This window comes from Elgaria multicarinata, chromosome 1 (genome assembly GCF_023053635.1).
Source record: "Elgaria multicarinata webbii isolate HBS135686 ecotype San Diego chromosome 1, rElgMul1.1.pri, whole genome shotgun sequence".
Lineage (NCBI taxonomy): Eukaryota > Metazoa > Chordata > Lepidosauria > Squamata > Anguidae > Elgaria > Elgaria multicarinata.
This window is the reverse complement of record NC_086171.1, coordinates 143142980-143215068: the sequence shown is the minus strand read 5'-3', so window position 1 is coordinate 143215068 and position 72089 is coordinate 143142980. Positions and strand designations below refer to the sequence as shown.

The 72089-nt window shown below is 44.8% G+C and overlaps 2 protein-coding genes across 2 annotated transcripts; both read right to left on the bottom strand.

Annotated features, from left to right (window-relative positions):
• Nucleotides 1-7381: 7381 nt before the first annotated feature.
• On the bottom strand, nt 7382-36350 carry LOC134406708 (cytochrome P450 2J2-like). The gene is made up of 9 exons (XM_063138241.1): nt 36130-36350; nt 29911-30073; nt 27024-27173; nt 25972-26132; nt 24278-24454; nt 16609-16744; nt 12254-12441; nt 9110-9248; nt 7382-7840 (listed from the first exon to the last, which is right to left on the bottom strand). The coding sequence occupies exons 1-9, from the start codon at nt 36328-36330 to the stop codon at nt 7665-7667; spliced, it is 1491 nt and encodes a 496-aa protein (XP_062994311.1). The 5' UTR covers nt 36331-36350; the 3' UTR covers nt 7382-7664.
• Nucleotides 36351-43012: 6662 nt separating this feature from the next.
• Nucleotides 43013-70765, bottom strand: LOC134406698 (cytochrome P450 2J2-like). The gene is made up of 9 exons (XM_063138228.1): nt 70562-70765; nt 66824-66986; nt 55315-55464; nt 51946-52106; nt 50390-50566; nt 49006-49141; nt 46737-46924; nt 44316-44454; nt 43013-43396 (listed from the first exon to the last, which is right to left on the bottom strand). The coding sequence occupies exons 1-9, from the start codon at nt 70760-70762 to the stop codon at nt 43221-43223; spliced, it is 1491 nt and encodes a 496-aa protein (XP_062994298.1). The 5' UTR covers nt 70763-70765; the 3' UTR covers nt 43013-43220.
• Nucleotides 70766-72089: the final 1324 nt, after the last annotated feature.

The window sequence follows — 72089 nt, the reverse complement described above, 5'->3', positions numbered from 1 at the left end:
GAGGGAACAGTTAATGGTGGCAGTGGAATGGGAAACTGAGGGCAGGGTTGCTGGGCTGTGGAGCCTAAAAGAGTAAAGGCGAGACAGTAGCAGCAGCAGTAAACCTAAACCCTCATATGCGTCATCAGCACAGGGGGGATTGAAGTAGGTTCCTGAGTTCTACTGGCGTGGATAGTCTCGTCAAGTAGCCTGAAGGTGGCACAGGTGACACCAAGCCCTCACAATATGAAAAAAAGTGTCCAGCCTTTCTCTAGTAATTGTTTGTTTGGGATCCCAACTGAAAGCAATGCTAATGTTACCCTATAAGCTGTAGACACGTCTAATATTTTCTATTAGACTTTATTTCCATGCAAAGAAAATGGACAGTACAGAAATGATTAAAAAAGGATTTGCACTAATTTGTAAACATGGTTTTATTCTTTCTTCAAAGAATGGTTACTGTCACAGCAGTGACAGTAAGGTTACAGCCGATAAATATATAGAGTAGGGGTGTGCACGGACCCCCCCGCTCCGCTTCACTTGCAGATCTGCCATTTTTCGGATCGGGCCGCTTCGCCCCGCCCCCGCTCCGCCCACTTCCGCTCCGCTCCGCTCGGAGCTCCGGATCCGGATCCGGAGCTCCGTTTTTGCCCCCCATAGGGTTGCATTGAAAGCTAAAAAAGTATACAACTTTTTTTCTGTTCAAGTTAGAAACCTCACGTTTGGCACCATGACACCTCATGGGGGTATACACACGCACGCCAAGTTTCAAAGCAATCCCATCATCCCCTGATTTTTGGGGAATTTTTGAAAATCGGGCACCCCATTCAGACCCCTTGGGATAGCTCCGTCAATTTGCATGTTAGACCTCAAACTCGGCACCATGAAAGCTTATCCATGTGTCCCCATGGACGCCAAGTTTCAAGCAAATCCCATCATCCCCTGATTTTTTGGGATTTTTTGAAAATCGGGCACCTCATTCACACCCCTTGGGATAGCTCCGTCAATTTGCATGTTAGAAACCTCAAACTCAGCACCATGAAAGCTTATCCATGTGTCCACATGGACGCCCAGACTCAAGGCAATCCCATCATCCCCTGATTTTTGGCACGGCTTAACTCACCCCAAATTGTCCCATTCTACAACTACGTCAATTTGCATGTTAGAAACCTCAAACTCGGCACCATGATAGCTTATCCACGTGTCCACATGGACGCCAAGTTTCAAGGCAATCGCATCATCCCCTGATTTTTGGGGAATTTATGAAAATCGGGCACCCCATTCACACCCCTTGGGATAGCTCCGTCAATTTGCATGTTAGAAACCTCAAACTCGGCACCATGATAGCTTATTCATGTGTCCACATGGACGCCCAGACTCAAGGCAATCCCATCATCCCCTGATTTTTGGCGCGGCTTAAACTTTTTAACTCACCCCAAATCAAGTCCCATTCTACAACTACGTCAATTTGCACATCAGAAACCTATCCTTTGGTCCCATGACAGCTTACCCATGTGTCCCCATGGACACCAAGTTTCAAGGCAATCCCATCATCCCCTGATGTTAGGGGAACTTTTGAAAATCGGGCACTCCAGTATGTCAGGGATTTAAAGTTGCAATGCAGACAGCTCAATGGGGCCAGTTCCAAGGAAATCCCAACATGCCACGAGATAACCCTAAATCTTCTGGCACATTTGAAAAAGGGATTATTGAACTTGATAAAGTCTAAGTGAGCGCAGGAAGGACTTCTCCCCTGAGTCAAAGCAAGACACATACACCATCCCTGCAAGGCGGGAAGGGGAGAAGGGAGGGAAAGCAGGCAGGCAGGCAGGCAGGCAACATGCATTGTAGTGCCGCAAGGATGACTTGAGCACTAACGCATAGCAAACCAACCCGTAAGCGGGCGCAAGGAGCAAGTGAGGCAAAGATGGCTGGTTGTTTCTTTCTAAGCCAGCAGTTACGCCTTGAGGGGCACAGAGGAGGACGACTGGGAGCAAGCGTGCCGGAGGGTGCTGGGCACGAACCGCAAAGCCCATCTCCCAGGCACCAGGCGGGCAGAGAGGCAGGCAGAGTGACATGTCATAGATCTAGTATTGGGGAGGAGTCAGTCCCGGCAGATGCCCCACCACAGTAGCACCCTGGGTGGGCGTTGGAAAACGCCATCTTGTGGGTCCATACTTCCCCCACCTCATGTCCTGCAGGGTTGCCTGCCTAACCCTTGTGGGGATGGGAGATGGAGAGCTTAGAGTGGCAGTGCCAGCAGCAGCCTTCGGCTTTCCCCTGGAACCAGTCGCCTTGCCCGCCTCTTTCCCCAGCAAGACCGACTGGTGCTTCCTCTGAAGATGCATCTTCATGCTGCTGGTTCCATAATGCCCTGTAGATGAACCCCTGCTTAGGCTGAGTTTGCAGTGGCGACAGACAGCAAAGCGGGGATCCGCTCCCAACTCAAAGTGGTCCCACACGATGCTTGTCTTTCGTTTCCGTGGTGACACCACCAATTGCCTGCCTGAGCTCTCTGGTGTTGCCACAGAAACAGGGGTGGCAGCAGAAGAGGGGTGAGATGAGACTGGGGAGAGAGCCTCAGCCTGCTGCTGCTCCTCCTCAGCCCCCACATCCTGGAGGACCACCGCCTCCTCCTCCTCCCCCTCCACTGTGCTGAGGACCTCATCTAGGTCCATCAGCGGGCTCATGGGCTCAAAGGATAATGAAGGAGATACTCCTCCTCCTCCTCTAATGGCACTGCTGCCACCTGCCTCTTGCTGCCACCTGCCTCTTGCCACCTGCCTGCTTACGGGTGCCAGCCTGAGCCTTGCTGCTTTCAGCACGCCTGCTTCCTCTTCTCATGATGACTAATAAAATATTAATACTACTACTAATATGTATAAGGTACTATATGTATAAGAAGAATATAATATGTTTAAATGTAGGGAAATGGGACAAGAAGTGGGACTTCACAAAAGCAGTGCACACTCGCAGTCCAAGTTACACAGAGAAGAAAAAGAGAATTATATTTTTTTGGTATTTATTTGTATATAGATAGAAGGAAACACAATCAGGATTTAAGAGAGGGAAGGGGGACCAACCAACTACTAATATGTATAAGAAGAATAAAATATTACTACTACTACTAATAATATGTATGAGAATATACTAATATATATACTATAGTACTAAGAATATGTAAAAGAATATAATAATATGTTTAAGAATATTACTAATAAATGTAGGGAAATGGGACAAGAAGTGTGTGTATGCTTTCAAAAGAAAGCTTTCACAAAAGCAGAACAGTCAGGCTTTAATAGAGGGAAGGGGGGGCAACCAACCCAACCCACCAAACACACACTCCAAAATTTAAAAATAAAGTTTATATTAAATCAAAGTAAGGGAAAAACACAGGGCAAACTAAGCTATAAGTCAGAAAGAAGCAAACAAACACACACACACACACCAAACTAAATCTATCCTAATCTATCTCCAAAGTCCAAAGCAGGAGCACTAACTAACTAAGTGTTCCCTCCACAAACGCCAACCCACAAAGAGACACAAAACAGAAAGTTCTGAGGGTGGGTCTGCCTTAGTCCCCCCTCCAACGCTGGGATTGGAGGAGGATGCTTTCTCAGGAGATCAATTCTCATCAGGATTGGGAGTTGAATGTGCCTGTCATCGCTTCCAAAAAAAAACAAAAAACCCCAAACCCCGATTTTTAAAAAAATATTGCACAAGAACCACAGGACGCAGAAAGTTGAGAGTAGTCTCAAAATGACCCCCATCCACGACTCTCTGTGCACAAGAATTTTCAGAACGATAGCTTAAACCCCCCCCCAGTTATCCCCGATTCTTTCCCTCAATGCAATCCTATGGGCGAAAAGCCGAAAACGCCGTTTGAGCCGCGCGGTTGACCCGATTTTTAAAAAAATATTGCACAAGAACCACAGGACGCAGAAAGTTGAGAGTAGTCTCAAAATGACCCCCATCCACGACTCTCTGTGCACAAGAATTTTCAGAACGATAGCTTAAACCCCCCCCCCCAGTTATCCCCGATTCTTTCCCTCAATGCAATCCTATGGGCGAAAAGCCGAAAACGCCGTTTGAGCCGCGCGGTTGACCCGATTTTCACAAAAATATAGCACGCGACCCGCACAACGCAGAGAGGTGAGAGTGGTCTCAAAATGACCCCCATCCATGACTCTCTGAGCACAAGAATTTCCAGAACGATAGCTTCAAAAAGAACGTAGTTATGCGTGATTATTTGCCGCAATGCAATCCTATGGCGAAATGTTTTCAAGATGGCGACCGGAGCGCTCCGCCTGAACTAGGAGCTCCGAAAAATGGCCACTTCTCTTCGCCTTGCTTCTAGGGGTCCGCGGTCCGCTCCTACTCCGCCTCTGGGTAAGGCGGAGCAGGCCAATCCGCTACTGCTTCTACACTCCTAATCGGAGCGGAGCACACCCCTAATATAGAGCATTCTGCCATTTTAAATGATTTTTCTTCTGTGCAGTTATGGGTTGTTCACAGAAAACCCATGGTATCCCCGACAGATGCTGGAGCTCACCTCCTTCCTCCTCGGTCCTCTGGGCAGCATCCCAGGGGGTGTTTTCACAGTGCTGGGTTGCCACCTCTCCCCTTTCAAACCCTGCGCTTCCTCCAGAGTGGCGTCGGGTAAACCTGTGGGGTTTCTGAGCCACCCCCGCTCTCTTTTTGGTGGAAGGTAACCAATCGCAGGTCACCTTCCACCAGGCACTGCCCGGTCATGCCTCTGCTGCAACTCCAGACTGAGGGCCTTGCTAGACCTACCTGTTAATCCAGTGGGGAGTAGGGGCGAGCCTGCGCTGCAGCTAGCACGGGCCATCGCCCCAGTCTACACATGACATGGGATGGGGTAAGGGAAAGACCCATCACGTCGGCCATTTTTTAAAGGGGCCATGTGCGCAGGAGTGCACCAATGATAGTGTAGGTCTTTTTAAAAAAGGTTTCCCGCTCCCCTCTGCCCCCGATTCCCCCCCAATGTCTGATACCCCCTTGCCCCACTCACTCGTTCACCCCCCACGTGCTCACTCCCGCTTGCTCGCCATGTCCGATGCCCCCTCTGCCCCCCCCGGGCCGCGATCTCCAATCCCCCCAGCCGCAATGTCCCCATCTCTCCTGCTGGGTCTGCTCTACCCCCCCCAGCCTCCATCTCTCCCCCCATGATTCCCCCCCAGCCCGAAGGGCACAGCGCAGCTTCTCCCGGCTACTCACAAGTAAGCCACGTAGCCGGGAAAAGCCACAGAAACAGCTAGACCTGGCTCAGCCCGGGGCTGCGGAAATAACAGGCCACAAGAGGATCTGGTTATCCAGGCCACAAGAAGATCCCGGGGGTCAAGGGAGGGTTTAGCTCTGGCCGACCCGGGGATCCCCTGTGTGTCATCTGCACGCACAGGGGTGAGCCCGGGTATCAGCCTGGGCTAAACGCTCATCTAGCAACAGCCTCAGACAAAGGGTTATCTTGATGCTATCATGCATGTCCTCACCTCTCTCTGGAGAAACAACTTCGGTTAAGTCCATGACTTTTTCTCCACAGCTTCATATAGTTCCCACCACGCTGCCACACACCCCAGGGTTTTCCGAGGGTTTAGACAGCCTCCCCAGTGTCTTTCACAGCTGAACATGTCTTGTCTGTCTATCCTGCACCCCCCCACTCAGATCACTACCCATTTTTTATTTTCTGGATATATATATATCTCATAAATGAGGTCATAAATCTTTTGACACTATTTTTTCAGCCCTGGAAAGTTGCACAAACGTTTTTAGTTTTTTGTCAGTTTTTCACAAGTGCACTTTCTTTGACAGCTGAAATATATACGGACATTGAGAAGGCAAGGCGACACTTATTGGACAGCCAAAATGGGGCACTTGAGCAATTGCAGAAGACAGACAACTAAAATAAAATAAACCATGGTCACATTTGTTCACATTTCTAGGGCTGAAAAAACCACAGGCTTGGTGTACAAATGCCAGCCCCTCCAAAGTGACATTTGAGTATCATTGCAAGGGCAGTCCCTGGTGAGTGAGTCTTGAGGTGGTACGTGCTGGCATGATTGCAAATATTAGCAGGATTTTTTGCTGCTCTTACTGAGATCCTCTGTACCTGGTAGCCGTAGCCCATAATGAAATGGCTCTGCTGGATTCAGATAACACACCACACATCATGGCTCGAACAATTCCATGAGTTGTCAGGCTTGATGTCCAAAATTAACCCAAAATGGTCTAGGGTTGGATGACATGACCACCCACCGTGACTAGTTAGCCATGTAGGGTTGTCATGTCACGCACACCCAGTCAGACTCCCACTCTAACCTAACTCACAGGATGGTTTTGAGGATCTAATATTGTGAGAATAAGGGTGGAATGTGCCATGGGACTAAGCATTTGGTTTCTAATTTTTTGAAGATGAGCAGGAGGAGGAGAAGCTCATTGGATGGCTTTGGACCAGTCATAGACTCTCACCCTAACCTACCTCACAGGGTTGTTGTAAGGATAAAATGTTGTGACGATAAATGTAGCACTGCACATAGCACAGAACCAAGCAGATTAACAAGGATTTCTTAATTCTAGTGCAACAATGATTCAAGCAGTCCCCAAATATAGGCATGAGGCACTCTTTGAAAACTTCATATTCCTATCATTGCCAGCCACCATGGCCATTAGCAGCCTGTCTTCCAGAATTAGGATAGAACAGATGTGATCTACCAAGGAACTCTAAAGCAGATGCAGCACTTCAAATAGAGTATCTTAAACCAAATGAGGAGCCAACTAATGACTCTTGAATACCTAACCAAGGCAGTTCTGCAGAATCCAACATGGCTTCTTGCTTTCTGTTTATTGAATAATGCAGGATTCTTCCACATGGGCTGCTTACAAATGGATCATGGTGTCGTTTGAACCCTTCCCCCATCCACCAGTCCCATGCAATGAAACCATGGTGGATGCATAATAAAGCCTCATTTCGGAGCACTCCAAATCCAGGCACTAAAACGGGACAAGGCATAATAACAGAACAATGGTGGATATTGTTTCAATAAACAGAAATGGAGGTGATATAATCAGCCAACCCCACTTCAATCAATCAATCAATTATTTATTATGGTAACAGACCAGTAAAATCAATATAAAATGTACAAAAGATAGATAAAAAGGGACATTAAAACAAAATACAGCTTTGTGAAGTTCCTTCTCTCAGCAGGATTGCAACATTTTTTTTTCTAATTTGCATTTAGGTCATAAGAAACTTAGAGACATGGGAGGGCACATCCCTTAAACAAATTATTATTATTATTATTATTATTATTATTATTATTATTATTATTATTTATTTATTTATATAGCACCATCAATGTACATGGTGCTGTACAGAGTAGCGAAGTTGTGGGGTTACATCCAGAAAAGGCTGTTAATAATGGAAAGATTAGCTTCCTTCTGCATTCCTCATACATGTTACATGCAAAACGACATGTTCGACAAATTCTATTATTCCAGTGCCACAGGGATATATCCATTCATTAACTGGGATTTTATTAAATCATCCTTCTAGTAATGCTGATGGCAACACGTTAAAGTGAGAGTGGGTAAGTGCTCTTCTATACTTTGGAATGGTTAACGCATACAGATATGAAGCTGCACTTCTTTTCAGAGTAGTGTGGTTTCCCTTAGCGAGAGAATGCACATATCTGGTATGGCAGTGGGCTCCTTGTAAATCCCATCCTGTGGTCCAGGCTTAATGTCACATCCTTCGGAGCCTGGAAAGTGAACTTCTGAATTAGGGCAGTGAAGAAAAGAAAAAGTTCCATCCTAGCCAACTGCTCTCCAAGGCAACCTCGCTTTCCTAGAAGAGAGACACAAAGTGTCCATGTGAGCAGAGGACTTTTTCAATGGTGAATGACACAGGGCTGAATTCCATTTCAGATAAGCTCTTGGTGGCCACAGTCTAGGGGTAGGTGGTAGGGGTGTTCACGGACCCCGCAATCCGCTTCGTGGCCCGATCCTCTTCGCGCTGCTCCTCCTGTCTCCCGCTCCGCGGAGCGGAGCGAGATCCGGCTTCGCCACCGTCATTATATGGACGGCGGCGGCTGCGGTGGAACAAGAGAAACCACCCACCCACCCTGCCCCCTTACCTTCCTCCGTCGCGGGATTCAATTGAGGCCCCGGTTGAAGCCAGAAGAGGCCTCGGCCTTTACTTCCAGCTTCAACCGGGGCCTCAATTGAAGCCGGCAACGGAGGAAGGTAAGCGTCCTTCCTCCCTGCTCCCTTACCTGGTGCCGCCGCCACTGCTGCTGCATGGATGGCGGCACCGGCAGCGCCAGATTAGTCCCCCTCCCCCCCACTTACCTTCAGGCGAAGCTCTGGATTGAGGCGATCCTCTTCGCCTCGATTCGCCGGCCCCCCAATCCTCTTCACCTCCTGCTTCTCCGGTTAGAGGAGAAGCAGAGCACACCCCTAGTGGGTGGGTGGGGCCGAAGGCAAGAGGGAGGGGGCAAAATTCCAAACCTAGGAGAGACTTACTTACTGGTAGAAATGCTGCAAAAATGCTAGAAAAACACCAAACAGTTGCAGGTCAGGTGAAAGTGGGTTGTTCCAGGGAAAGGCGTTTGTGGGGGACAAGCATTTAACCTCTATACCTAATATCCTGCACCCGTCTGTACAGCCAACTCCAAATGGAAAGATTTCCCAAATACATCCAAAAGATGCAGTACGCTCTTAGGAGAGGAAATTCCATAACTTTGGGGGCAATGGAAGAGGGCACCATTTTGGGTTTATCTGCTCCTGATAACTTCAAAGGGAACTCTCCCCAACTTAGAGTTTGTAATATGGTTGAGTGTATAAATCCCCCTCTGCCCTTTTCTCTTTACATTTGGAAGTGGCTTAGTTCAGAATGCAGCTAGCAGAGGGATACAGAGCTGCTCCTGTTCCAGACAGGACAGGGCTCCTGTTCCCCAAGCAAAAGTGTGTTTGAAAATGGGGAAAAGCAACACCAACTCTAGGAATTAGTGAGGGCCATCTTGGGCATGGTGAGAGCAGGAGATGGGGACTCGGGCCTTCACATACTCACAGTTGCAGGCAATAATTTGAGAAGTACCACTTTGTTTTTATTTACCTGTGGAAAACGGCATGAATGTTTCCCTATTCCTGAACTGACCATTCTGCAGGAAATGGCCAGGATTAAAGACATTGGGTGTTTCCCATTCTTCACTGTCAAACAGCAGTGATGTCAAGTTGGGGATCAAGATGGTTCCCTGCCAAAGAAAAAGTAGAAAAGAAAGTAGATTAACGTATCATGGAACTCCTTAGTATATTGGTCAAAGGATCTACAACTGAAGTAAGCCTCCATCTCTTATCTGCAGACAAACAAAGGAGGGTTAATTTTTCACTATGAGATCCTTTGATCATTATTTAGTAATTCTCGTAACTTCTGGTCAATTCTTGTAACTTCTGGTCACCTTTTATATTTTTATATAAAAAGTGTTATTATAATGAAGTGAAATCACATTGCTTACCAAGAGCTTTGTACTTCCTTTTCTTACACATGATTGTTATGGGCTGCATCACATGGGAGGAGAGGTGTTTGAATTGAATACTTCCCCTCTAAGCATGCTCCTTTCATATCTATTAAGACAGTACCATCCTTTTTTTCCACATTATCCTGGCTCTAAATGCCAGGATAAGCATTAGTATAAACAAGTTCATAAAGGATCAGGATTTCCAGGGATTGTATAGGAGATATCCTTGTCATTGTAATAGACCCATGTAATAGACCCATGAGTGCTCAACTCTTTCAAAAATCCAAATGTGCCCACTGACCCTAAACAGTGGTGATCACTGAAGTAAGCTTTTCTCATCCAGTGACAACTAGGGCTCTGCTCTACTCCGGGTCATAGAAACGGGAGTGGAGCGACCCAATTCGCCTCTGCCAGAGGTGGATATGAATTGGGTTGGGAGGGTGATGCAGAGCGGTTCACTCATTTGCGGAGTGCTCCACGTCATTTCAGAGCTCCGTCCACCATTATGGAATGGTTTTTAACATAGGATTGCATTGGGTGAAAAAACGCCTATAACTTCTTTGTTTTTAAAGCTAGATCCCTGAAAATTATTGTGCTTAGACATTGATGATTGGGGATCATTTGTGTAGATTCTCAAAAATCTATGTTGTGCTGTTTGCTTGCAATTAATTTTTAAAGAATGGGTAGAAATGGGAGTGGGGAACCTTTTCCCCCCAGCATTGATAGAGAGGTTCATCTCCCAATCATGATAAGTGATCAGCCCATGTGAAGCATCCTCCAATCCCAATGTTGGAGGAGGGAATAAGCAAAAAGTGATACTGAGTAACTTTTCTTTCTTTGTCTTTGGGTCGGACTTTTTTCAGTGTGTAGTGGATTAATGAAGCAGTAGCCCGAGCAAACTCACACACAACCTTAAATAACATACAAAGTAAAATAACAGGCAACACAACACTGCAAGGTACCCACAATAACCTTGGTGGACAACTGGATAGCAGTGGTGCAAGTGGATGATGTCCTGTACGGCATATGGATGTGCCCAGTGACCACTGCCCTTGAGGGAAATCAGAACCCTTGAAAGGGGAAACAGTGGAAACCAATGAGTTGCACGAGTTGATGTGTGATGTGGCTTCTCAAAGGCAGGCACCTAGACAGGACCAGCCGAACGACTGAGAGGTGGTGGCACAGTCCACTGTTTCCAGAGCATTGGGCACGTCCACTTTCATATACTGGTAATAAAGTCGTTCAGCCTTTTTGTTCTAATTCTTGTTGATGTGATGATGATGATGATGATGATGATGATGATGATGATGATTTAATGGCTGTGTATTCAATCAACTCTGAAGCAAGGAGCACAAAGTTGTCCTGTTGTCCTGCTTGCCTCCTTTTATTTATGGGATGCAAAGGCATCTCTCTGTGCTGTTCCCACCTCACAGGGCCGGCTTGTGTTTCTGCCTTTGAATGGCCTGGAAACAATCGTTGGCTTACTGACTTGTGCCTGCAGAGCTGTCTGCTGCTGCCTCTCCTCCTCAGTGCCTGCCTCAGAGGGCCAGTTTGTGCGTGTCTTGCTTTGACTCAGGGCATTAGTCCTTCTGCGTGATGAAAAAGCAGCTGCATTTTTTATGTGCTGCTGCCATGATCACTGAATCTTCTGTGACAATGTAGACTCATCATCATTGTCATTATTACTGTTATTATTATTGTTATTACAATTATTGGCTGGGCATACCCTGGAGTGTGTGAACTGTGACAGACCCTGAAAAGATCATCCATTCAATGGCATCTCTGTTTGAGGTGTGTGTGTGTGCATCTTGAAAAATGAACACGTTATAGCACTTTGAAATGAGTGGATGGCATGAAAGAAATTAAATTTTTAGAAGGATTGCAACCCAAGCATGGCAACGCAAGGTCTGAGTTGTTTATCCCATGACCAGCTATGTGCTGTATGCTCACACAGTTTAATAATTTTCTATCTTGAAGTTCCATGTGTTCATTTTTGAAGTGGTTAACCTGAGAAGAAGATTCTAATTTAGGTTTAATTTTAAAAATTCCCCATAAATCAGGAGAGATTTCCTTCAAAATTGGCATGAATAAGGATGTATTTAGAAGCTCTCCTAGTTCCCAGTTAGATGTGTGTAGCTTACAAAATAATGGAGATACATGCATTTCTGTAAATGGGGGAAGAATCTTTTAAAATTTCCCCCAAAATCAGGGCATGATCACATTTCCTTCAAAATTGGCATGAATAAGGATGAATAAGCTATCATGGTGCCCAATTAGATGTGTGTAGCTTACAAAATAACGGAGATTCATGCATTTCTGTAAATGGGGGGAAATCTTTTAAAAATTCCCCCAAATCAGGGGATGGTCCAGTTTCCTTCCAAGTGGCCATGCCTAAGGATGTATTTAGAAGCTATCATGGTGCCCATTTTCATGTTTCTAACTTGAAAACTAAAAAAGTTATAGGTGTTTTACATTTTCAATGCAAGTCTATGGGGGAAAGCGGAGCTCCGGATCAACCACGGAGCGGAACGGAACGGAGGTGGATTGTCCCAAAGTGGAGCGGACCCAATCCGAAAGTTGTGGTTCGGGATCCAGAGCGGATCGGTGTGTGTGTGTCCGTGCACAGCCTAGTGACAACTGAATGGTCTGATATGACTCAATGGTTATACTCTTGTCTTAATGTTTTGGCATCTTAAGGGGAGATGCATTATGAAGATTAGATCTATTTCTTGAACACTTACTTTGGTCAAATGAAATCCAGCCACTGTTGTGTCATTTGTTGTCATTCGTGGTGCACCGATAGGCGCAATGTTGCTTATCCTTTGAACTTCATGAATAACCGCATTGCTATAGGGCATGCGATCCCTGTCGTCCATCGCTGGTTGTCGTGACTGGCCAATCACTGAGTCTATTTCAGCTTGGACTCTTGCTACAAAGTAACATTTGTGATCATTACAAGAAAAACAAATCTCAACTATCAGCAAGCAGGGCTTCTCTAAGAAATGGAGAACCACACACATACACACAGTTTGACCTGCATCAGAAGAGAGCCAGTGTGGTGTAGTGGCTAAGCTGTTGGACTGGGAGTCAGGAGATCTGGGTTCTAGGGCCCACTCGCCCATTGGGTGAATTTGGGCGAGTCACCTACTTCAAAGTGTTGCTGTTGTGAGGATAACATGGAGAGGAGGTGGAGCCACGGGAGACCTTCTGGTTGATGCCAAGGTCAAAGGACATGCAAATTTCTGGGAGGGGCCAGCTTCAAGAAGAAGCCCATCCATATACAGAACAAAAGCAACAACTATAAATCCTGCGATCACATTTATTTACAGCCTTAACACTTATGATTTGGTGTGTGGATGGATGACACCCTACAGAGATGAGACTTGTGGATGAGAATGGTTTCTCAAGGTGAACTGTATATAGTTTGTTGTGTGTGTGCGTGTCTTTATGTGAGAAAGAATGCCTGGCAGAGGGAGAGAGAGAGGATCCGTGTGTGTGTGTGTGTGTGTGAGTAAAAGAGAGATGATGGCTTTCTGTTTTTTTGTGCATCAGGAAGGAACAAATACTCCTTTGCAAATCATTCTTGATTTAAACCTGCAGATCATTCAGTTTAACCTCAACAGAAGCTGGCTTCCTATCTAAACCTGGTGTTCACAAAAGATACACCCTGATCTCCTTTTATGGATATAGAAAATGTTTGGGTTCACACAACATGTGAAGCCATAGTGTTTAGGTGCACTGAGCTGCCTATGATGAGGTAGCTTGTCATGTGGGGCTTTTTTTAACACCTGCAATGGCTCAAATAGGCTCAAATAGGTCACCCACAGAACCAATGCAGTAGGGGCTCTGTGGGTGGCTTATTTAGGGCAGTTAACCTATCAGGTCTTTGGAAAATGGTAATCAACTCACAGCATTCCTGATCATTGCCCATGCTGACACGGACTTTTATGAGTTGAACTCCAAAACATCTGGAGATCTACATTCTGCCTGCCCTTGCTCTAAAACAGCATTCTCAAACCTGGTGCTCATCAGATGTGCTGGGTTGCAACTCTCAACATGAGCAGATGCTCTAAGAAAAAACCCTACAGTTACCTATGCATATCATATTGCATATTAGGGATGTGCTCCACTTCTCCTCGGACCGGAGAAGCAGGAGCGGATCGGGGGGCTTTGCCTCCGCTTAAGGCGGAGGCGAAGAGCATCGGGGGAGCCGTGGAGCGTTGCGGAGTGGATCGAGGTGAAGGCGGATCCTTCGCCTCGATCCGGAGCTCCGCAAAAAAGGTAAGGGGGGTTTACTTGGCCCTGCCGCTGTTGATGCCACCCGTGCGGCAACGGCAACAGAGCCAGGTAATGGGGCAAGGGGGAGGGGGGTCTTACCTGCATCCATCCGCGGTCCCACGGCTGCTTCAATGGAGCCCGAGGACTCAAACAGGAAGACTGGTCCTGTTTCAGTCCTGGGCTCGGTTGAAGCAGCCGCGGAACTGCGGATGGATGCAGGTAAGCGAGAGGAGGTAGGGGGGTTTACCTGGACCTGCTGCTGCCGCCGCCTGTGCGGCGACGGCGGCAGAGCCAGGTAAGGGGGCAAGGGGGAGGGGGTCTTACCTGCATCTGTCCACGGTCCCGTGGCTGCGTCAATGGAGTCCAAGGACTCAAAAAGGAAGACTAGGCCGCAACTGCAGCCTGGTCTTCCTGGTTGAGTCCTCGGGCTCCGTTGAAGCAGCTGCGGGTCCGCGGACGGATGGAGGTAAGGGAGAGGGGTTTACCTGGCCCTGCCGCCGCTGCCCGTGCGGCAACAGTGGCAGAGCCAGGTAAGGGGGAGGGGGGTCTTACCTGTGTCCGTCGCAGCCCATCCCAGCTTCACTAGAGCCCGCGGCTCAACCAGGAAGTGTAGGCCGCAATCAGGGCCTACAGTTCCTGGTTGAGCCGTGGGCTCTAGTGAAGCTGGGATGGGCCGCGACGGACACAGGTAAGGGGGAGGAGGGAGGGGGGCCTTATCTGGCACCACTCCCCGCCACTGCGGAGCTCCAATTTGGAGCCGGAGCTCCGCAGCGGAGCGGAGCTTCCCCTAGGCGGATCGAGGCCGGGAGGAGCGGGCCCGATCCGCAATTTGCGGATTGGGCGTGAAGTGGATCAGGGGGTCCATGCACACCCCTATTGCATATCATCACCTGCTGACCTCCAGATGTTTGAGATTACAAGTCCCAGTATTCCTGACCATGGGACATACTGACTTGCAGTGATGGGGGTTGTACTCCAACACATTTGGAGGGCACCAGGTTGGGGAAGGGCTGCTCTATACAAAAAAAGAGAAGTAGGTGACCCTAAGTTGTTTGTCATCAGTTTTCCACAACCCCACAGTCACCTCTGCATATCATATTCTCCATCCTGTCTTCAGGGTTTATCTGCTTTAGGAGAATGAGAATTTCACTTGCACTTTCTGCCTCCTTAGGGAGGAGCCTTAACTCCCAATTTCCCTGCTTTTTGGTGCTTGGTTGAAAACTGTAGAGCCTTAATGTTGTTTTGCAAACTGTAGGTTTATCATTTAATGAATCTTATTAAGGACTAGCTGATACCCCCTTCATTGCTCAAATCGGTGAATATTGTTTAGAACATGAAACAATTTTTAATATCTCCTGCTGAAGGACTTTTATTTATGGAATGTCCTGAAGGAATAATAGCAATTTGTACAGGTCATGACAATGAGTCATAGTTTGGTCGCAAGGGAAGACTCGTGGAAGTTCCACCTAAGGCATGCTGGGAGTTGTAGCCATAAGTCTCAGGTTTTTTTTATTAAATTCTTAAAAAACACTTAAAATCCAAAATTTAATGTTTTTAATTGTTCTGGTACATTGTGCAGCCAGACCTATCAGTGTGCCAAATTTCAAGTTTCTACCTGGTGTTGCTCAGGCCCCCTAAGATATGTCTGCAAGGTAATCATCTTAAAGTAGCAGGCCAGTGCTAGGCCTGTGAGTTAACCTTTAAACAAATTAAATTCATTTCTTTTCTCTCTCTCTTACCCTCACGACAACCCTGCCAGTCCTAGCTCAGTGAGGTAACTTGAAAACATATTAAATTATTTTCTTCCCCCACCTCCACCCCTCTCTCTCATTGAGGAAGCTGGCTGACTGGCTCAGGGGTAGCTTGGTCGTTGCCGTTGGTGACGGGCCCAGAGCTGCAACTTCCTTCCCTTCTGCTCCAGCTGGGCCTAGGTGCTCTCCTTTCAGGCTCAGGATGGCGACCTACTTCCAGATGATGGCCGCCAAAGCCTGACAACCATTCCTCCCATGGCACGCTGGGAGTTGTAAGCCCACGCCTAGCTCCCTGAATAACATGTTAATCTTTGAGCACATCTGAGGTGTGGTGGGAGAGCAGGCCTTCTTAGTTGTAGCACCCTACTTTATGATTTCTTTTCCCCAGGCAGGCTTGCCTAGTGACTGCATTAATGGCTTTTAAGTGCCAAGTGGATTATGATTTTAAAACCACACATGGCAGGTGAGAGGAGTCACTGCAAATGGATACAGCCCATTTATGTGGCTTGATTTCTTTTATGTGGAATTGGGTTGACTGAATTTAGGGATCACAACGGCCACCAAAAGCCAGTAAATCTGGCCTCCCACCCAAGGCATGCTGGGAGTTCTGCCCAAGGCATGCTGAGAACTGTAGGTGTAAACCTAAGTTTTTATTAAATTCTTTAAAAATGCTTAAAACCCCAAAGTTCATGTTTTCAGATTTTTTCTGATCCGTGTACACAAAGACCTGTCTGGGAGAACAGCATTAAAGCAGTACCATATGTGGAAGTGAGTAAATATTTTGGGACATATGCAACATACACATACTTTCTGCTTTATAGGTAGAGACACCAGAAATATTTCAATGAGGACCTCAGGGAGCTTTAGGAAATTTCGTCACTGATGCAGATGATGAAACAATGTATCTTTGCTCCCGAATCCCCAAGACCCACTTCTATTTGCTGCACTGAAATTACCTATTTTCTGTAATTATTGAGACTAAAGTCATTTAATACTGAAACATTACAGTATGGCATTATATTCATTTAAAAACAGTAAGGGAAAAGAAGAAGAAAATGCTATTCTACCTTGAATTTCTGGATGAATGGCCATGTACAGCAAAGCCCAGCGCAGTGTTGTGGAAGTTGTTTCAGTTCCAGCAAAAAACAGATCCAATGCTGAGTGTAAGAGGTTTTCATCATGGAAACTGGAAGCAACGTCCTCCTTAGAAAAAGAATATTTATTATTATTATTATTATTATTATTATTATTATTATTTATTTATTTATATAGCACCATCAATGTACATGGTGCTGTACAGAGTAAAACAGTAAATAGCAAGACTCTGCCGCATAGGCTTACAATCTAATAAAATCATAGTAAAGCAATAAGGAGGGGAAGAGAATGCAAACAGGCACAGGGTAGGGTAAGCAGGCACAGGGTAGGGTAAAACTAACAGTATAAAGTCTGCACAACATCAAGTTTTAAAAGCTTTAGGAAAAAGAAAAGTTCTTCTTCGTGGTCTCTATGCATCACACATATGGGCTTTGCGCCTGCGCAGAGACCAGACCGGAACCTTCTATAGCTGAGTGGAACGTTTTTGGCGGGAACCCCTCCCCCACGCTACCGTGCATGTCCATGGGGTTCCCGCCCTTACCTCAGTTCTTCGTCGTCCGCCATTGTGCACAGACCTGTTTAACCGAACCTCTAGCGTTTTTCTTATTAACTTTATTTTCTCTTTTACGATCTTCTTCGTTTTTCGATCTTTTTCTAAGACTCTTCTTACTACTTTTCTTATATTAAAAAAAAAAAAAAAAAAAATTATTGTAGATATTTTTCCTCAGCGACTTCGGTCGCGTGAGGCCTGTATGGCAGTTGAAGTGACGGACACTCCCTCTGTGTCCTTTGTTTGTACTAAGGCCATATCGTTGAGGCCTGCCATCATTGCATGTCGTTTACAAAACAAATGAGGAAAAGCAGAGCTGACAACTTCCCTCCAGCTTGGGGGGAAAAAGCTCTCAGAGCCACGGAGGCTCCTACTATGGATAAAACGGCAGTCAGTAAGTCCGTTACCGACAAAACGGCAGCCAGTAAGTCCGTTACCGACAAAACGGCAGCCAGTAAGTCCGTTACCGACAAAACGGCAGCCAGTAAGACCGTTGATGACCGTTGCACTGAGGTGCCTGAGAATTCCAGAGCGGCTAATAGGGCTCAGATACCCCTAACGCCTGGACGGTCACTGGTGAGTTCCGCGGCCAGGAAAATCTCCAAAAAGGCCCGGACTCCCAATCTTCGACGATCGACAAAACGGCAGCCAGTAAGTCCGTTGATGACCGTTGCACTGAGGTGCCTGAATATTCCAGAGCGGCTAATAGGGCTCAGATACCCCTAACGCCTGGACGGTCACTGGTGAGTTCCACGGCCAGGAAAATCTACAAAAAGGCCCGGACTCCCAATCTTCGACGATCGACAAAACGGCAGCCAGTAAGTCCGTTGATGACCGTTGCACTGAGGTGCCTGAATATTCCAGAGCGGCTAATAGGGCTCAGATACCCCTAACGCCTGGACGGTCACTGGCGAGTTCCGCGGCCAGGAAAATCTCCAAAAAAGGCCCGGACTCCCAAATCTTCTTCGGAAATGGAGCGGCGGAACCGGCTAGGAGTCACTCTACTCCTCCTGCCATACCGACCGCTTCGATACCGAGGCCTCCCTCGGTATCGAGATTCCAGCCGCTACCGATGGCTACGGTACCGACACACCCTCCCAGTCTATCGGAGGGCGAGTTGCGGGATTCGGTTTCAGCGGCCTCTTTCCGAGAGCCTACCAGGCTGTGAGAGGTTCAAGGACTAATCCCTCTACCGCCTTCACCAAGGCACATTCCAAGGCGTCAATGGGAAGGAGCTTCTCAATACTCTTATCCCCAATCAGTATGTGGCGACTATGAATGGGATCGATATCGCCCACTTCCAGGGTGACCACCAGTACCCTCAAGAAGAGTATTATGCGCACCCTTCGCTTACATCGAGGGTGCGTCATCTACCGCTGCCTCCACCGCCCGCCCACCAATGTCCACGGTGTCGACGCCTCGACACCGTACGCAGCCATCGGCATCGACTGCCACGGTTACCACGATACCGACGGAGCATGTGTCATCTACCGCTGCCTCCACCGCCCGCCCACCAATGTCCACGGTGTCGACGCCTCGACACCGTACACAGCCATCGGCATCGACTGCCGCGGTTACCACGATACCGACGGAGCATGTATACCTCCAGGTGGTTACAGTATCCTTGCCTGAAGAAAATTATTCATCGGATTCTGAATTGGGGTTGTCGGCTACTCCATCGATGCCTTCACCATAAGATGAGGTTCATGACAACGACCCTTCTTCCCCTTCCGACGATATGGTCAGATCTTCTGACCATATGCTTAGAATGGCTCAGGCATTAGGACTGGTGATCCAGCACCACATGCTTTAAAGCAAATGGCTCAATTATTTTGGAAAACACCGGCTATGACTCAAGCCACATCGTAAAGGCTAGAGACCCTCTATCGAGTCTAAGAAGAAAATGTACAGTTTCTGGTCCAACATCCCAAACTTAATTCGATCGTAGGGAGTCGGCTCAAGGCCACTTACAGAAGGCACATTCTGCACCCGTGGACAGAGAGGGCAGAAAGTTGGACCTTACGGGCCGGAGGATTTACTCCTCTGCTTCTTTGGGCATCAGCCTACGAGGCTACCATGGCACGATACCAGCTCTTCCTCTGGGAGAAAATAGGATCACTATGTGAACATCTCCCAGAGGACAAAAAAGAGCGGGCACGAGTCTTCCAAAGTGAAGCTTCAGCCATAGCCAGGCAGCAAGTGTCGACAGCGCGACACCAAGTTGACTGCCATTCCAAGTCGATGATGGGACCCGTGTCCTTGAGGAGACATGCTTGGCTCCGCTCCGCTAATCTGGCTCATGACACCAAAGCCAGGATTGAGAACATGCCTTACGATGGCGAGGGCTTGTTTAATAGCAAGACGGACAAGACCTTGGACTCTATATACAAGGCTTGCACAACAGCCAAGAAAATAAGTTTCTCTGCTCAGCCTGCCCAATACAAGCTGAGACGGTGAACAAGACCGCCTGCTCAACAACAACAGCAGCGGCCCTACTATCAAAGCCAACAGAGCAGCAACAACAACAACTCCAGAGTAAGCGGCCATATCAGTCTACATTTCAACAAGACAAGCGTCAGCCTGACTTCACCAAGAAGCAGCGAGTTTGACTTCTTTGTCCCACGTCCACCTCCCTTTCCCCATTACCATCAATGGCAGTCAATAACATCAGACTCCTGCGTGCTCACTATCATCAACTCGGGGTATGCCATCGAGCTCGATGTCCTTCCTCCTTCTTCGGGGGTGAAAGTAACGGCGCCATCCCTTCCTCTGCTTCCGGAGGTACAGACCTCTGCTATCGAAGAGAGCCATCTCTCCCGTACCCGCAGAGGAACTCAACCAGGGTTTTTTTCTCGCGCTACTTCACGGTCCCGAAGAAATATGAGGTCTTCGGCCGATCATGGACTTAAAGCAGTTAAACAAATTCATCATTCCAAGGAAGTTCCGTATGACAACGGTTACTTTTATTCTGCAGCTCCTACACTTGGACGATTGGCTTCTGGTAGCGGACAGCAGTTGCAAGCTCCAGAACGACATTTCAACCACCCTCAACTTGTTGGACTTGTTGGGTTTGTGGGTCAACGAGGAGAAATCCATCTTGACCTCACATCAGAAGCTCGACTTTATAGGGGTAACCCTATCGTCTCGAGATGGGAGAGCATACCTGCCCTCAGCTAGAGCGAGCACCCTTCAAGATTTATCCATCGCTACTGAGAGCCGCCGAAAGGTTTCGGCATGGACAATTCAGAGGCTATTAGGCTTGATGCAGTCATCAGGTTTGCAAGACTCAGAATGAGAATATTGCAAGCCTGGGTTTTAAGAACTTGCGATCTTCGAAACACTCCTTTGGTAACGATCACGACGGATGCATCGTTGATCAGATGGGGAGCACACTGCGACTCCCTCACAACTCAGGGCCGTTGGCCTCCTTCCCAGAGGGAACATCATATCTACCACCTAGAACTGCTAGCGGTGGAGAAGGCAATAAGAACTTTTTCACAATTGATCGAGGGCTGAATCGTCCTGATCGCAACAGACAACACCACAGTAGTGGCGTACATCAACAGACAAGGTGGGACAAGGTCTCATCCTCTGAATCAATCGGCACTCAGGATTTGGAATTGGTGCATAAAGAGAAATACTCACCTGACGGCGACCCATGTAGCGGGCAATGAAAACATCATCGCGGACGCCCTCAGCAGGTCTTTCCACGTCGACCACGAATGGGAGCTCGATACCGAAGTAAGAGACGTTCTCTTTCGGTACTGGAGCCTCCCTGCTGTCGATGTCTTCGCTACTGAAGAAAACGCAGCTTGTTCCAGGTTCTGCAGCAGAGCAGGAAGAGGAAAGCACTCGCTAGGAGATGCTTTCACCAGAACCTGGAAAGGAAATCTTCTTTACATCTTTCCTCTGTTTCCACTGTTGACGAAGGTGCTGGCCAAAATCCAGTCGGACAGGTCGGACTGCATCCTTATCACACCATGGTGGCCTCGACAGACGTGGTTCTCCCACGCCCTTCGACTGTCGGACGGGAATTACATCAGACTCCCGCCGATACCGACACTGTTGTCTCGACACCAGGGCAGGGTTCGACACGCAAACCCGTCGACCCTCAAGATGACGGCATGGAGAATATCATCCACTCCTCCTCTCGTATCAAAGATTTAACTGTAGACCATATATTTTTGGCATCACTAAAGCCTTCAACAAGAAAATCTTATGTGGCAAAGTGGCAAAGATTTCAAACTTTTGCCTTGGAAAACGATCAAGCACCTGAATCTTGCCCTTTAGCGTTAATCCTCAAATACCTACTGACACTTTATCAGCAGGGACTCGAACTCACTTCATCAGAGTTCACTTAGTGGCTATTACGTCTTTCATCGAGGCATGGATGGTTTTACACTTTTTGTGCATCCAACATCGAGGAAATTTTTAAAAGGGTTTAAAAATATGATACCGACAGTAAAGAGTATCGTTCCACCATGGAGCCTATCAGTGTTGTTACAGGCATTGACAAAGAAGCCCTTCGAGCCCATGGCCTTATCTGACCTTAGGCTTCTAACATTCAATACTGTCTTTTTAGTAGCCATCACTTCTGCTAGACGTGCAAGTGAGCTTAGAGCTCTCAAGATAGTTGCTCCTTACACTATCTTTCACAAGGATAAGGTTGTGTTACGCACAGACCCTGCCTTCTTGTCTAAGGTAGTGTCAACCTTTCATCTGTCCCAATATATCACTCTACCAGCTTTCTTTCCGAATCCTACATCACCTGTAGAGTCTGCTTTACATACACTTGATGTAAGGAGAACTCTTGCCTTTTACAAGGCTAGGACAGGGAATTTAAAAACAAACAAACAAACAAACAACAAACAAAAAACAACAACAAAGCAATTGTTTATTTGTTATGGGGAGCCTTATAAGGGACTCCCTGTTTCATGCCGGCGTCTGTCATGCTGGATTGTAGAGACAATTGAACTTGCCTACTCTATCTCTAAACTAGAGCTGGTGAAACCTGTGACAGCTCATTCTACCAGAGCCGTCGCAACATCTGTGGCTTTCGGCAGAGGTGTTCCTTTGACAGAAGTTTGTAGAGCTGCAACGTGGTCCACTCCATCCACGTTTGTTAGGCACTACAGTTTGGGCACCTGTGCGAGGCAGGACTGCTCATTTGAAGGACAGTGCTCTTGGAGATCTTCAGATGATGCACCAACCCACCTCCAAATATATGTCAGCTTGCTACTCGCCCATATGTGTGATGCATAGAGACCACGAAGAAGAAATGCAGGTTGCTTACCTGTAACTGTAGTTCTTCGAGTGGTCATCTATGCATTCACACAACCCACCCACCATCCCCACTTGGTGGTGTGAGACTTATAGATGACACAGTTATATGTGGAATGTACTTTATTTTATTTACACTCATGTTTATGGGGGCACAATGTCGGACTCCTGTAAACTGAGGTAAGGGCGGGAACCCCATGGACATGCACGGTAGCGTGGGGGAGGGGTTCCCGCCAAAAACGTTCCACTCAGCTATAGAAGGTTCCGGTCTGGTCTCTGCGCAGGCGCAAAGCCCATATGTGTGAATGCATAGATGACCACTCGAAGAACTACAGTTACAGGTAAGCAACCTGCATTTTTTAGTTGAGCTTTAAAAGCTGCGATTGAAGTTGTAGTTCCCAAATGTTCTGGAAGAGCGTTCCAGGCGTAAGGGGCAGCAGAAGAAAATGGACGGAGCTGAGCAAGGGAAGTATTTAGCAGCATGTGAAGCTTTCAGTATAAATACAGTTGCAACATCAGCCATCACTGTCACTTGATCACATTGCGAGTAAAGATCTCTCTTCAGGATCTTGTACAATCAAATTAACAGCCTTGAGAATCACTGAATCTGGGAATAAGTATGAAGGAAGGGAAAAGCCTCCCAATAATTCCTGAAATGGACTTCAATGCCCAGAGGGATTGTATTAAGATTGGCAGAAGTAAAGGAAGATGCCTCTAGAGCGATGCTTTTTTTCTTTTTCTTTTGTCATGTCAACTGTTGGCCCTAACAGACATGTTGTGAAATTTACTTTGACAGAAATTTGAACATGCAGCTAAACTACAACGCACCAGAAAACTTTACTAATGAATACATTGATTTTTTTTAATATGGGGAAAGGGAACAAACTCCAAGCTAGCAAAACACCAAAATTAACAGCCATGTGTACACTATCTCAACAGACTAGCAGATGGAGGGTTCAGTTAACCCCCGACACCACCAGCTAGCTTGCAAGATATGCACACGTGCATTTAACTCACATGCTGCTGTGATTCCAGCAATATTGGCAGTGGACAAGTGCAGAAATCCCACCCCATGGAAAACACTATTTCATGTGCACAGACCCCTCACTCATTTGACTGAATTCCTACAGAATCAATGGGAACTCCAGCCCTATCCAGGCATTCTGAAGTGTGTGTTTTACACAGTGAGAGGGACCCTCCAACCTTCGCCCACTCCATCCTCGGCCTCATTGCCCAATGCGTGTAGAGAGTGACTGTCTGAAATGGAGAGCCTTTTCTATCCATGGGATTCTCCACACTATACAGATTGTGTAGAGAACCCCCATGGATAGAAGGAGCTCTCTACTTCAGACAGTCCCCCTCCAAATCTATAGAATAACAAAAGCAATGATGGAGAAAGGCAGAACTAACATGCTCCCCTCCTCATGTGTTTAAATGACACACTTTCAGAATGCCTGAATAGGGCTAATGTGGAGGTAAACCACAGGAGACTATTTGGACAAATCAATTAGTCATTTTGTTTACATTGTGCCTCTGTCTTTTTCTCCTAAAAATCAAGCATGTGTAAAGACTGTCTTCTTTACTGATTGGTTGTAAGCTGCTCTGGGAGCCTTTTTGGCTAAGGTGGGGATAAAAATACTATAAATAAATAAATAAAATAAAATAAAGCAACTACCGTATTTTCCGGCGTATAAAACGAATGGGCGTATAAGACAACCCCCAACTTTTGAGAAGATTTTCCTGGGTTAAAAAGTAGTCTTATATGCCAGAAAATACAGTAATTCCACCCTGCCCCTGATTTTGTTAATTACCTTGGCCATTTCATTTAGATACGCATCAATGAAATCTCTGGGTTCCAGTGGGTTCCGGTCTTCCTTGTGCTTTTCAATTATGTCTCTCACAAATGATTTGATCTGTCTCCAGTTTTTAATAAAGGTCTGATGGGGTCCTGGTAAGCGTTTCACGAGGGCTGGAAAGACATTATATAGCTGGGGGAAACAAACACTACAATTATATTGTGTTTAGGAGGGGGGAATTGAACATCTACTAAACCTCACAAAACATAGGGCAGATCTACACCAAGCAACATATGACACTTTGAAAGCATTTTGAAAATGATATATGTAATGTATCCTGGGCTCCAACAGTTGTCAATAATTTTATAAAGCAGTAGTGTAGATCCTGCCACAGTTGAAAGGATTGTATGCACTAGTGACTGAGCACATTTCATAGTCACCACTGGGATGCCATTTAAAATGGTATCCCCATGGTGAATTCACAACTCCTTAGTTATAATATGACTTGAGGAGCACAGCTTGAGGATCTCTTCTCAATCATCCCAGAATTCAGGACATGAAAGTTACAGGAAGCCAGATTCCGACTGTTAGGGCAGTACAACAATGGAACCAGTTACCTAGGGAGGTTGTGGGCTCTCCCACACTAGAGGCATTCAAGACGCAGCTAGACAGCCATCTGTCAGGGATGCTTTAAGGTGAGCAGGGGGTTTGAGCAGGGGGTTTGACTTGATGGCCTTATAGGCCCCTTCCAGCTCTACTATTCTTTGATTCTATGAAATTTATAAACATGCTCAAAATGTCCATTATTATATAGCTACATAATATTCTAGGATCAAGTGCTTGAATATACCCTGTGTAAAAAATGGGCAGTATTCATTGCTAATGCAGCATGACTCTAATAGACCTTTAAGCAAACAGAAATGAGCTGAAATGCTTATTTCCAGAATGTGGCAGGTCTGCCCAGAGGGGAGCTCCACTGTTTTGTCCTGTTTCATACAAAAGCGTTTCTACTCATTTCTTACTTTGCTTTAGGATGTGCCCATAGTGGGCCCTGCTGGTACACTAGAAACAATGGGAGCAGAGTGGCAGTATAGGGTACTTCTCCCTGCCCCGCCCCAAATCCAAATTCTTCTCTGTGAAAAGCTAGCATGTTAGAAAATTGTCTTCTGGCATACAATCACAGAATAGTACAGTTGAAAGGGGCCTATAGGGCCATTGACCAGCCCCATGCTCAATGCAGAAATCCACCTTAAAGCATCACTGACAAATGGTTGTCCACCTGCCTCTTGAGTAAATGATCTCATGATTTATTTTATTTATTTATTTATTCATTACATTTATATACCGCCCCACAGCTGAAACTCTCTGGGCGGTTCACAAAAGTTAAAACAGTAAACATTAAAAAGTATACAAAATTTAAAAACGTTCAGAAACATAAAAACAACAGAATAAAAACAAGAGATTCCCCACCTGGAAGCCTTAAATGTGCTATAACACATGTTTTTATCTTTTTAGCGCTCAGTCCTTTATTGAAAATATACACACTCCGACCCATACATCTTTACTGTCACCCTCAATTGCCTGAATAGGGGACTTGACACAATAGGAAAAATGTCTGAAGAAAATCCATCAGAGATGTGCGAGAGAAGAATGTTTTAGTCAGTGGAAAAAAGATTTGGATGAGGTTGCCCATTAGATAGTTTCCATACCTGGCTCCAAATACTTGTTTGAAGCTGCATTGTCTTATCAAGCAAGTGTAATAACTTCTGGAAATGACTGTCATGGTAATCAAAGCGGTCCCCAAAAGTAATGGAACAGATGATATTCGAAACGGCATTATTAATCTGAAGGTGAGGGTCAAACGGTTGCCCTGGAGAGAAAAAGATGGCAGAAGAAATATTAGAATCATTATTATTATGGGTCTCATTTAACAAAAATATAACATAGGGGAAGTGGTGGGACATTTGAATAAAACAAAGCATTAACTAAAGCATTAACAAATCCAGTAATTAAAACTTGAGTAGCATAGGACTGTACTGTTAATAGTTATGCATGTGGAATTCTGCACATTTGTTTTGTCAAGAAAGCATCTTTCTCCTTTATATTTCAGGGCACAATCCTATGTATGTTTAGACAGAAAAAATGTCTACTTTTCCCAGCATGCTTCAGCCATTACTCTGCAGCAGGAGGGCAATCTTTCAGGAAGACTGAGAGAAAAAGAACAGTTAACAGAAAAAAGAGAAAACAACACTCAGTTGTGCAAAAGTGTTCTTGAAAAAATGTGTTGGCAACCCTTTGGGCCCACCATTTATAAAATCATGACAGCCTCCATATTTTTGAGATTGCTGTTGTCTTATTCCCCTTCCACTGTTGTTGGTAGAATGAAATTTGTTTTTTTAAAAAATTCTTTAAAATATTTTTTATTTGCTAATAAAAGCCTATGGAAATTTATAACACAATGCTCAGAATGTTGAGAGGGTGTTGGTGGAGGAGGGAACATCATAATCTTTTGGATGCAACTATAGCCTTCAGGGTACAAAAGGAGTTCCACACCAGTCGACACTCCCACATGACTTTCCAGGTCAGCCAAAGTTCCATGCATCAGAAGGGATATGCATCTGTGTGAAGCTTTCAACTGACATTTACCAACTCGTGGGGTAGTCCCAGCTCAGTCAGAACTAGAGCACTAACCAAGTTAAAATATTTTTGAGCTTCTGCATCAAACTAGCTGCTGAAACATCATCACCACATGAGTTCTCACCTTTCTCCTCTTCAATTGCATCCGTTAAGTATCTGCTCTCCTCCTGTATTCGTTCTTCTAAACTTCTTTTGCCCAAACCAAAGTTTCTGAGCGTTGATAAGGCAAATCGTCTTTGTTGTTTCCAGCTAAGTCCGTTGGAGGAGACCAATCCTAGATGGGAAGAGTTGTCATTACATTGGAAAGATGGCTAATTTGACACATGTCTGTAAGGACTTTTGTGAAGATTACAGTTTGTTAGTGGATTTTATCTGGTTGCCCTTCGTTCTGCTCTTACTATTCTGATTTTGCTGCTACTGTTGCTGCTTTTTCTGTGTTTTGCTGCTTGGGATTGGTTTTTAATGCAAAATTAATTTTATACTAAATTAATTTCATTCATTTTGGAAACTGGGAATAGGTAAAAGGTCATATGATTCATATCTTTTAAAAACTGTTTCTAAAACTATAAAGCTGCAATCCTATATACATTTACCTGGAAGTAAATGCCATTGAAATCAATACTTCTGAGTAGACAGATATGTATAGAACTTCTGTGGCCTGGTTCAGATGACACTCTGGGCTTTGTGCTTAGCTTAACCATGTTCAGCTGTGGTTAATGCTAACCACATGCGGAATGCTTACAGACAACGCTTTTAACCCTTTTGCGGTTAAGTAATGTGGTTAACGGGGCAAATGATTAGGTGAAACGTTTGTCAGATGACACCGTTAATCATGGTTAAGCATTCCGTTAACCTTTTTGTGGTTAAGCAGCATGGTTTAGTTTGTTGTCTGAACAGGGCCACTGTAAAGCTGCTTAGCGCTGCTACTTGCAATTAGCTGGCAATGGGATTAAAATTGAGATTCCCCATGAATTGCTTCTACACAGATCAGGCATCATAGGACAGTGTGGGTGTGCAGCTCCCAAGGCACCAGAAACACAGAAGGACCCATCCCTACCCCAGGTACTGCCATCCTCCTCATCTTCCTTTTTGCCCACCCAACTCTGCCCACGAAAAGTAGTGCCATGGCCAAGTCTGTAGCCACTGTGACACCCCACACACAATCAAAGATGGGCAATCTTTACGTCGTGTCTGTGCCCTCATTGGCTGAGCGCCCCCCTCTGCTGCAAAGGGACCATCTGTATGGTTCAGATTACTGCTACTAAAATGTATGTTCAAAACATACTTTTCATATTGTACATAGGCCCTGCAGGCTTGGCTAGATGGTTACTGATGGGCTGTCCAGAGAAGGAGGAGAAAGATACACTACAATTGCCAAGTACAAAAAATATGGGTGGCTGGGTGTATGAGGGACTGCATTAGCAGCCGTGGTAGTGACAGGATGGTGCCGTGACTTTATGCATGCAAAGCACATGTTCCATCATGCTTCTCCCACTAAGGAACAAAGGATGTAGTTCAGTTTTCCCCACTGATGTTAGGGATAGTGGAGAGATTCGTTTGGCTCATATTTTAATACAAACAACTTACCTCATTTTACACTATTGAACCAATATGCAAAGCAAAAGTCAGTTATCCAAAATTTGCATTTCTTTGAATTTTGCAGTGGAGTTCTCCAAAGAACAAATGTGCATATTAGGGAAATTTTTAAAATGTACTCAAAAATGTATATATTACTGAAAGTGATCTTCCAAAGTTTATTGTAGGAAGAAAATGCTTACAAACCTGTGTATGGCCAAAACCAATGTGAATTGGCGAAAATGTGTATCAGCTTACAAATGTGTGTATATTGGCCAAAATAGTAAATAAAAGCAATGTCTTAGGAGAAATATGCAAACATTTTTTAAAAAAATCCCCAGAAATGGGACTAACTGAAGTTAAAACTGAAAAAAAATCTCAAATTTTGGAATATATTTGGGATTGGGTTAATGAGAAACTGAAATGGATGGACGTGCTCATCCCTAATGATGGAGCTGCTTCCATCAGTGGAACCAGGAGAGGGACAATTCCCTTTCTGCTTTCCTGCTATAACAATCTGCTATTTGGGGATGGGGAACCTTCCTGAGCACAGTTTGGGGAGGGATGGTGGTTGGAGGAGGAGAGGATGATTTGAAGGAACACCTTCTCCCATATGTACCTGCCCGGACCTGAAAGTCATCTACAGGGGCCCTTCTCCGTGAGCCCCTGCCAAAGGAAGTAAGGCAGGTGGCTACTAGGAGGAGGGCTTTCTCCGCTGTGGCACCCCGGTTATGGAATGAGCTCCCCAGAGAGGTCCGCCAGGCGCCTACACTGTACTCCTTTCGTCACCAGCTGAAGACCTTTTTATTCTCCCAGTATTTTAACACTTAATTTTAATTTTAATTTTACTGTTTTAACTGTGTATTTTAATTTTATATCAATTTTGCTGTGTGGTTTTTATTCTGGTTGTGCTTTCTATATTGTATTTTGTATTTGTGCTTTTAACCTGTTGGTTGTCTTACTATGATTTTAATTTTTGTGAACCGCCCAGAGAGCTTTGGCTATTGGGCGGTATAGAAATGTAATAAATAAATAAATAAATATGAAGAGGACAGGAGGAAGGGAAATCATCCCATTGCAGTAGGGGAGATCCATTTACAAAATATTGGCAATTCTATATATAAAAAAGGCAAGTGTGAAAGCAACCAATATTTTTGGATTTCCAGGACTTATTGCATAAGAAATCAAATGTTTAGGCAAAGGATAATAATTGCTATTGTGCAATCTTTCACTATCTCTACAGTCCAAGAATTATAAGCTGAACTACAGCTCATATCATACCCAACTGGCAGCCCATACCAGCTGGGGATGGTGGGAGTTCTAGTCTAACACATTTGAAGTGCACCAGGTTGGGGAAGGTAATCCAAAGGTTTACACAATTCATGCTACCTGGAAAAAGAAATCCAAGGAATTGGACCTTATTAAAAGAAACTCACCAAATGACCCAAATTCTTCATGCATGAGAGGAACTTTTGGACGATCTAAAAAATTTTCCCCTTGATGGACAAGGGCTTCCTTCACTAGATGCAGCCCATTCACAACCACAAATTGCTTCTTTCCAAACTGTATGCTGAAGATATTGCCATATTTTTCTCTAAGCTGGATGGAAGATAAGGAAGAATGTAAAAAACTGGATACATTTCAGATTAATATCTATTTGTTGCTCATAGAATGCCTGTATGCAGAAAGGGTAACTTTCATTGCCATTAAATAATATGGTCTCAAGAAAACCTATATGAACAAAGCCTATGAATTCTACAATCGCAACTTCCAAGGGAGCTTTCAAAACAGATGAAAGGAATTATTTATTTACATTGAAAAGAATTTACTCATGGAATTCACTGCCACAGGTTTAGATGGCTTTTAGAGAACAGCAGACAAATTTGTGGAATATGCATATCAAATGAGTAAAAATGGATTCTCTATGTTCAGAAGTAGTACCTCTGGAGACAAATGGCAGCAAGGACATGAAGAGCACACAGGAAGAGATTAAGCATTAACTCACTGCAGAAGTCCCTGACCCTGGTCTCCATTGTTCTTGGATGCTCTGGAGTATGAAAGAGTTCCACCGGCGTAGGCTGCAAGAAATCTGTTTGCTATTGCTTGCACTTGGCACTTTTGAAGATCTGCTTGCCAGTTATATTATATATGTACTTTAACAACTGATAAAAGGTTACCAATTGATAATACGTTTTACAAATGAAGACCACTTATTTTGGAATGAGATAAAAGGCTACAACATTATTATGGAAATGAATTGTTTGTTTTGACTGATTCTATTGGCTTGGATCCAGAATTATCCTTCTGCCAGTGAAAGGAACATACTATTGGCAGTACAAGATTTCTGTGTCCACCCCTCACACCTGAATTCTCTTCTGGATCAACTCTTATGTTCACAATAATTTTTACTAGAATGTTTATTGCATTGGTGTATTCTGAAGTTGTGGATCTGACCCTCTTTGAGCATATTCCTGGGGAAAAGAGGCATATGAATTAAAGTAACAAGTAGGGCTGTGCATGGACTCCCCGATCCGCTCCGGATCCTGATCCACAACTTTTGGATTGGATCCGCTCCACTTTGGGATGATCCGCCTCTGTTCCGCTCTGCTCCACGGCAAATCTGGATCTGGAGCTCCGCTTACCCCACCCCCCGCAATTGACTTGCATTGAAAATGTCATATGCCTATAACTTTGTTAGTTTTCAAGTTAGAAACATCAAAATGGGCACCATGATAGCTTCTAAATAGATCCTTATTCATGCCCATTTTGATGGAAATCCAATCCCCTGAGTTTTGGGGAATATTTAAATGTTTCCCTCTATTTACAGAAATGCATGTATTTTTCCAGATACACACATGCAACTGGGCACCATGAGAGCTTCCACATAGATCCTTATTCATCTCAATTTTGAAGGAAATCAGATAATGCCCTGATTTGGGGGGAATATTTAAAGATAAACCTAAATAAGAATCTTCCTCTCAGGTTAAACGCTTCCAAAATGAACACACGGAACTTAAGTGGGCTCTGCCACAAACTGCTTTCTCTGTGTTATTCTAGAGAGGTTTCTAGGAGGGTGGTGACCCCCTTGGCTCTGTCTCCAATGAACCCACTTTCTGCCCCATCAATTAGGGTTAGGTAATTGAGGTTTGGGATGGGGGCCCTCATAACTGCATCACACTTAAAACCCCTGATGCCTAAACTTATTTTTGGCAGTTCTCCAAACTATACTCTAGCACCAGCAACCAGACAGCTAGAAGAATACTGGTTATTCCATGGAGCTCTTCCTTTTTGTCTCATTATAGTTGGCCAGGAAAAATGAGAGGGGGAGGAAAGAATTAATCTGTACCTTCTCCACATCTTCCTTTTTTCTTCTCAGAGCATTAAGACAGGAATGGGGTGGAGGTGGTGAGAATTCACTCACAGTGCAAGAGTAAATTGTGAGAATTTGCTCACAACATTTACTCATCAATTTATCTCACCGTATTCAATGCCTCATTTCTTTAATTACATGTTATAAAGGCAATGGATTGTAATAAAAAAAACTCAGCTTCATCAGGAGCAACATCTTCAAAAACATTGTCTTTTAGATCTTTAGACTACTACTTCACAAGCCAAGCAAAACTTAGGAAAAAGTCTAATGTCACAGAAACACAGAGTTCCTTGGGAAGACTTAACTGAACCAGAACTTGACTAGGAGGAGGAATTATCTAGCAGTAGTAGTGAGTCTGATATTTCTGAAATAGATAATTCTGAAGACGAAAGTGTTTCAGAGTTGCCAGATGCTTGTTTAGGGGTTGAGTTAATGCCTCCCATCGTTTTTTTTTTAAAAAGTTACCTGTTCCAAGTGGCGCTTTCTCCGCTGTGGCACGAGCTCCCCAGAGAGGTCTGCCTGGCGCCTACACTGTACTGCTTTCGTCGCCAGCTGAAGACCTTTTTATTCACTCAGTATTTTAACACTTAATTTTAACTTAAATTTAAATTTTACTGTTTTAACTCTGTATTTTAATCTTATAATCAACTTTGCTGTGTGGTTTTATCCTGGTTGCGCTTTTTATACTGTATTTTGTAATTGTGTTTTTAACCTGTTGGATGTTTTTTGTGGTTTTAATTTTTGTGAACTGCCCAGAGAGCTTCTGCTATTGGGCGGTAAAAAATGTAATAAATAAATAAATAAATAAATAAAGTGACATTGCACAGTCTCAAGAAGAAAGTCCAATTCAGACAGTGCTAAAAAGTTATCCATCAATAAAATATGGCCAATCGTCATGGAGACATTTCAACCCAGCATGGTACAAATGCTATTCTTGGTTAGAATACAGTGTAATACAAAATGCTGTGTTTTGCTTTGTTTGTCACCATTTCTCTGGAAAAGATCCCTGTATTGCTGAAAATTCATTTACTCACAAAGGGTACAACAACTGGAAAAAAGCTATTGGATTGAAGCTGCATAACAGAAGTGCAGTCGACAAAGCCCCATGATATTCTGATTAACAAACTAGCTAAAAGTGGGCTAGATGGAACAACTATTAGGTGGATTCACAGTTGGCTACAGAATCGGACTCAAAGAGTGCTTATTAACAGAACCTTCTCAAACTGGGGGGAGGTAACGAGTGGGGTACCACAGGGCTCAGTCCTGGGCCCAGTGCTCTTCAACATTTTTATTAATGATTTGGATGAGGAGGTACAGGGAATGCTTATCAATTTGCAGATGACACAAAATTGGGTGGGATAGCTAATACCCTGGAAGACAGAAACAAACTTCAAAGTGAAAACAACAGACTGAAATTTAATAGGGATAAATGCCAAGTTCTACACCTAGGAAATAGAAACCAAATGCAGTTACAAGATGGGGGATACTTGGCTCAGCAATACTAAAAACGAGAAGGACCTTGGAATTGTTGTAGATCACAAGCTGAATATGAGCCAACAGCGTGACATGGCTGCAAAAAAGGCCAATGCTATTTTGGGCTGCATTAATAGAACTATAGCTTCCAAATCACATGAGGTACTGGTTCCTCTCTATTCGGCCCTGGTCAGGCCTCATCTAGAGTATTGTGTCCAGTTCTGGGCTCCACAATTCAAGAAGGATGCAGACAAACTGGAGTGTGTTCAGAGGCGGGCAACCAGGATGATCAGGGGTCTGGAAAAAAAGCCCTGTGAAGAGAGACTGAAAGAACTGGGCATGTTTAGCCTGGAGAAGAGAAGATGGAGGGGAGACATGATAGCACTCTTCAAATACTTAAAAGGTTGTCACACAGAGGAGGGCCAGGATCTCTTCTCGATCCTCCCAGAGTGCAGGACACGGAATAATGGGCTGAAGTTACAGGAAGCCAGATTCCAGCTGGACATCAGGAAAAACTTCCTGACTGTTAGAGCAGTACAACAATGGAATCAGTTACCTATGGAGGTTGTGGGCTCTCCCACACTAGAGGCATTCAATAGGCAGCTGGACAACCATCTGTCAGGTATGCTTTAGGGCGGATTCCTGCATTGAGCAGGGGGTTGGACTCAATGGCCTAATAGGCCCCTTCCAACTCTACTATTCTATGGTTCTAAGCCTGTAAGGTGGCACGGGAGAGTTACCCAAAAACCACAGAAATCCAAAGGAGGCTCAGTTTTAGTGCAATTAAGTGATCTTCATAAAGAACATATCAAAGAAAATAGGCATTATATAACCACACAACAACATATACTGGGTTTGCCTAGGTGTACAGGGCCCACAGTTTGCTCTTACTTTTCTTACACTAAGAGTCTACCTTTCTGTTTCCACCTGCACTGGTTGAAAAGTAACTGTTTTCTAAAGAAAGCGTTCTTTCTGTTTAATCTGTATGTCAAGGAAATGCTTATATATTTGACTACCTTGTTTAAAAGCCTTTTCGCTTAATGCAATTTGAATTTAGCTAATACATGCTATTTAAAAAACACACAACTAAATCAATAAATGTTTTATTTCCGAATATATGTTTAGGATGGCAGTTATAGTGTGAGATATACCATTATTTTTCTTTGGAGACCTTAATATGTGGGGCGCAGCTGCCCACCTAGAAATGTACTTTGCCCCTGCTGTGCCCCCCCCCCGATTTTTTTTCTCTAGTGCCGCCACTGTCTGCAGGCACAAGTCAGTGAGCCAAGGATTGTTTCCAGGCCATTCAAAGGCAGAAACAAAAGCCGGCCCTGTGAGGTGGGAACAGCACAGAGAGATGCCTTTGTATCCCATAAATAATAGGAGGCTAGCGGGACAACAGTAAAGCTTTGTGCTCCTTGCTTCAGAGTTGATTGACTACACAGCCATTATTAAACAACAACAACAACAACAACAACAACAACTATTATTATTATTACTATAGAACAAAAAAGGCTGACTGACTTTTATCAGTATGGGAAAGTGGACGTGCCCAGTGAACTGTGCCACCACCTCTCAGTTGTTTGGCTGGTCCTGTCTAGGTACAGTACCTGCCTTTGAGAAGCCACATTACTCATCAACTTCTACAACTCATTGGTTTCCACTGGTTCCCCTTTGGGGGGGTTCTGATTACCCCCAAGGGCAGTGGGCCCTGGGCATGTCCACATACGGTACAGCACATCATTCACTTGGACCACTTCTAATCAGTTGTTCACCAAGGTTATTGTGGGTACATTGCAGTGCTGTGTTGCCTATCTGTTATTTTACTTTGTATATTATTTAAGGTTGTGTGTGTGAGTTTGCTCGGGTTACGGCTTCACCAATCCACTACACACTGAAAAACTCCAAGCCAAAGACAAAGAAAGAAAAGTTACAAAGAATCCCTTTTTGCTTATTCCCCCTTCCAACATTGGGATTGGAGGATGCTTCACATGGGCTGATCGCTTATTACAATTGGGAAATGAACCTGTCTGTCAACTCTGGGGAAAAAAGGTTCCCCCCTCCCACTTTTAAGCATTCAATAAAAATTAATTCCAAGCAAACCGCAAGATAAAAAATCCTGAAAATCAACACAAATGCCCCCCAATGATCAATCTCTAAGCACAGTAAGTTTCAGGGATCTAACTTTAAAAACAAAGAAGTTGTAGGTGATTTTTCACCCAATGCAATCCTATGAAAAAAAGTCCAAAATGGCGGATGGAGCTCCAAAAAGATGTGGAGCGCTCTGCAAATGAGCGAACCACTCCATGTGCTCCACTGCCCCCGACCCAATTGGGTCACGCTGCTCCCACTTCTATGACCCGAAACGGAGCAGAGCACAGCCCTAGTAACAAGAACAACTCATGTCATGTAAATATGATGGTTATCGTCAATATATCATACTAAAAACCTTTGTATGTGTAGGGTTTTGGATTATGCAGTTCAAGCTATTTCAAAGTGAATGGATCTACACCTTGGAGACCCAAAGTAGCCACTCTTCTAGCCTATGAGGAACTCTGTGGAGGGAAGGAGCTCCTTTTGTAAAGTCAGGATTTCATAGAATCACGGATTTGAAGGGGGTCTTGTGGGCCATCTAGATCAACCCCCAGCTTGGTGCAGGAATTATGCTTTAGAGCATTCCCACAAGATAGCTGTCTAGCATTTTCCTTAAAATCTCATCCCTAGGCAATTAGTTCCATTGCCAAACTAGTCGTACCATCAAAACCTTTCTATTAATTTCAACCAAACTCTAATCCCCTGTTCTTATCCTTACCTTTTGTAAAGCAAGATGAGGTTTCTTGGTATCAAAATACAGAAGATTGCCCAGAAAAGGAAGAGGCACAGGCCCTGGAGGAAAATCCCTTGGGCGCCTCCGTTTTATGTAATCAGCAATGAGTAGAAAGGTAGCCAGGAACACCAGAACCACCTGTAGAGACAAACCCCCTTGGAGGACAGCAGGTAAGTGGAACAGCATCTTCACACTCTACTAGTCTTGGTGGGTCTGAACAAACTGCTGTCTGTAGAGAGAAACCAAACCAAACCCAGCAAAAGAAACTACGCCCACGCTCTCTGCTGACGTATTTTTTTTACTGCTGCTGCAAGAAAAGTGGACAAAGTTCACATGTTCGAGGCCAATTCACCACACCCACTAATAGGCATGATGTATAACACCCAACTAGGAACTCCAGAGCTTTTTCTTTTGTTATTTTTAAAAAGAAGGGGAAAGGGAGAGGAGAAGCTCGTCTTTTTTTAATTCACATGAATAATCTAAAATAAAATGCTGCCTGAATGAAAGCCAAAAGTGTTTCACCACTCAGCTACATTCTATGTATAGTAGTTGACAGAACCAGCAGTTGAATGGATTCTCTATGTTCAGAAGTGGTATACCTCTAGACCCTAGATCCTGGAGACAAATAGCAGCAAGGACATCAGGAACACATAGGAAGAGATTGAACATTAACTCATGCGACAATGGAATTCCAGTGCGACAATGGAATCAGCTACCTAGGGAGGTTGTGGGCTCTCCCACACTAGAGGCATTCAAGAGGCAGCTGGACAACCATCTGTCAGGGATGCTTTAGGGTGGATTCCTGCATTGAGCAGGGGGTTGGACTCGATGGCCTTGTAGGCCCCTTCCAACTCTGCTATTCTATGATTCTATGATTCATTCCCCATCACCACCACACTGATCTCTGTTGCTCTTCGATCCTGTGGAGCATGAGAGAGATCCACTTGGGCAGGCTGCAAGAACTCTGATTGCTTTTGCTTGTACTTGAGCAATTGTGTGCATTCTTTAACAATTGCTAAAACTTTACCAACTGATAATATGTTTCATAGATTAATAACACTTATTTTGTAATGATTTTAAAGGCTACAAAAATTAATAATGAATCAAATTGTTTTTGGGGATTGTTTCTGTTGGCTTGCAACCAGAATGGTTATTCCTGGAGGAAAGTGGCATGTAATTATGATGGTATTTGTCCATACATCATACTAGAAGCCTTTGCCTGTATAGTTACTGAAGCTTTAGTACTCTGCAGGTCAAGCTTCTTCAAAGTGGGTTGGATGTACTCCTTGGAGAGTTAAAGTAGCCTATGAAGAACTCTGTGGAGGAAAGGAGCTTGTGGCGTCACCATCCCCTGTGACACCATCAACAATTTCTGTTACGCTGCCATCACCCACTTCCTTTTTATGAGGAAACTTTAAAACTTCTTTGTGTAAGAGTGCATATATCATTAACCTTTTTCTTACTTCCTCTGTGGTTTCATTTATCCATTTTTATCAACAAAATAAGAACGAGCAAGACGTGTTTTAAAACAACAAAACAAAATTTAAAGCTTTATTTATAAGGAAAATGTTATTTTAATTCAATTACATTTCATGTTGTTAAAATAAATGCACCTCCCTCCACCTCCCAGGGAAAATTTACCATACCCCAAATCTCTACGCCCCCCATTCCCTAATTATACCTGTCAGACAGCCAGTCCTTATCTGCCTCACAAAGAAAACCCAGTCCTAGTTATACCCGCTTTCACTCTCAACTTAAAATGAAACAGCCAATCAGAAGGCAATTCAAACAGCTCAACACTCTAACTCCCCCTCCCACCAATTTACCATTGTTTGTAAAAGAAAGGATTTGTTAAAGTAAATCAAGCCCGCAACTAAGCAGTCATATTTAACAAATTAAATATCATTTCATCACAGAGCTCCTTGTTAAAGTCAGGACTTCATAGAATCAGGGACTTGAAAAGGGGTCATCTAGATCAGTCCCCAGCTTGGTGCAAGGATTACAGTGTTAGAGCATTCCCACCAGAGAGCTGTGCAGCCTTTTCTTGAAAACCTCCAATGACTGAGATTTTACCTCCACCCCATGGCAATTAGTTCCATTGTCAAAGTACTCTTACCATCAAGAACTTTCTACTAGTATTCAGCCAAAGCCTAAACTCCTGTACCTTAAGCCCATTAAGTTCTGTCCTCTGTAACAACAGAGAACAGGGCCAGACCTACACTACTGCTTTAAAGCACTTTATAACAGTTATAAAGCTCTTTAACTGCTTTAAAGCGCTATAAAACTGTTATAAAGCGCTTTAAAGCAATAGTGTAGATCCGGCCCAGATCTTCTATGCTACAGCCCTATTGTATTTGAAGAGCACTATCCTGTTCTCCCTTGGTTTACTCTTCTTCAGGTGAAACATACCAAGTTCCTCCATCCTTTCCTCATAGGACTCTTAGGTGCTCAAACTGGACTCCTTTTCCAGGCTCCTAAGGTGCTCAATGTGGTCTCCATCCTTACTTTTTGTTGCGACAGGTGAGGCTTCCTGACATCAATATCCAGAAGATTGCCCAGAAAAGGAAGAGGCACAGGCCCTGGCAATGGGTCAGCATCCTCCACAGCACCTCAGGACAGCAGGCTAGAGGAACGGGTGCAGCTCAAGCCACACGGCAGTCTGTTCTGTCCTCCAACACCTCACTGCCACTTTCCACCCGCTAGTATCCAGGGCCTGAGCTGGCTGCCTTGCTCTGCCATCAGCTGTTGTGGGAGGACTCATGTTGCACCTCTTGCTGCTGCTGCCCTCATCCCTCCCCTTTGTCCAAATAAGGAATCAGAGAGGCGGCTGGCCCAGAGAGCTACAACTCTGAGGAGTCCTTTCTGAAAGCAAGACATTGTGACTGGCCCTGGGCTGCCTGCATATTGAGGCCAGGGAGGCTCTCCAAGGAGGCCACTCGCCCACCTGATCTCTCACCCTGGGAAATTCCCCTGAACGGGAACCTGGGCTGGCAGCCTCTCTGGGGAGCCCAGCCACTTGATCTGTTCTTCTGTTCCCCCTCCTAAAGTGAGAGATCAAGAAGACCTTCTCTCTAGAGAGTCCACCCGTCTGATCTCTGAGGAGGGCTCAGAACGAGAAATGGAGCGATGGTGGCCTGCTCCTCCCAAGTCAGTGCAACACATAACACTAGCTTTGCATATCTCCTCTGCATATGATAACCTTCTGCCCTCCAGATGTTTGAGATTACACATCCCAGCATTCCTGACCATGGGACATACTGACTTGCAATGAAGGGAGTTGTAGTCCAACACCTTTGGAGGGCACCAGGTTGGGGAAGGGATGCTCTAAACAAAAAGAAGAAGAAGGTGGACCTAAGTTGATTGTCATCAGTTTTCCACACTCCCACAGTAACCTCTGCATATCATATTCTCCATCCTGTCCTCATGGTTTATCTGCTTTGGGAGAATGAGAATTTCACTGGCACTTTCTGCCTCCTTCGGGAGGATGTGGCGATAAGGCTTGTGAGCCTTAACTCCCAATTTCCCTGCTTTTTGGTGCTTGCTTGAAACTTAACATTGTTTTGTAAACCATAGGTTTTTTATTTAAGGATATAGTTTTGAGCTGACAGGAAGACATTAAGGTGTATGGTCATATGAGAGTAGAAATGTATGATCTATGAAAGAGGGTGGTAGAATTATATGAACACAGTGAGAGGCAGATACTGGATAGGAAGGATTGGTCTGAGATATTGAGATTATATAGGTGGTAGAATTCTACAGTGGAACCTTTTCAGAAAGTTCTCACAGAAACCAATACGCTTAGAAGCCTTGTAACCATATGCATTGCAACTGAGGAAACCATGAAGCTTATGAACACACAATTACTTATGTTAATAAATTCCAATTAATTCAAACAACGGGTGTGGTCTGTGGAATAGTGACTGAGGAGGGAACAGTTAATGGTGGCAGTGGAATGGGAAACTGAGGGCAGGGTTGCTGGGCTGTGGAGCCTAAAAGAGTAAAGGCGAGACTGTAGCAGCAGCAGTAAACCTAAACCCTCACATGCGTCATCAGCACAGGGGGGATTGAAGTAGGTTCCTGAGTTCTACTGGTGTGGATAGTCTCATCAAGTAGCCTGAAGGTGGCACAGGTGACACCAAGCCCCCACAATATGAAAAAAAAGTGTCCAGCTTTTCTCTAGTAATTGTTTGTTTGGGATCCCAACTGAAAGCAATGCTAATGTTACCCTATAAGCTGTAGACACGTCTAATATTTTCTATTAGACTTTATTTCTGTGCAAAGAAAATGGACAGTACAGAAATGGTTAAAAAAAGGATTAGCACTAATTTGTAAACATGGTTTTATTCTTTCTTCAAAGAATGGTTACTGTCACAGCAGTGACAGTAAGGTTACAGCCGATAAATATATAGAGCATTCTGCCATTTTAAATGATTTTTCTTCTTCTGTGCAGTTATGGGTTGCTCACAGAAAACCCATGGTATCCCCGACAGATGCTGGAGCTCACCTCCTTCCTCCTCGGTCCTCTGGGCAGCATCCCAGGGGGTGTTTTCACAGTGCTGGGTTGCCACCTCTCCCCTTTCAAACCCTGTGCTTCCTCCAGGCGTGGGGTAAACCTGTGGGGTTTCTGAGCCACCCCTGCCCTCTTTTTGGTGGAAGGCAACAAATCGCAGGTCACCTTCCACCAGGCCAGCCACGCCTCCGCTGCAACTCCAGACCCAAACGAAGGGTTGTCTTGATGCCATCATGCATGTCCTCACCTCTCTCTGGAGAAAAAACTTGGGGTAAGTGCATGACTCTTTCTCTCACCACAGCTTCATATAATTCCCACCACGTTGCCACACACCCCAGGGTTTTCCGAGTGTTTTGACAGCCTCCCCAGTGTCCTTCACAGCAGAACCTGTCTTGTCTGCCTATCCTGCCACCCAAAAATAACCATTTTTATTTTCTGAATATATATATATATATATATATATATATATATATATATATATATATATCCAGAAAATAAATATATATATCCAGAATATATATATATATATATATATATATATATATATATATATATGTGTGTGTGTGGGTGTGTGGGTGTGGGTGTGTGCGCACACGCACACACACACTATATATATATATATATATATATATATATATATATATATATCATAAATGAGGTCATAAATCTTTTAACATTATTTTTCAGCCCTGGAAAGTTGCACAAATGTGACGGTTTTTAGTTTTTTGACAGTTTTTCAGAAGTGCACTTTCTTTGACAGCTGAAATATATACGGACATTGAGAAGGCAAGGCAACACTTATTGGACAGCCAAAACGGGGCACCTGAGCAATTGCAGAAGACAGACAACTAAAATAAAATAAACCGTGATCACATTTGTTCACATTTCTAGGGCTGAAAAAAACACAGGCTTGGTGAACAAATGCCAGCCCCTCCAAAGTGACATTTGAGTATCATTGCAAGGGCAGTCCCTTGTGCGTGAGGCTTGAGGTGGTACGTGCTGGCATGATTGCAAAGATTAGCAGGGGGTTTTGCTGCTCTTACTGAGATCCTCTGTACCTGGTAGCCGTGGCCCATAATGAAATGGCTCTGCTGGATTCAGATAACACACCACCCATCATGGCTCGAACAATTCCATGAGTTGTCAGGCTTGATGTCCAAAATTAACCCAAAATGGTCTGGGGTTGGATGACATGACCACCCACCGTGACTAGTTAGCCATGTAGGGTTGTCATGTCACACACACCCAGTCAGACTCCCACTCTAACCTAACTCACAGGATGGTTTTGAGGATCTAATATTGTGAGAATAAGGGTGGAATGTGCCATGGGACTAAGCATTTGGTTTCTAATTTTTTGAAGGTGAGCAGGAGGAGGAGAAGCTCATTGGATGGCTTTGGACCAGTCATAGACTCTCACCCTAACTTACTTCACAGGGTCATTGTGAGGAGAAAGTGTTGGGATGATAAATGTAGCACTGCACATAGCATAGAACCAAGCAGATTAACAAGGATTTCTTAATTCTAGTGCAACAATGATTCAAGCAGTCCCCAAATAGGGGAATGAGGCACTCTTTGCAAACTTCATATTCCTATTATTGCCAGCCACCATGGCCATTAGCATCCTGTCTTCCAGAATTAGGATAGAACAGATGTGATCTACCAAGGAACTCTAAAGCAGGTGCAGCACTTCAAATAGAGTATCTTTAACCAAATGAGGAGACAACTAATGACTCTTGAATACCTAACCAAGGCAGTTCTGCAGAATCCAACATGGCTTCTTGCTTTCTGTTTATTGAATAATGCAGGATTCTTCCACATGGGCTGATTCTTCCACATGGGCTGCTTACAAATGGCTCATGGTGTTGTTTGAACCTTTCCCCCATCCACCAGTCCCATGCAATGAAACCATAGTGGCTGCATAATAAAGCCTCATTTGGGAACGCCCAAAATCCAGGCACTAAAATTGGACAAGGCATAATAACAGAACAATGGTGGATATTGTTTCGAAACTGGGCCACAAGAACAGAAATGGAGGAGGTATCATCAGCCAACCCCACTTCAATCAATCAATCAATCAATCAATTATTTTTTATGGTCGCAGACCAGCAAAATCAATATAAAACAGACAAAAGATAGATTAAAAAGTGACATAAATACAAAATACAGCTCTGCGAAGCTCCTTCTCTCAGGAGGATTGCAACATTATTTTTCTAATTTGCATTGAGGTCACAAGAAACTTAGAGATATGGGAGGACACATCCCTTAAACAAATTAATACCGAAGTTGATGGGTTACATCCAGAAAAGGCTTTTAATAATGAAAAGATTAGCTTCCTTCTGCATTCCTCATACATGTTACATGCAAAACGACATGTTCGACAGATTCTATTGTTCCAGTGCCACAGGGACATATCCGTTCATTAACCGGGATTTTATTAAATCATCCTTCTAGTAATGCTGATGGCAAGACATTAAAGTGAGAGTGGGTAAGTGCTCTTCTATACTTTGGAATGGTTAACGCATACAGATATGAAGCTGCACTTCTTTTCAGAGTAGTGTGGTTTCCCTTAGCGAGAGAATGCACATATCCGGTATGGCAGTGGGGATAGTGTAATTCCCATCCTGAAGTCCAGATTTAATGTCACATCCTTCGGAGCCTGGAAAGTGAACTTCTGAATTAGGGCGGTGAAGAAAAGAAAAAGTTCCATCCTAGCCAACTGCTCTCCAAGACATGCTCGCTTTCCTATTAGAGAGAAACAAAGTGTCCATGAGCTTTATCACACCAGCGTTATACTGTGCAATCACTGCAAATTGCATGCAAAGGACTCCAAAGTTTTCCAGCTCATAATCTGCTTTATTGTGAAGTACTCTTGTGCATCCTGCTTTAATTGTGCTATAAAGGCAAAAGACTCAACCAATTTTGCTACTAGTTTTCGAGTGTATCATCCAAGCGGCCACTGGGGTGCAGGAGCGAGATTTGAAGAAAAATTAAACAAATACTTACATCTGTGTAAGCTTTAAAGATAAAGACATCAAAATTGGTACAGTAATAGATATTAAGAACTTCAAGCAAACAAAATTTGAATCGGAGTGGGTTATCCGTTGATTTTTAATGATTTTTTAACATTTCCCCCCTTAAACCCATTTCCTGGTATGCAAAGGATCTAGCCGCCTGGTAGCAACAACAACAACAACAACGCTGACAGCTTAGCGCTGTAGGGGATAATTCAAGGGAAACAGATACATGGGATGAAGCTCGATGTGAGCGGAGGACTTTTTCAATGTTGAATGACACAGGGCTGAATTCCATTTCAGATAAGCTCTTGGAGGCCTGATAACTTCAAAGGGAACTCTCCCCAACTTAGAGTTTGTAATATGGTTGAGCATATAAATCCCCCTCTGCCCTTTTCTCTTTACATTTGGAAGTGGCTTAGTTCAGAATGCAGCTAGCAGAGGGATACAGAGGTGCTCCTGTTCCAGACAGGACAGGGCTCCTGTTCCCCAAGCAAAAGTGTGTTTGAAAATGGGGAAAAGCAACACCAACTCTAGGAATTAGTGAGGGCCATGTTGGGCATGGTGAGAGCAGGAGATGGGGATTCGGGCCCTCACGTACTCACTGTTGCAGGCAATAATTTGAGAAGTACCACTTTGTTTTTATTTACCTGTGGAAAACGGCATGAATGCTTCCCTGTTCTTGAACTGACCATTCTGCAGGAAATGGCCAGGATTAAAGACATTGGGTGTTTCCCATTCTTCACTGTCAAACAGCACTGATGTCAAGCTGGGGATCAAGATGGTTCCCTGCCAAAGAAAAAGTAGAAAAGAAAGTAGATTAACATATCATGGAACTCCTTAGTATATTGGTCAAAGGATCTACAACTGAAGTAAGCCTGTCTCTTTGTTGCCGTTTGTTTCAAAGATCCTGGAGCGTGCGGTCTACTCTCGCTGTCTTGACTTTCTTTCTAGTAACTCTGCTTTGGATCCATTTCAATCTGGATTCCGTCCTCTGCATTCCACCGAAACAGCCCTTACTAAGATCACCAATGATCTCCTTACTGCCAAGTCTAAAGGCCATTATTCCGTTCTTATTCTCCTTGATCTAACTGCAGCCTTTGACACGGTTGATCATGATCTTCTCTTAGATTCCCTTCATGACCTTGGATTTTGTGGCTCTGTCTATAACTGGTTTGCCTCCTATCTAGCAGGTCGCTCTTTCAGCGTGTTGGCTAATGGCAGCTCGTCTTCCTCCTTTCCCCTTTCAGTAGGGGTTCCGCAAGGCTCGGTGCTTGGCCCGTTGTTGTTTTCCTTATACATGTTGCCCTTGGGCAAGCTTATTCAATCTCATGGCCTCCAATATCATCTGTACGCCGATGATACACAACTATATCTGTCATCTCCGGAACTTTCTCCTGATGTTCACTATCGTATCTCGGCATGTCTTTCAGATATCTCAGCTTGGCTGCTTCATCGTCGCTTGAAGCTTAACATGGCAAAGACTGAATTGCTTGTTTTTCCTCCTAAACCTTCTCCTCATCTCTCATTCTCTCTTACTGTCAATGATGTTACGCTTACTCCGGTCAAGGAAGCTCGTAGCCTTGGCTTTATCTTCGACTCCTCGCTCTCCTTTATTCCTCATATTGAGGCAGTAGCTAAATCTTGTCGATTTTTCCTGTATAATATTGCCAGGATTCGATCATTTTTGTCTGTCTCTTCTGCCAAGACGCTTGTTCATGCACTGGTTATTTCTCGGTTGGACTACTGCAACCTTCTTCTCTCTGGCCTTCCTTCTTCTCACATCAGTCCATTGGTTTCTGTTCACCACTCTGCCGCAAAGATCATCTTCTTGGCTCGCCGCTCTGACCATGTTACTCCGCTTCTGAAATCTCTTCATTGGCTTCCAATTCACTTCAGAATCCAATATAAACTCCTCCTGTTAACCTTCAAAGCTTTTCACGGTCTAGCTCCTTCCTATCTCTCCTCTCTCATCTCACACTATTGCCCCGCTCGTGCTCTTCGCTCCTCTGATGCCATGTTCCTCGCCTGCCCAAGGGCCTCTACTTCCCTTGCTCGGCTTCGTCCATTTTCGTCTGCTGCCCCTTACGCCTGGAACGCTCTTCCAGAACATTTGAGAACTACAAGTTCAACCACAGCTTTTAAAGCTCAACTAAAAACTTTTCTTTTTCCTAAAGCTTTTAAAACTTGATGTTGTGCAGACTTCTACTGTTACTTTCTACTGTTAGTTTTTCCCTACCCAGTGCCTGCTTACCCTACCCTGTACCTGTTTGCATTCTCTTCCCCTCCTTATTGTTTTACTATGATTTTATTAGATTGTAAGCCTATGCGGCAGGGTCTTGCTATTTACTGTTTTACTCTGTACAGCACCATGTACATTGATGGTGCTATATAAATAAATAATAATAATAATAATAATAATAATAATAATAATAATAATAAGCCTCCAACTCTTATCTGCAGACACACAAAGAAGGGCGAATTTTTCACTGTGAGATCCTCTGATCATTATTTAGTCATTCTTGTAACTTCTGGTCAATTCTTGTAACTTCTGGTCACCTTTTATATTTTTAATATAAAAAGTGTCTTTACAATGAAGGGAAATTGTGTTGCTTACCAAGGGCTTTGTACTTCCTTTTCTTACACATGATTGTTATGGGCTGCATCAAAAGGGCAGAGGGGCATTTAAATTGAATACTTCCCCTCTAAGCATGCTCCTTTCACTTCTATTAAGACAGTGTCATCCTCTTTTTTCCACATTAAACACCAGGATAAGCATTAGTATAAACAAGTTCATAAAGGATCAGGATTTCCAGATATTGCACAGGAGACATCCTCCTCATTGTCAACATCATGTAATAGATCCATAAACCTCCATGAGTGCTCAACTCTTTCAAAAATCCAAATGTGCCCACTGACCCTAAACAGTGGAGACCACTCAAGTAAGCTTTTCTCAACCAGTGACAACGGAATAGTCTGATATGACTCAATGGTTACACTCTTGTCTTAATGTTTTGGCATCTTAAGGGGAGATGCATTATGAAGATTACATCTGTTTCTTGAACACTTACTTTGGGCAAATGAAATCCAGCCAGTGTTGTGTCGTTTGTTGACATTCGTGGCACATTCAAAGGCACAATGTTGCTTATCCTTTGAACTTCATGAATAACTGCGTTGCTATAGGGCATGCGATCCCTGTCGTCCATCGCTGGTTGTCGTGACTGGCCAATCACTGAGTCTATTTCAGTTTGGACTCTTGCTACAAAGTAACATTCGCGATCATTACAAGAAAAACAAACCTCAACTATCAGCAAGCAGGGCTTCTCTAAGAAAAAGAGAGCCATATACATACACATAGTTTGGCCTGCATCAGAAGAGACCCAATATGGTGTAGTGGCTAAGGCGTTGGACTGGGAGTCGGGAGATCCGGGTTCTAGTGCCCACTCGCCCATGGAAACCCATTGGGTGACTTTGGATCAGTCACATAGTCTCAGCCCAGCCTACTTCAGAGGGTTGTTGTTGTGAGGGTAACATGGAGAGGAGGTGGAGCCACGGGAGACCTTCTGGCTGACGCCAATGTCAACCGACGTGCAAATTTCTGGGAGTGGCCAGCTTTAAGAAGAAGCCCATATACAGAACAAAAGCAAAAACTATAAATCCTACGATCACATTTGAATTGTACGTAGTTTGTTGTGTGTGCGTTTGTCTTTATGTGAGAAAGAATGCCTGGTGGAGAGAGAGAGAGAGAGAGAGAGAGAGAGATGATGGCTTTCTGTTTTTGTGTGCAACAGGAAGGAGCAAATAGTCTTTTTCAAATCATTCTTGGATTGAAACATGCAGATTATTCAGTTTAACCTCAACAGAAGCTGGCTTCCTATCTAAATCTGGTGTTCACAAAAGATACACCATGATCTCCTTTTAAGGATATAGAAAATGTTTGGGTTCACACAACATGTGAAGCCATAGTGTTTAGGTGCGCTGAGCTACCTATGATGAGCTAGCTTGTCATGCGGGGCTTTTTTTTTTAAACACCTGCAATGGGTTAAGTGGCTCAAATAGGTCACCCACAGAACCAATGCAGTAGGGGCTCTGTGGGTGGCTTATTTAGGACAGTTAAATCATTTAGGACTGTGGGGAAAATGGTCATCAACTCACAGCATTCCTGATCATTGCCCATGCTGACAGGGACTTTTATGAGTTGAACTCCAAAACATCTGGAGATCTACATTCCGCCTGCCCTTGCTCTAAAAAAGCATTCCCCAACCTGGTGCCTGTCAGATATGTTGGGTTCCAACTCTCAACATGAGGAGATACTCTAAAAAAAGAGAGAAGTAGGTGGCCCTAAATTGTTCATCACTTTTCCACAACCCTACAGTCACCTCTGCATAACATCTTGTATATCATCACTTGCGGCCCTCCAGATGTTTGAGATTACATGTCCCAGCATTCCTGACTATGAAACATATTGACTTGCAATTATGGGAGTTGTACTCCAACACCTTTGGAGGGAACCAGGTTGTGGAAGGGCTGCTCGAAACAAAAAAAGAGAGAGAAGTAGGTGGGCTTAAGTTCCAGAGCCTGTCATCCACCTTCCAACAGATAAACAAACAGGATTAGGTTGTCCTTCCGCACACAAAAATTCCTCTTGCTTGACCCTCTTATATTCCAAGCGGATAAAAGTCTGGATATATCTTCCCAGACTCAGTAAATCACTGTATTATGTCGGAAGCTCCAAAGAGCCCTCGGACCAAACGTCAGGCAGCCAAGCCTCAGGGGGGCAGGATCAGAATCTAACATGTTAATCTTTGAACATATCTGAGGTGTGGTGGGAGACCAGGCCTTCTTAGTTGTAGCACCCTGCTTTATGATTTCTTTTTCCCAGGCAGGCTTGCCTAGTGACCGCATTAATGGCTTTTAAGTGCCAAGTAGATTATGATTTTAAATTCACACACGGCAGGTGGGAGGAGGCACTGCAAATGGATGCAGCCCATTTATGTGGCTTGATTCCTTTTATGTGGAACTGGGTTGACTGACTTTAGGGATCACTAAAGGCCAATAAATCTGGCCTCCCACCCAAGGCATGCTGGGAGTTGTAGGTGTAAACCTACATTTTTATAAAATTCTTTAAAAATGTTTAAAACATCACGTTTTTAGATTTTTTCTGATGGAACAATGTATCTTAGCTCCCAAATCCCCAAGACAGACTTCTATATGCTTCACAGAAATTACCTATTTTCTGTAATTATTGGGACTAAAGTCATTTAATACAGAAACATTACAGTATGGCATTATATTCATTTAAAAACAGTAAGGGAAAAGAAGAAGAAAATGCTATTCTACCTTGAATTTCTGGATGAATGACCATGTACAGCAAAGCCCAGCGCAGCGTTGTGGAAGTTGTTTCAGTTCCAGCAAAAAACAGGTCCATCGTTGAGTGTAGGAGGCTTTCATCACGGAAACTGGAAGCGACGTCCTCCTTAGAAAAAGGAATATTCAGCAGCACGTGAAGTTTCAGTGTAAACGCAACTGTAGCTGTCACTTGAACACATTGCAAGTCAAGATCTCTCTGCAGGATCTTGTACAATCAAACCAACAGCCTTGAGAATCACTGAATCTGGGAATAAGTATGAAGGAAAGGTAAAGGGTCCCAATAATCCCTGAAATGGACTTCAATGCACAGAGGGATTGTATTAAGATTGGAAGAAGTAAAGGAAGATGCCTTTAGAGCGACGCTTTTTTCTTGCCATGTCAACTGCTTGCCCTAACAGAAACGTTTTGAAATTTATGTTGAAATAAATTTGAACATGCAGCTAAACTACAACACACCAGAATGTGTGTGTATTACTAATGTGTATTCATTACTAATGAATACATTGAGTTTTTAATATGGGGGAAGGGAACAAACTCCAAGCTAGCAAAACACCAAAATTAACAGCCATGTGTACACTATCACAACAGACTAGCAGATGGAGGGTTCAGTTAACTCCTGACACCACCAGCTAGCGTGCAAGATATGCACACGTTAATTTAACTCACATGCTGCTGTGATTCCAGCAATATTGGCAGTGGACAAGTGATGAAATCCCACCCCATGGAAAACACTATTTCATGTGCACAGACCCCTCACTCATTTGACTGAATTCCTACAGAATCAATGGGAACTCCAGCCCTGTCCAGGCATTCTGAAGTGTGTGTTTTACACAGTGAGAGGGACCCTCCAACCCTCGCCCACTCCATCATCGGCCTCATTGCCCAACGCGTTTAGAGAGTGACTGTCTGAAACAGAGCCCCTCTTCAATCCATGTCAGTCTCCGCACTATACAGAGTGTGTAGAGAACCCCCATGGATAGAAGGAGCTCTCTGCTTCAGACAGTCACCCTCCAAATCTATAGAATAACAAAAGCAATGATGGAGGAAGGCAGAACTAACATGCTCCCCTCCTCATGTGTTTAAACAACACACTTTCAGAATGCCTGAATAGGGCTAATGTGGAAGTAAACCACAGGAGACTATTTGGACAAATCAATTAACCATTTTGTTTACATTGTGCCTCTGTCTTCTTCTCCTAAAAATCAAGCATGTGTAAAAACTGTCTTCTTTACTGATTGGTTGTAAGCTGCTCTGGGAGCCTTTTTGGCTGGGGGTGGGGATAAAAATACTATAAAAAACGAATAAAATAAAATAAAGCAACTAATTCCACCCTGCCCCTGATTTTGTTAATTACCTTGGCCATTTCATTTAGATACGCATCAATGAAATCTCTGGGTTCCAGTGGGTTCCGGTCTCCCTTGTGCTTTTCAATGATTTCTCTCACAAATGGTCTGAACTGTCTCCAGTTTTTAATAATGGTCTGATGGGGTCCTGGTAAGCGTTTCATGAGGGCTGGAAAGGCATCATAGAGCTGGGGGAAACAAACACTACAATTATATTGTGTTTAGGAGGGGGGAATTGAGCATCTACTAAACCTCACAAAACATAGGGCAGATCTACACCAAGCAGGATATAACACTTTGAAAGCGGATTGAAAATGATATATGTAATGTATCCTGGGCTCCAACAGTTGTCAATAATGTTATAAAGCAGTAGTGTAGATCCTGCCACAGTTGAAAGGATTGTATGCACTAGTGACTGAGTACATATAATAGTCACCACTGGGATGCTGCTTAAAATGGTATCCCCATGGTGAATTCACAACTCCTTTGTTATAATATGAATTGCACAGCTTGAGGGTCTCTTCTCAATCCTCCCAGAATTCAGGGCATGGAAGTTACAGGAAGCCAGATTCCGACTGTTAGGGCAGTACAACAATGGAACCAGTTACCTAGGGCGGTTGTGGGATCTCCTACACTAGAGGCATTCAAGAGGCAGCTGGACAGCCATCTGTCAGGGATTCTTTAAGGTGGATTCCTGCATTGAGCAGGGAGTTGGACTCAATGGCCTTATAGGCCCCTTCCAGCTCTACTATTCTTTGATTCTATGAAATTTATAAGCATGCTCAAAATGTACATTGTTATATAGCTACATAATATTCTAGGATGAAGTGCTTGAATATACCCTGTGTAAAAATTAGACAGTATTCACTGCTAATGCAGCATGTCCCTAATAGTTCTTTAAGAAAACAGAAATGAGCTGAAATGCTTATTTCCAGAATGTGGCTGGTCTGGAATGTGGGAGGTGCAGAGGTGAGCTCCACTGATTTGTCCTGTTTCAGACAAAAGCATTTCCACTCATTTCCTACTTTGCTTTAAGATGTGCCCATAGTGGGCCCTGCTGGTGCAATAGAATCAATGGGAGCAGAGTGGCAGTATAGGGTACTTCTCCCACCCCCACCCGCCCCAAATCCAAATTCTTCTCTGTGGAAAGCTAGCATATTAGAAAATTGTCTTCTGGCATAGAATCACAGAATAGTAGAGTTGGAAGGGGCCTATAAGGCCATCAACCAGCCTCCTGCTCAATGCAAAAATCCTCCTTAAAGCATCCCTGACAGATGGTTGTCCAGCTGCCTCTTGAATACATGATCTCACGATTCCCCACCTGGAAGCCTTAACTGTGCTAAAGCACATGATTTTTATCTTTTGGGTGCTCAGTCCTTTATTGAAAATGTACACTCTAACCCATACATCTTTACTATCACTCTTGATTGCCTGAATAGGGGACTTGACACAATAGGAAAAAGAGAATGTCTGAAGAAAACCAATCAGAGATGTGTAAGAAGAATGTTTTAGTCAGTGGAAAAAAGATTTGGATGAGGTTGACCATTAGATAACAGAGTTTCCATACCTGGCTCCAAATACTTGCGTGAAGCTGCATTGTCTCATCAAGCAAGTGTAATAACTTCTGGAAATGACTGTCATGGTATTCAAAGCGGTCCCCAAAAGTAATGGAACAGATAATATTTGAAACGGCATTATTAATCTGAGGGTGAGGGTCAAACGGTTGCCCTGGAGAGAAAAAGGATGGCAGAGGAAATATTAGAATCATTATAATTATGGGTCTCATTTAACAAAAATATAACATAGGGGAAGTGGTGGGACATTTGAATAAAACAAAGCATTTACTAAAGCATTAACAAATCCAGTAATTAAAACTTGAATAGTGTAGGAATGTACTGTTAAGAGTTATGTATGTGGTATTCTGCACATTTGCATTGTCAAGAAAGCATCTTTCTCCTTTATATTTCAGGGCAAAATCCTATGTATGTTTAGACAGAAAAAAGGTCTACTTCTCCCAGCGTGCTTCAGCCATTACTCTGCAGCAGGAGGGCAATCTTTCAGGAAGACTGAGAGAAAAAAGGCAGCTATTAGAAAAAAAGAGAAAACAACAACACTCAGTTGTGCAAAAGTGTTCCTGAAAACATGTGTTGGCCACCCTTTGGGCCCACCATTTATAAAAAATGCTTCAGCCCCCGTATTTTGGAGATTGTTGTTGTCTTATTCCCCTTCCACTGTTGTTGGTAGAATGATTTAAAAAAAAAAATCAATTCACTTATTTAAAAAATATTTTTTATTTGCTAACAAAAGCCCATGGAAGTTTATAACACAGTGCTCAAAATTAGGTTCAGAGAAGCAATAGCGAAGCGGGGGCTTTGCCTCCATTACAGGTGGAGGAGAAGCGGTTTGGGTGGCTAGCGAAGCATGGCAAAGAGAAGCAACCGAAAGCGAATAATTCGCTTTTACGCAGAGCGTTCCGCCCGCCGTTTTGGATATTTTCCCCATAGGACTGCACTGCGGAAAATAATAGTGAATAACTTTTTTGTTTTTCAAGCTACCTCCTTGAAACTGAATGTGCTTAGAGAGTCATGGGTGGGGGTTATTTGTGCCTATTTTCAGCAGTTTTCGTGCTGCAGTTTGCTTGCTATAATTTTTTTAAAAATAGGGTAAAAAAAGCGGGAGGGGGTACCTTTTTTTATTTATTTTATTTATTTATTTATTACACTTCTATACCGCTCCCATACCCAGGGCTCTCTGGGCGGTTTACAGAAATTCTAAAATTGAGGTAAAAACAAGTATACAAAATTTAAAACTCTAAAACACAGTACATACACACGTAAAGCATTAAAAACCGATTAAAAAAAACTAAACATGTGGGTAATTAGGATGTGCCGCCATATGCCTGGGCAAAGGGGAAAGTCTTAAACTGGTGCCGGAAAGAGAGTAGTGCTGGGAGGCAGATTCAACTCCCAATCATGATCACCTGATGAAGCATCCTCCAATCCCAAAGTTGGAGGGGGGATAACTTGGGATACTGGGAAACTTTTCTTTTTTAGTCTCTGAATGGACTTTTCCCAGTGTGTTTTGAAACAGTAGCCCCACCAAACGCACAAACACAACCTTAAATCATACACTAAGCAAATAAATAACAGATAGGAAACACAGCACTGCTACCCACCTTGGTGAACAAATGAATACATGTGGTTCAAGGGGATGAGGTTCCCTAGGGCATGTGGACGTGCCCAGTGCACTGCTGTCCTTGGAGGGTCATCAGAACCCTCCAAAGGTTAACCAGTGAAAGCTACATGCTTCTCATGAGTTGAAGTGTCAGGTAGGTTCATAAAGACTGGTACTTACTTAGGGCCAGTCAAATTGGCACAGTTCCCCCTCCCCCTTGGCAGGTACGCTTTCCTCTTACTGGTAAAAGACAGACATAGCCTTTTTAGAAAAAAAAATCTTGTTGTTGTGATTCAGCAACACTGCTGCTTTTAATTCCACCCTTATTACATGTATTATACACCCCATAGCCAAGCTCTACTAGCTTTCCCTCTTCAGTGAAGTCAGTCAGGCTTTCATTGTGGTCCAACTCCTTATTGTTGTGGTTGTTACTATTATTTTGTGAACCGCCCAGAGAGCTTCGGCTATTGGGCGGTATAAAAATGTAATAAATAAATAAATAAATAAATAAATATTATTATTATTATTATTATTATTATTATTAATAATAGTATTAGTACTACTATTATTAACGTTATTAATGGCTGTGATCACAGTGCAGTCAATCAACTCTGAAGTAAGGATCACAAAGCTTTACTCTTATCCTCCTAGTCCCCTAGTTATGGGATGCCAAAGAAAAGGCATCTCTCTGTGCTGTTCCCGCCTCAAAGGGACGGTTTGCATTACTTGCTTTGAAACAATCCTTGGCTCACTTCGTTGTACCCCCAGATATGTCTGCTGCATGCCTGCCTTCCCACCTCCGCCTGGGTGCTGTTGTGTTGGGGTATCTGCTGGGACTTACTTCCGCATAGATATACGGCATAGTCATAAATCTCTGCCTGCCTTTCCTTCCAACTGGGCGTGAATGTGGATACATGGATAAGCTCTCATGGTGCCGATTTTGAGGTTTCTAACATGAAAACTGACGGAGTTCTAGCATGGGACTTGAATTGGGGTGAGTTAAAAGGGGGGGAAGTTGCAAATACAGGGGATGATGGGATTTGCTTGAAGCTTGCCATGAATGTGGATCTAGATGGCATCTGTGAGGGTGCCCACTTTCAAGTATGTATCAGTAAAAATGTCAGAGTAAATCCAATTTCTGAAAATGGGGTGTCGGATTTTCAAAAATTCCCCCCAAATCAGTGGATGCTTGGATTTGCTTCGAACTGGGCAGGAATGTGGATACATGGATAAGCTCTCTTGGTGCCAATGTTGAGGTTTCTAACGTTAACAGAAAAAAAGTTATAGGCATGTGAATTTCAATGCAAGTCTATGGGGGGAAACATGGAGCTCTGATTCAGATATGGAGCTGCGGAGCGGAGCGGACCATAGGCGGATCGCTGTGGAGAGGAGTGGACCCGATCTGGAAGTTGCGGATCTGGATGAGAAGCAGATTGGGGGGTGGGGTCTGTGCACAGCCCTACTCAGAATGTTGCGAGGGTGTTGGTGGAGGAGGTCACATCATAATCTTTTGGATGCAACTATAGCCTTAAGGGTACATACGGAGTTCCACACCAGCCGACGCTCCCGCATGACTTTCCAGGTCAGTCAAAGTTCCATGCATCACAAGGGATATGCATCTGTGTGAAGCTTTCAACTGACATTTACCAACTCGTGGGGTAGTCCCAGCTCAGTCAGAGCTAGAGCGCTAACCCAGTTAAAATATTGTTGAGCTTCTGCATCAAACTACCTGCTGAAACATTATCACCACACGAGTTCTTACCTTTCTCCTCTTCAATTGCATCCATTAAGTATCTGCTCTCCTCCTGTATTCGTTCTTCTAAACTTCTTTTGCCCAAACCAAAGTTTCTGAGCATTGATAAGGCAAATCGTCTTTGTTGTTTCCAGTGAAGTCCATTGGAGGAGATCAATCCTAGATGGGAAGAGTTGTCATTACATTGGAAAGATGGCTAATATGACACATGTCTGTAAGGAATTTTGTGAAGATTACAGTTTGTTAGTGGATTTTATCTGGTTGCCCTTCGTTCTGCTCTGACTATTCTGATTTTGCTGCTACTTTTGCTTCTTTGTTGCTGCTTTTTGTGTGTTTTGATGCTTGGGAACGGTTTTTAATAGGGGTGTGCACGGACCCCCCACTCCGCTTCACTTTAAGATCCGCCATTTTCAGATCGGCCCGCTCCACCCCGCCCCCACTCCGCCTGTGCCCACTCCGCTCCGCTTGGAGCTCCGGATCCGAGCTCCGGTCCCCCCCATAGGGGGGGTTACCGGGCCCTGCCGCCATCGCCACCCATGCGGCGACGGCGGCAGAGCCCGGTAAGGAGGAGGGGGGCCTTACCTGCCTCTGTCCGTGGTCCGTCGCCGTCTTCAATTGAGCCCGTGGTTCCACCAGGAAGTCTGGGCCGCAAGTGCGGCCCAGATTTCCTGCTGGAACCACGGGCTCAATTGGAGACGCTGACGGACCACGGACGGAGGCAGGTAAGGGAGAGGAGGGCGGGGGGGTTACCGGGCCCTGCCGCCATCGCCGCCCATGCGGCGACAGTGGCAGAGCCCGGTAAGGGACCAAGGGGGAGGGGGCCTTACCTGTCTCCGTCCGCGGTCCGTCGCCGTCTTCAATTGAGCCCGCGGTTCCACCAGGAAGTCTGGGCCGCAAGTGCAGCGCAGACTTCCTGCTGGAACCACGGGCTCAATTGGAGACGCTGACGGACCGCGGACCGAGGCAGGTAAGGGAGAGGAGGGCGGGGGGCATTACCGGGCCCTGCTGCTGTTGCCGCATGGGCGACAGCGACAGCGGCAGGGCCCGGTAAACCCCACTTACCTTTCCGGCGGAGCTCCGGATCGAGGCGAAGGATCCGCCTTCACCTCGATCCTCTTCGCCACGCTCCGCCGGCCCCCCAATCCTCTTCGCCTCCGCCTTAAGGGCAGGCGAAGCCCCCCGCTCCGCTACTGCTTCTCCGGTCCGATTAGAAGCGGAGCACATCCCTAGTTTTTAATATTTAATTAATTTATGCTAAATTAATTTCATACATTTTGGAAACTGGGAATAGGTAAAAGGTCATATAATTCATATCTTTTAAAAACTGTTTCTAAAACTATAAAGCTGCAATCCTATATACATTTACCTGGAAGTAAATGCCATTGAAATCAATACTTTTGAGTAGACAGACATGTATAGAACTTCTGTGGCCTGGTTCAGATGACACTCTGGGCTTTGTGCTTAGCTTAACCATGTTCAGCTGTGGTTAATGCTAACCACATGCGGAATGCTTACAGACAACGCTTTTAACCCTTTTGCGGTTAAGTAATGAGGTTAACGGGGCAGATGATTTGGTAAAACGTTTGTCAGATGACACCGTTAACCATGGTTAAGCATTCCGCTAACCTTTTTGTGGTTAAGCAGCATGGTTTATCTTGTTGTCTGAACACTGTAAACCTGCTTAGTGCTGCTAGAGTATGGCTCACTTGCAATTAGCTGGCAATGTGATTAAAACTGAGATTCCCCATGAATTGCTTCTACACAGATCAGGCATCATAGGACAGTGTGGGTGTGCAGCTCCCAAGGCACCAGAAACACAGAAGGACCCATCCCTACCCCAGGTACTGCCATCCTCCTCATCTTCCTCTTTGCCCACCCAGTGCTGCCCATGAAAAGTAGTGTCATTGCCAAGTTTGTAGTCGCTGTTACACCTCACACACAACCAAAGATGGACAATCTTTATGTCATGTCTGTGCCCTCATTGGCTGAGTGCCCCGCTCCGCTGCAAGGGGACCATCTGTATGGTTCAGATTACTGCTACTAAAAATGTGTGTTAAAAATTACTTTTCATATTGTACATAGGCCCTGCAGGCTTGGCCAGATGGGTACTGATGGGCTGTCCAGAGAAGGAGGAGAAAGATACACTGCCATTGCCAGGTAAAAAAAAAAAGTGGCTGGGTGCATGAGGGACTGCATTAGTAGCCATCATAGTGACAGGAGGGTGCCGTGACCTTATGCATGCAAAGTAGGGGTGTGCACGGACCCGCTCTGCCCCCGCTCCGCCTATGTCCACTCCGCTCCGCTGCAGAGCTCCGGATCCGGATTGGAGCTCCGTTTCCCCCACCCATAGGCTTGCATTAAGCTAAAAAAGTATACAATTTTTTCTGTTAAAGTTAGAAACCTCAAGTTTGGCACCATGACACCTCATGGATGTGTACACACGCACGCCAAGACTCAAGGCAATCCCATCATCCCCTGATTTTTGGGGAATTTATGAAAATCGGGCACCCCATTCACACCCCTTTCGATAGCTCCATCAACTTGCATGTTAGAAACCTCAAACTCGCCACCATGATAGCTTATCCAGGGATACATACGCACCCCAAGACTCAAGGCAGTCCCATCATCCCCTGATTTTTGGGGAATTTATGAAAATCGGGCACCCCATTCACACCTCAAACTCACCACCATGATAGCTTATACAGGGATACACATGCATGCCAAGACTCAAGGCAGTCCCATCATCGCCTGATTTTTGGGGAATTTGCAGACATGGATTGTTCTCTGACATTTGGACAGATTAAAAAAAGGGAAGTGGCCACATTCACAGATGCCATCTAGACCCACAATCATGCCAAGGTACAAGGCAATCCCATCATCACCTGATTTTTGGTGGAGCTTAAACCTGCAGACAGCTCAATGGAGCCATTTCAAAGGAAATCCCAAATGCCATGAATTGTGGAGTAGAGAGATCAACCTAAATATAAATCTTCTTCCACACTTGAAAAATGGATTTGGAACTTCCAAAAGTCTAATTGAGCGCAGGAAGGACTTCTCCCCTGAGTCAAAGCCAGACACACACAACATCCCTGCGAGGCGGGCAGGGGAGGAGGGGAGGAGGGAGGGAAAGCAGGCAGGCAGCAGACATTTCTGGGGGCATAAGGAAGTGAGCCAAGGATAAGCCAGTAATGCATATAAAATGGAATAAATAAAATAAAGGGGTGGAATTAAAAGCAGCAGTGTTGCTGAATAAACAACAAGAAGAACTTTTTTAAAAAGGCTATATCTGTCTTTTACCAGTAATGGGGGAGGGGTGGATGTGCCCAAAGTGGGAAGCATCAGCCAATTTGACTGTTCCTGTCTAGGTACCACTCTTTTAAGAAGCAAGCACTCACTTCAACTCATGATAGGCATTGCTGCTCCACTGAGTCACTCTTTGGAGGGCTCTGATGGCCCTCCAAGTACAGGAGAGTGAGGGCACGTCCACATGCCCTAGGGGAGCTCATCCCCTTGCACCACATGTATTCAGTTGTTCCCCAAAGTTAGGGTGGGTAGCACTGCTGTGTGTTTTCCAATCTGTTAGTATGATTTCAGGTTGTGTTTGTGCATTTGGTGGAGCTACTGTTTTAAAAAAACACTGGGAAAACTCCGTTCAGAGTAGAAAGAGAAGTTTCCCAGAATCCCGAGTTACCCGTTTTGCCTATCCCCTCCTCCAACTTTGGGATCATGTGATCATGACCAGGAGTTGACTCTGCTCTGCCCCTCAGCAATCAAAAAAAGGTAATCTTTCTTTTTCCCGCCTTTACCCTACTTTTTAAAAAATTCTAGCATGCGAACCGCACCATGCAGAGAGCTGAGAGCAGGCTCAAAATGACCCCCAGCCATGACTCTCTAAGCACAAGGAGTTTCAGAAAGATAGCTTCAAAAACAATACAGTTATCCCCCTTTCTTTTCCGCAATGCAATCCTATGGGTGAAATGTTTTAAAATGGCGATTGGATCGGACCGTGGAAAGAGGATCGCTCCAAAAGTGGGCACTTCTCTTCGCCTTGCTTCTAGGGGTCCGCGGTCCGCTTCTACTCCGCCTCTGGGCAAGGTGGAGCAGGCCACTTCGCTTTTGATTCTCCGGTTCTAATTAGAGCAGAGCACATGCCTAATGCAAAGCACATGTTCCACCATGCTTCTCCCATTAAGGAACAAAGGATGGAGCTCAGTTTTCCCCACTGATGCTAGGGATAGCGGAGAGATTCGTTTGGCTCATATTTTAATACAAACAACTTACCTCATTTTACACTGTTGAACCAATATGCAAAGCAAAAGACAGTTATCCGAAATTTGCACTTTGAATTTTGCAGTGGAGTTCTCCAATGTATTAGGAGAAATGTGCAAACATTTTTTAAAAAAATTCAAATAATGGGACTAACAACGTAAAACTGGAAAAAAAAAACCTAAAATTTTGGAATACATTTGGGATCGGATTAATGAGAAACTGAAATGGATGGACGTGCTTATCCCTAATGATGGAGCTGCTTCCATCAGTGGAACCAGGAGAGGGACAATTCCCTTTCTGCTTTCCTGCTATAATAATCTGCTATTTGGGTTTGGGGAACCTTCCTGAGCACAGTTTGGAGACGCATGGTGGTTGGAGGGGGCGTGGATGAAGAGGAAGGGAAAGCGTCCCATTGCAGTAGGGGAGTTCCACTTACACAATATTGGCAAGTCTATAAAAAAATGGCAAGTGTGAAAGCAAATGTGAAATTTTTGGATTTCCAGGACTATTGCATAAGAAATTAAATGATTAGACAAAGGATAATAATTGCTATTGTGCAATCTTTCACCATCTCTATAGTCCAAGAATTATAAGCTGAACTTCAACTCAGATTCAATGAACAAAAAACCTACGGTTTCTAAAACAACTTTAAGGACGTACACTTTTCCACCAAGCACCAAAAAGCGGGGAAATTGGGAGTTAAGGCTCACCAGCCTTAACGCCACATCCTCCCTAAGGAGGCAGAAAGTACCAGTGAAATTCTCATTCTGCCAAAGCAGATAAACCATGAGGACAGGATGGAGAATAGGATATGCAGAGGTGACTGTGGGGTTGAGGAAAACTGATGACGAACAACTTAGAACCACCTACTTCTTTTGTTTGTTCAGAGCAGCCCTTCCCCAACCTGGTGCTCTCCAAAGGTGTTGGACTACGATGATCCATCATTGCAAGTCAGTATGTCCCATGGTCAGGAATGCTGGGACAGCAGGATGGGGAATGTAGGGCGGCGGCAAGCCCCCCCCCTACTTCAACCCACTTACCTGCTCTGTCGTCGCTGGGCCCGGGCTTGAAGTGAGTGCCCTGGTACTCCCAGAATCAAGGCCACACTTGCAGCCTTGCTTCTGGGTGGACCCAGGGGCTCAATTCAAGCCTGGGCCAGGCGACGACGGGGCAGGTAAGAACCCCCACACACACCTGGCCCCTTACCTGGACCTGCTGCCACCGCTGCACAAAGTACGGCAGCTCCAGGCAACCCCCCTCCTGCCTGGCCCCTTACCTGGAGCCGCCACTGCACAAATTGTTGTGGTGGCAGCTCCAGGCAAGCCCCCCCCCCCGCACCCCACCACTTACCTTCTCCATCATGGCCTGACCCGTGCTTGAATCGAGCCCCCGAGTCCACCCAGAAGCAAGGCTGCAGGTGCGGACTTGCTTCCGGGTGGACCAAGGCGCTCGATTCAAGCCCTGGCCCAGCGACAACAGAGAAGGTAAGAGGGGTGGGCTGGGGTGAGGGCTTGCCTGGAGCCGGTGCCGCAGTTCGCACAGCAGCGGCAGCGGGTCCAGGTAAGGGCCCAGGCAGGAGGGGGGTTCTTACCTGCTCCGTCGTCCCAGGGCCCAGGCTTGAATTGAGCTTCCGGATGGACTAGGGCGCTCAGTTCAAGCCCGGGCCCAGTGACGATGGAACACGTAAGTGGGTTGCGGCTTACCTGGCAGCAGGGCCAGGCAGGAGGGGGTGGGTTCCTTACCTGCTCCGTCGTCGCAGTCCAACACCTTTGGAGGGCACCAGCTTGGGGAAGGGCTGCTCTAAACAAAAAAAGAGAAGTAGGTGGCTCTAAGTTGTTCGTCATCAGTTTTCCACAACCCCACAGTCACCTCTGCATATCCTATTCTCCATCCTGTCCTCGTGGTTTATCTGCTTTGGCAGAATGAGAATTTCACTGGTACTTTCTGCCTCCTTAGGGAGGATGTGGCGTTAAGGCTGGTGAGCCTTAACTCCCAATTTCCCCGCTTTTTGATGCTTGGTGGAAAAGTGTACGTCCTTAATGTTGTTTTATAAACCGTAGGTTTTTTGTTCATTGAATTTCATGGCTTTTTGTAAAGGATGACGAGAGCCCAAATTTCCTCTTCATCACAACATTTGAAACTGCAGGAGCCCTGCCCTCTTGACCAGATTTAAAAGAGGCAAGGCTCGTGCGACTTTAAATGTTGTGATGAAGAGAGAATTTCACCAGGTGCTGCATGCATACAAATGACACCTGCTGAAATTCCCTTTTCTATGCAACTGTTAAAGATACAGGAGCCCTGTCCTCCTTTGCAAATGGTCACCGTACCCATATGGAAAGGAGGACAGGGCTCCTGTATCTTTAACAGGAAGAAAGGGGCTCTTCTATTCCCAGTGTATTTCAAAATACAATCTTTTAAAATAAAAAATCCTCTACTCCAATAATTTATTCCTAAAACAAGGTAAGAAACTGCTAAAAAAACACACAACACATTCATAGCTACAAGTAATTTACAGTGCAATCTTATGCATATTTACTAAGAAGTAAGCCACAGTGACTTCAATGGGATTTTACTCCCAGGCATGTATAGGATTGCAGTCTCAGGGGTCTATTTCCATCGACTATTTGAAGAATAAGAGATCAGATTTTTTCTCCCCCTGCCAACCCCCTCTCCCGCACCCAAATATTGTATATCAAAACATGTTGGAAATAAAGGAATAATCCATGCAGCTGTTTTATGTTCCTTTGGATATTTTTTTACAGCTACTTCTGATGTCCTGCTAGTAGTGTGTGTGAGAGAAAACAACATATTTTAAATAAGACAGTTGTCTTAGCAATCCTGTGTAACCATAACATTGACCTGGGTGCTATAGAAGTATATTGTGTGAAAAACAACTCTTTGTACTGGGTGTTTTTTTGTTTTTTTACCCTCTCTTTATTCATTGTGGGATTGTTTTGCAAAATCATCAACTAAATTTTACCAAACCTGAAATGTTTCTATAAAACGTGTATATATAAACACACACACACACACAAACACACACACTAAAATTGATGACATGATTCATGTTTTATCACTTTTTAAAATAACAAGGCACATATTTGGGTTTGAGTGTGTGTGTGTGTGTGTGTGTGTGTGAGAGTGAGAGAGAGAGAGAGAGAGAAACCTTTTTTCCCTCTTGCAAGCAACCCAAGGTGGCTTACATAGTTCTCCTCTTGTCCATTTAATAGCCACAACAACCCTGTGAGGTAGGTGAGGCTGAGAGTCAGTGATTGGCCCAAAGTTACCCAGTGAGCTTCGTGATCAAGTGGGGACTAGAACCTGCCTGATACTATAACCATTGCACTACACTGGCACATATTTGGGTTTGAGTGTGTGTGTGTGTGTGTGTGTGCCCATGTTCAGAGAATCATAGAATAGCAGAGTTGGAAAGGGGGCCTGTGGCATTACACCCCACAAGTCAATTCCCAAACGTATGTCTGCAGTTTGTAAGTCTGTGGTTTGTAGAATGTTGGCCTGAGTGGGCGGAGTTAGAATGTCTTGGGAGGGGGGAGGAATGATATATAAGGGAATGACTGAGGGGATTGGGAGTTCTTGTTCTTGTTCTTTTCAGAAAACCTTTTCAGGGAGACTGGTTAGGTACTCTTAGGGTTTTTAGTGCTCTCTGTGTTTATGGTACTTAAGTTCTGGGAAATTTGAGGGTCAGTGTAGTGAGTGGTGTCTTTAGGGTGTGGTGTGCACGTAGTGGAAGTATATTAATCAATACTGATAATAAAGAAAGTTCAAGAGTGATTGTGTGAGAAAAAGGAAAACGTGAATGTGAATGAGTGACCGGATTGTATGAAAGGTTTCAAAAAGGTTTTTAAATGTTGTTATTTGAAACAAAGCTTATGAACTTTTAAAAATATATTTTGATTGTTTTGTTTTTAAACTACCACAAAAGTCCCACATGTCTGTTTGGCATTTATCATCTTACGTTTACACATTTAACACCCACTCTGACAATCATTCACCTAAGCAGATATAACTCACAGCGCATTATTATATATATTAAAATCCTTCTCCATTTAACCCCTTTCTCCACATAGTTTGGAGGAAGGTGGTTTTTATCCCTTGCCTCAGGTGTATCAAGCGGTGGTGCTTGGCTTGAGCAGGGAGTAGCTGCGGCGGGGTCTGGTGTTCAGAGCTTATGTCATGGCAGGGTCTACGAGGCCATCCAGTCCCACCCCCTTCTTAATGCAGGAATCGAGCTGTCAGGGTTGGGAAAACTTCCGCCCTCCAGATATCGTTGGTTGTTTGACTCACATCAGCCACAGGCAATGCACTCTGCCCATGTTCAGAGAATCATAGAATAGCAGAGTTGGAAAGGGGGCCTACGAGGCCATCCAGTCCCACCCCCTTCTTAATGCAGGAATTGAGCTGTCAGGGTTGGGAAAACTTCCACCCTCCAGATATCGTTGGTTGTTTGACTCACATCAGCCACAGGCAATGCACTCTGCCCATGTACAGAGAATCATAGAATAGCAGAGTTGGAAAGGGGGCCTACGAGGCCATCCAGTCCAACCCCCTTCTTAATGCAGGAATCAAGCTGTCAGGGTTGGGAAAACTTCCGCCCTCCAGATATCGTTGGTTGTTTGACTCACATCAGCCACAGGCAATGCACTCTGCCCATGTTCAAAGAATCATAGAATAGCAGAGTTGCAAAGGTGGCCTACGAGGCCATCCAGTCCAACCCCCTTCTTAATGCAGGAATCCACTTGGGATTCATCACAACATTTAAAGTCACAGGAGCCTTGCCTCTTTTGAATCTGGTCAAGATGGCAGGGCTCCTGCAGCTTTAAATGTTGTGATGAAGAGAGAATTTCACCAGGTTCTCCATATATACAAATGACACCTGCTGAAATGTCCTTTTCTATGCAACTGTTAAAGATACAGGAGCCCTGTACTCCTTTGCAAATGGTCACCGGGGGGGGGGGGGGGGGGCTGGTGACTCCGATGTCAGTGGGGCTATGAATCCGTGTCAAGTTTCAGTTATAACCAACCAGAAATCTAAAGGAGCTCTCCAAGGCGTGGAACCCCATCCTCAAAATAGGTGCAGCACTTTGAAAAGCTCTTTTAGAGTTCTGGCTGAAACCCAGAGCGGATTCACCACCCCACTGACATCGGAGTCACAAGCTGCTGCTGGATTGAGCATGTCTCGCTCCTGTAGATTTATTCAAAGGAGCCCTGTTCTCTTTTCCATATGGGTACGGTGACCATTTGCAAAGGAGGACAGGGATCCTGTATCTTTAACAGTTTTATAGAAAAGGGAATTTCAGCAGGTGTCATTTGTAATACATGCAGCACCTGGTGAAATTCCCCTCCCCCCAAACCCCACCGTCCCATCCTGACTGCACCCGCTGCCGCACGAAATGTGGTAGCAGCGGCAGCGGCAGCAGCGGACCATGGGAAGACACCCACCCCCACAAACCCCTGTCTTCACCCCGCCCCGCTCCCCCACCCCCGTCGCTCTCTCTCCCACCCCCCGCACGCTTGCTGCCAACCCCCCACTCCAGCTCCCCTTCCCCCGCTTTCTCCTGCCCACTCGCTCCCCTCCCACCCACCCGCTCTCTCCCAACCCCCAACCCCCGGCTTGGGCTCACCACTGCCGGCGCATGAACTGCGCCGACAGCGGCGGGCCCGGCAACCCCCACACACACACCAGCGGCGCGGTGCGGCGCAGCGCTTCCCTGGCTTCGCCGCCCCTGCAGTTCGAGCGGTGGTGGCAGCAGGCTAGGGAAGCTTCCCCCGCACCCCCACCCCACCAACGTGGTGTGACCCAGCACACCCCAGCCTACAGCCGCCGCCGCCGCAGGATCCACGGTGGCAGCGGCGGAAGCCAGGGAACCCCCCCACACACACACACGCACTCGCACTCACCTCCTTCCTCATCGCAGGCCAGGTGAGAAATGGCATCCCCAGCATAACAGGAAGTGATGCAAGGCCTATTGCGTCACTTCCTGTTACGCTGGGAACTCCATTTCCCGCCGGGCCTGCAATGAGGAAGGAGGTAAGTACCTCCTTTCCCCCCCCGGCTAGGACCCCCAACTCCCCAACGTCCCCCCACCCCCGCCACACAGTCACTTACCTTCCTCCGTTCACCTCCCAGTCCAGGCTTCGAAGCCAGGACAGGGGGGTTGGAGGCGGACTCTTTAGAGCACTGCACCAGGAAGCCTGGTACAGAGCTCTAAAGCGTCCGCCTCCAACCCCAGCGTCCTGCCTTCGAAGCCTGGACTGGGAGGTGAACATAGGAAGGTAAGTGACCGTGCGGATGCCCTCCCAGCCCCGCCCTGGCCTACCACTGTTGCTGCCGCTCAAACTACGGCGGCGGCGGCACAGCCCAGGGAATTCCCCCCAACACCCGGTCCTGGCCTCCCGCCGCTGCCATAGTAGGCAGCAATGGGGGCCAGGGAATCACCCCCCCATGCCGCACAACATCACTTACCTTCCTCCTCCACTGTCCGTCGCAAGATTAAATTTAGCCCATGGCTTTAAGCGGAAGTAAAGGCCTTGGCCGCGCCGCGCTCTCCCTGATTCTCCCCCTTCCTCTGGGGATTGTGATGCTCACACGCATGTGTGAGCTTATCAGATTCCCCATAGGGAAACATGGGTTTTTTAAAAAATCAATTTAAAATTGATGGAATGGTCTTTCGAAAAAAGAAAGGCCATTTCATCAATGGGGAGAATAGGACAATGCAATCCAACTAATGGATTGCATGGGGAGGCTTCCCCTTTTGCGCTATAAGTCCACACAAAAAAAGTCACTAACCAGGAAGTAAATGATCAGATTGTGACAGACATACTTCCCCCATTTTTCAGCTTTAAACTCCCATCCAGCCCTCAATATTCCAGCAATCTCCCTGAAATGTGCAGGGAATGTAAAGCCAGCATTTCTTTCTGGCAGTACTGCATTTCAGAAAGATTGCTGTAATATTTTTCATTTTAGGGTGCTAGGTTGACCCTCCCCCCAGTAACTCCATTTAACATGGCGGAATGTTCGTTTTACTGACGGTCCTTAACTACAGGAAATACGACCGTGTTTCCTGTAATCATACCCAACTGGTAGCCCATACCAGCTGCAGATGGTGGGAGTTCTAGTTGAACACATTTGGAGTGCACCAGGTTGGGGAAGGTAACCCAAAGGTTCGCACAATTCCTGTTACCTGGAAAAAGAAATCCAAAGAATTGGACCTTATTTAAAGAAACTCACCAAATGACCCAAATACTTCATTCATGAGAGGGAATTCTGGACGATCTACAAAATTTTCCCCTTGATGGACAAGGGCTTCCTTCACTAGATGCAGCCCATTCACAACCACAAATCGCTTCTTTCCAAACTGTATGCTGAAGATATTGCCATATTTTTCTTTAAGCTGGATGGAAGATAAGGAAGAATGTAAAAAACTGGATACATTTCAGATTAATATCTATTTGTTGCTCATAGAATGCCTGTATGCAGGAAGGGTAACTTTCATTGCCATCAAATAATATATGGTCTCAAGAAAACCTATATGAACAAAGCCTATGAATTCTACATTCACAATTTCCAAGGGAACTTTCAAAACAAATGAAAGGAATTACTTATTTACATTGAGAAGAATTTACTCATGGAATTCACTGCCACAGGTTTAGATGGCTTTTAGAGAAGAGCAGACAAATTTGTGGAATATGCATATCAAATGAGTAAAAATGGATTCTCTATGTTCAGAAGTAGTATACCTCTGGAGACAAATGGCAGCAAGTACATGAAGAGCACACAGGAAGAGTTTAAGCATTAACTAGGGTGACCATATGAAAAGAAGGACAGGGCTCCTGTATCCTTAACAGTTGCATAGAAAAGGGAATTTCAGCAGGTGTCATTTGTATATATGGAGAACCTGGTGAAATTCCCTCTTCATCACAGTAGTTAAAGCTGCAGGAGCTATACTAGAGTGACCAGACTTAAAAGTGGGCAGGGCCCTTGAAGCTTTAACTGTTGTGATGAAGAGGAAATTTCATCAGGTTCCTCATATATACAAATGAAACCTGAAGAAATTCCCTTTTCAATACAACTGTTAAAGACACAGGAGCCCTGTCTTCCTTTTCATATGGTCACCCCACATTAACTCATCGCGGAAGTCCCTGACCCTGGTATCCATTGTTCTTGGATGCTCTGGGGTATGAAAGAGATCCACCGGCATAGGCTGCAAGAAATCTGTTTGCTATTGCTTGCACTTGGCACTTTTGAAGATCTGCTTGCCAATTATATTATATACGTACTTTAACAACTGATAAAAGCTTACCAATTGATAGTATGTTTCTACAGATGAAGACCACTTATTTTGTAATGAGATAAAAGGCTACAACATTATTATTAGGGGTGTGCACGGACCCCCCACTCCGCTTCACTTCCAGATCCATGATTTTCGGATCAGCCCGCTTCACTCCACCCCCGGTCTGCCCATGTCCGCTCCGCTCAGCTGCGGAGCTCCGGATCCGGATCGGAGCTCCGTTTCCCCCCCATAGGCTTGCATTAAGCTAAAAAAGTATACAACTTTTTTTCTGTGAAAGTTAGAAACCTCAAGTTTGGCACCATGACACCTCATGGAGGTATACACATGCATGCCAAGTTTCAAGCCAATCCCATCATCCCCTGATTTTTGGGGAATTTGTGAAAATTGGGCACCCCATTCACACCCCTTTCGATAGCTCCGTCAATTTGCACGTTAAAAATCTCAAACTCACCACCATGATAGCTTATCCAGGGATACAGATGCACGTCAAGACTCAAGGCAGTCCCATCATCCCCTGATTTTTGGGGAATTTATGAAAATCCAACACCCCATTCACACCCCTTTCCATAGCTCCGTCAATTTGCATGTTAGAAACCTCAAACTCGCCACCATGATAGCTTATCCAGGGACACACACACATGCCCAGACTCAAGGCAATCCCATCATCCCCTGTTTTTTGGCTGGGCTTAAACCTGCAGACATCTCAATGGGGCCATTTCAAAGGAAATACCAACATGCCATGAATTGGGGAGTAGAGATCATCAACCTAATATGAATCTTCTTCCACACTTGAAAAATGGATTTGGAACTTCCAAAACTCCAAGTGAGCGCAGGAAGGACTTCTCCCCTGAGTCAAAGCCAGACACACACAACATCCCTGCGAGGTGGGCAGGGGAGGAGAGAGGGAAGGCAGGCAGGCAGGCAGCAGACATTTCTGGGGGCATAAGGAAGTGAGCCAAGGATAAGCCAGTAATGCATATAAAATGGAATAAATAAATAAATAAATAAACGAAGGAGGGGTGGAATTAAAAGCAGCAGTGTTGCTGAATAAACAACAAGAAGAACTTTTTTTAATAGGCTATGTCTTTTACCAGCAATAGGGGGACATGCCCAGGGGAGGGGGAACCAGCTGTCAATTTGACTGGTCCTAGTAACCAGTCTTTTAAGAAGCAAGGCTGTCAGTTCAACTCATGAAAGACATTGCTCCACCACTAAGAAGTAAACGCTCACTTCAACTCATGATAGGCATTGCTCCACCAGGTTACTCTCTTTGGAGGGCTGTGATAGCCCCCCCCCCAAGTACAGGAGAGAGTGAGGACACATCCACATGGAATGCCCTAGGGGAGCTCATCCCCTTGCACCACATCTTTTCAGTTGTTCCCCAAAGTTAGGGTGGGTAGCAGTGCTGTGTTTCTATCTCTTATTATTGGCTTAGTATATGATTTCACAGGTTGTGTTTGTGCATTTGGTGGGGCTACTGTTTTAAAAAACACTGGGAAAAGTCCGTTCAGAGTAGAAAGAGAAGTTCCCAGAATCCCAAGTTACTCATTTTGCCTATCCCCTCCTCCAACTTTGGGATCATGTGATCATGACCGGGAGTTGACTCTGCCCCTCAGCCCTTCGAAAAAGTTATTTCCCGCCAGTTTTTTTTTAAATTCTAGCACGCGACTTGCACCACGCAGAGAGCTGAGAGTAGTCTCAAAATGACCCCCATCCACGACTCTCCAAGCACAAGAATTTTCAGAAAGATAGCTTCAAAAACAACACAGTTATCCCCCTTTCTTTTCTGCAATGTAATCCTATGGGCGAAATGTTTCAAGATGGCGATAGAAGCGGACCACGGAAACCGGAGCGCTCCGAAAATGGGCGCTTCTCTTCACCTTGCTTCTAGGGATCTGCAGTCCACTTCTACTCTGCCTCTGGGCAAGGCGGAGCAGGCCAATTCGCTCCTGCTTCTGCGCTTCTAATCGGAGCAGAGCACATGCCTAATTATTATGGAAATGAATTATTTGTTTTGACTGATTCTATTGGCTTGGATCCAGAATTATCCTTCTGCCAGTGAAAGGAACATACCACTAGCAGTACAAGATTTCTGTGTCCACCCCTCACACCTGAATTCCCTTCTGGATCAACTCTTACATTCACAATTATTTTTACTAGAATGTTTATTGCATTGGTGTATTCTGAAGTTGTGCATCTGACCCTCTTTTGAGCATATTCCTGAAGAAAAGAGGCATATAAATTAAAGTAACAAGAACAACCCATGTCATGTAAATATGATGGTGTTTGTCAATATATCATACGAGAAACCTTTGTATGTGTAGAGTTTTGGATTATGCAGTTCAAGCTATTTCAAAGTGAATGGATCTACACCTTGGAGACCCAAAGTAGCCACACTTCTAGCCTATGAGGAACTCTGTGGAGGGAAGGAGCTCCCCTTCGTAAAGATAGGATTTCATAGAATCAGGGACTTGAAGGGGGCCTTGTGGGCCATCTAGATCACCCCCCAGCTTGGTGCAGGAATTACAGCTTTAGAGCATTCCCACCAGACAGCTGTCCAGCCTTTTCCTTAAAAGCTCATCCCTAGGCAATTCGTTCCATTGCCAAACTAGTCGTACCATCAAAACCTTTCTATTAATTTCAACCAAACTCTAATCCCCTGTTCTTATCCTTACCTTTTGTACAGCAAGATGAGGTTTCTTGGAATCAATATCCAGAATATTGCCCAGAAAAGGAAGAGGCACAGGCCCTGGAGGAAAATCCCTTGGGCGCCTCCGTTTCATGTAATCAGCAATGAGTAGAAAAGCAGCCAGGAACACCAGAACCACCTGGAGAGACAAACCCCCTTGGAGGACAGCAGGTAAGTGGAACAGCATCTTCACACTCTACTAGTCTTGGTGGGTCTGAACAAACTGCTGTCTGTAGAGAGAAACCAAACCAAACCCAGCAAGAGAAACTACGCCCACGCTCTCTGCTGACGTATTTTTTTTACTGCTGCTGCAAGAAAAGTGGACAAAGTTCACATGTTTGAGGCTGATTCACCACACCCACTAATAGGCATGATATATATCACCCAACTAGGAACTCCAGGGAGAACAGAGCTTTTTCTTTTGTTATTTTTAAAAAGAAGGGGAAAGGGAGAGGAGAAGCTCATCTTTTTAAAATTCATATGGATAACCTAAAACATTTTGCTGCCTGAAGTGAAAGCCAAAAGTGTTTCACCACCCAGCTACATTCTATGTATAGTAGTTGACAGAACCAGCAGTTGAATCTTAGTTCATCACTGGGGATGGGGCATCCTCCTCCCCAGCACCTGAACACAGCAGGCTCGATGAGCAGGTAAAGCACAGGCCAGGTGGCTCACACTGTTCTGTCCTGCAACACCTCACTGCCGCCGCCCCCATCCCATTGCCTGAGGTGGCTGCCTCACTCTGCCTAATACCAGGGCCAGCCTTGCTAATTCAAATGTGCCTCATTGCTTTCCCAATTAACACTGTCAAGAGACATACTCTTCATGCCCTTCCTTATTTGTGGGATATACAGATCAAATGAGTAAAAATGGATTCTCTACGTTCAGAAGTGGTATACCTCTAGATCCTAGATCCAGGAGATAAATAGCAGCAAGGACATCAGGAACACATAGGAAGAGATTGATTCCCCATCACCACCACACTGGTCTCTGTTGCTCTTCGATCCTGTGGAGCATGGGAGAGATCCACTTGGGCAGGCTGCAAGAACTCTGATTGTTTTTGCTTGTAGTTGAGCAATTCTGTGCATTCTTTAACAATTGCTAAAACTTTTCCAATTGATAATATGTTTCATTGATTAATAACACTTATTTTGTAATGATTTTTAAGGCTACAAAATTATTACTGAATCAAATTGTTTTTGGGGATTGTTTCTCTTGGCTTGCAACCAGAATGGTTATTCCTGAAGGAAAGTGACATGTAATTATGATGGTATTTGTCCATACATCATACTAGAAGCCTTTGCATGTGTAAATACTGAAGTGTTAGTACTCTGCAGGTCAAGCTTCTTCAAAGTGGGTTGGATGTACTCCTTGGAGAGTCAAAGTAGCCTATGAAGAACTCTGTGGAGGAAATCCCCTGTGACACCATCAACAACTTCTGTTACGCTGCCATCACCCACTTCCTTTTTATTAGGAAACTTTAAAACCTCTTTGTGTAAGAGTGCATATATCAT

Coding starts and splice junctions, on each gene's coding strand:
- LOC134406698 (XM_063138228.1), bottom strand. CDS start 70,762: ATGCTGTTCCACTTACCTGCTGTCCTCCAAGGGGGTTTGTCTCTCCAG. Junction 52,107..55,314: donor TGCAATTGAAGAGGAGAAAG/GTAAGAACTCGT, acceptor TTTTCTCTCCAG/GGCAACCGTTTGACCCTCAC. Junction 49,142..50,389: donor ATCTAAATGAAATGGCCAAG/GTAATTAACAAA, acceptor CCTTTTTCTAAG/GAGGACGTCGCTTCCAGTTT.
- LOC134406708 (XM_063138241.1), bottom strand. CDS start 36,330: ATGCTGTTCCACTTACCTGCTGTCCTCCAAGGGGGTTTGTCTCTACAG. Junction 30,074..36,129: donor CTCATCTTGCTTTACAAAAG/GTAAGGATAAGA, acceptor TCTTCCATCCAG/CTTAGAGAAAAATATGGCAA. Junction 27,174..29,910: donor TGAAGAATTTGGGTCATTTG/GTGAGTTTCTTT, acceptor CTTCCCATCTAG/GATTGGTCTCCTCCAACGGA.